The sequence below is a fragment of the Medicago sativa genome, chromosome 5, assembly GCF_051527215.1.
Source record: "Medicago sativa cultivar Bolivia chromosome 5, Bolivia_mono, whole genome shotgun sequence".
NCBI classification, from domain to species: domain Eukaryota; kingdom Viridiplantae; phylum Streptophyta; class Magnoliopsida; order Fabales; family Fabaceae; genus Medicago; species Medicago sativa.
Window position 1 is genome coordinate 75476783 of NC_140753.1, and position 72089 is coordinate 75548871.

The 72089-nt window shown below is 35.0% G+C and overlaps 2 protein-coding genes and 1 pseudogene across 4 annotated transcripts; 1 reads left to right on the forward strand and 2 right to left on the reverse strand.

Annotated features, from left to right (window-relative positions):
- Positions 1 to 12850: 12850 nt before the first annotated feature.
- LOC146925041 (protein neprosin-like) lies at positions 12851 to 24274 on the reverse strand. Its single transcript, XM_085711921.1, has 8 exons — positions 23982 to 24274; positions 15230 to 15320; positions 15058 to 15144; positions 14778 to 14966; positions 14494 to 14664; positions 14348 to 14401; positions 13481 to 13627; positions 12851 to 13216 (listed from the first exon to the last, which is right to left on the reverse strand). Exons 1-8 carry the CDS (start codon positions 24272 to 24274, stop codon positions 12851 to 12853), a joined length of 1398 nt encoding a protein of 465 aa, XP_085568047.1.
- Positions 24275 to 55944: 31670 nt separating this feature from the next.
- On the reverse strand, positions 55945 to 61648 carry LOC146925042 (serine protease SPPA, chloroplastic-like). 2 transcript variants are annotated; one of them, XM_085710982.1, is made up of 13 exons: positions 61363 to 61648; positions 61004 to 61160; positions 60762 to 60899; positions 60211 to 60381; positions 60031 to 60134; positions 59788 to 59855; positions 59136 to 59284; positions 58443 to 58512; positions 57964 to 58118; positions 57179 to 57284; positions 56734 to 56821; positions 56497 to 56640; positions 55945 to 56407 (listed from the first exon to the last, which is right to left on the reverse strand). In XM_085710982.1, exons 1-13 carry the CDS (start codon positions 61519 to 61521, stop codon positions 56222 to 56224), a joined length of 1695 nt encoding a protein of 564 aa, XP_085567108.1. In that variant the 5' UTR covers positions 61522 to 61648; the 3' UTR covers positions 55945 to 56221. The 2 variants fall into 2 exon arrangements, 1 of the variants encoding a protein (XP_085567108.1); XR_015011009.1 differs by having other exon boundaries at positions 56043 to 56407; positions 57222 to 57284.
- A 2611-nt stretch (positions 61649 to 64259) lies between these two features.
- On the forward strand, positions 64260 to 69344 carry LOC146925043 (uncharacterized; annotated as a pseudogene). Its single transcript, XR_015010347.1, has 8 exons — positions 64260 to 64457; positions 65581 to 65809; positions 66129 to 66419; positions 67299 to 67592; positions 68091 to 68148; positions 68300 to 68389; positions 68810 to 68902; positions 69005 to 69344. The product of XR_015010347.1 is annotated as an uncharacterized LOC146925043 (transcript).
- The last annotated feature ends 2745 nt before the right edge of the window (positions 69345 to 72089 follow it).

Below are 72089 nucleotides of genomic sequence, written 5' to 3' on the forward strand. Positions count from 1 at the left end.
AAAATTTGGGAATTTTATTCCAGCAAATTTCAATTAACTTTTCATCCCGACGTGTAAAATAATGTAGTATATTAGAAATAAAAAGTTTATCATTGATCGTAAAATGTATACTCATAAAAAGTTTATCATTAACCATTAATGTTTTTTTAATATTATTACTTATGTATACTCATAATGTTAGAATGAGCCAAAGTTTGTGCTGATCCAAACATATGACAATGTGAAATAAGGGCTGCATGAACTGAGCAAATTTGATCAGAAAGAACCTGGGAGTAGGTGGTTAATGTATTTAATGTATTTCATGTTTGAATATATGAGACCAAAGTAGCAAATGAAGCACATGTCCATCACTATCAAATGACTTCATTTGTAAAACTGGTCATTTCTAAATATAAACAAAATCAAAACGCAAGGTAATTTCCATGCTCTTGCATTTCTACCTAAGTAGCTCAACACACTTTAATTCATCATTTATGCTCTCTCTCTCTGAAAACAAACAAACAATTGTCCACTTCACTCAACTCAAGAAAACATTCAAGAAAACATTCACGTTTCAACCCTTTCAACCCATCCAAGTTCACAAGGTATTCCCTTGCATCTCAGTTAGATCCTCTGTTAGAATTTGAATTTGTGCAATATTGTTAGGATGTGTTTCTGAAAGGATGTTGTTGTTAGCATCATGTTTGTATTTTTATTTTTCTCTGATTGTTAGGTTATATCAGCTACTGCTAGTGTTTTCTCTGAGTAATTGTTTTTATTTTTCTCTGATTGTTAGTTCATATCAGCTACTGCTAGTGTTTTCTCTATCAGCAACTGCTAGTGTTTTCTCTTGAGTAATTGTTTTTTATTTTTCTCTGATTGTTAGTTCATATCAGCTACTGCTAGTGTTTTCTCTGAGTAAGTGTTTTTATTTTTCTCTGATTGTAAATAACTAATCAGTTATTATTCCAAGTTATTTTGACAATGTAAATCAAACCACTTGTTGAGATTTACTAATCAGTTATTATTTTGTCTACAATAAATTTTTAGCATCGTTTGAGTAAATAAAATCCCAATATTCCAAGTTTATATGTCAATGTTTTGACTTGTAAATAATTGAACCTCATATCATTGAATTAAGTTGGTGCATATAGTTTTGTAAAACCATAAACATTTGCCTTACTCAACCTAGAACAACTAATTTCATATCACTGATCTTGTCAAGAATTGGTATTTACTAATTTCATAAAGTAATGAAGAGTTTAGCATGATATTATTCTCTTGACTCCTATTTCTGTCTAGGTTATTAACTTTGACTCCTATTTCTGTTTCAGGTCCTCCGTCATGAAAGTTGTCATTCTAGTTGCTATTCTCCTCTTTTCATCGGTCAGCAGCATTGTAGCTATGGTGGGATTTCCTCGCCCGATTCTCGCACCTCCAACTGCACCAGCAGCAAACAATGCACCCACATTGACCTTCCCTACCACCAACTTCAAAGATCCCGTCGCCCACCAACCCAAGAAGGCATTCCCATGGAAGGTGGTTGCACCATCCTTGGTGGCTGCCTTCCTGCTTATGGTTGCTCTGGTAGTATTTCTGGTGAAGAAATATCTTCACCAGACTACCATTCAGGTTCCAGCCCCATCTACCAATCAAGTTTCAGGCTCAGCTGGCCCAGGTGATGACGAGGAGTCTAGCTCTAGCAGCTCTACTCATACTCCTCCACCATCAGCATAGTAAGTTTCAAACTTTATGATCTTGGCTGTTGTTTTCACATGTTTTTCCAAGCTGATATCATGTCCTTGGTATTTACATGCTTCAACTTGTTCTTTTATTCCTAACTACAATTTAAAACATACCAACTTAACACAACATTTGATGTTCCAAGCTGATATGATGTCATTTTCTTGTAGGTGAAGATTAGGAGGCTAATATGGAGACTTTAAGATGGAAGTTTAAAGTTGAAAACTAGGCTATTAAGTGGACATTTTTTTCTTTTCTTTATTGACATTGTATATATAAGCCTTTGACATCTAATATGGCTCTGTCTTTTAATGTTTAATGCTCTAAAGTACATTAGGATTGACATGGTTTAGCTATTGTTAATTTCTATGTTTGTCAGAGTTAGTGTTAATCTTCAATATATTTGGTGTGGATATTTAGATATTGTTTTCTAAGTATATTCATTTAATTGCTAAGTTTGTAATTTGATCAATTTAAAAATCAAAATTTATATAATATGGCATCTGAAATGTGATGTGTATATTGATAGCTTCGCGTTTGAGCCGACCCTATAAGTAGGGAACAGGTTGAAAACACTTGAATATCTGATAAAAATAAAAGGAGGCGCATTTGATAGTTTGTGGATAGGAGAAATCCTTCGTAGTAGAGACCGTTGGAGGAGAGATATCTCTACTATTCTTTCTTTTTCATCCAATAAAATTATTCTTTCTTTGCTTCTATCTGTTCCTATCGACTCTCTCTCTTGATTTCTCATCAGTTAGCTCATGACAGAAATGGAAAACTTGAGAAAATACTCTCTGAATAATTAATTTTTGTCTTAATTTCTGTCTCTGAATAATTTACAATAATAAGTTACTTTGGAATTGGCTTGTTGACATCAACAACTATTTGTTTGTTCTCACAAGAGAAGTATACTTTTGGATTGTGAAGCACAAATTGAAAGGCTACTAGCGACTGTTTTTGAGAATTACAAATCGCTTGATGAAAACTCGCCAACAGGTCTAACCGATCAATTTGGTCTAGCATCTCATTCAGCGGCACCAGCTTTAAATCCTGCTCTACAGGTGTACAGTTGTCTTCATGACATACTATCTCTGGATGCTCAAACTATTCTGCAGAACTATATGCAGGTAATTTTTATGTTGTCATTATGGAGAGAACTGATGTTTTTGCTCAATTTAATTTCAAGCCTTGAAAATATTTAGTGATACCTTTTAATGGTTTATGAGGATTGGAAAAATATTCAAATTTCACTTCACACCACCACAAAAAAATCTTTTTGGATCATTAACAAAATGAGATTTGCTGTTTTGGAATCTAAATGAAATGGTTAATTCTGACTGGCTGCAGCAAGAAAAAGGTGTAGAAAACACATGATTGAGATTGATGAATTTGTGTCGCGTGCCTCTGAAAGTTACCAAATGGCGACCATTACCATCTCAACAGCATACTGAAGATGAAAAACCATTGTATTTCTATAAGAAATTAAATTCAGGCCGACATAGAGATCAACAACTATAATACTATCCTTGGTCAGCATATTTTTCCCAGGTATTTTGGCCACAATTCTACAACATATCTTCTTTGCACTCACTCAGACAATACAGTTTAACAGTCATGCAAATTTAATTTTTAGGAGATGCAGTTAGTTTGTAGAAGCTTCACAAGAGTTTTCATTATCTAGTTTCACTTTGTTTAACAGTTTTTGTTTCATTCTGGTTTGAACATATCTTTAGTTGCAGCACTGCACAAACTCCCCCTTTTTTGCTTCATACATTTTAATTTTGATTACATGCTGAGATCAATTATTCAATTTTCAGTTCAATTGACCTGGCGAACATAACGGCAGCCATTTATAACACAGAGCTGTGTAAAATGCTGAGAACTTTCCTTTCTGCAGGGCCACCGTCAAGTCCACAGCCACATGTGAATGAGCTTCTAGTGGCAATTGCAGACATTGAATGCTATCTCGAGTCATGGAATATAAGGTTTGTTTGTCAATGAAACACTTACTCTTGCACCACTAAATACAACACAAACTTTAGATTCCACACGATTACGATTTCATTTCTGACATTCAATACTCTTCGTGTTTCAGTTCTGTGTAGGGAGGTGTATACTCCAGAAATATGTTCCACAACTACATCATGGTTTGGATACAGGATATGCAACTTACTTTGATTGATCTTTGTAAAGAAGAAAAGGGAGTCGACTCGTTATTTTAGTTATTCTATGTATAAACAAATCACTTATATATCTACAATGAAATGGCCCTCCTTCTTACAAACAAATGACACAGGTTCCATGGGCTGGATTAACCACAAACCATTCCACTTCACCATTTTCCGAGAAAATGTATGAGAACATTAAAGACAACTAAATCCAGTATGAAGTGGTAATCAAAAGATGGCCTCAATACACCTTGTATTTGGAAAATATAAGTCCTAAAACATTCTCTGTGCATTTGAGATCCCTTTAGTGTAATGTCTGACTCCTTTCATATACATGTGATAGATAGTGTATATCTTGACATTGAATTTTTCCCTTTTCTTTCTGGAAGGCTGTGGCAAATATTGAAAGGGCAATTGTGAAATCGCTTGAAAAACAATACAGTGACATCTTAACTCCTTTGAAAAATAGCATACCAAAGAGACTTCACTTGCAAGTTCAAAAGCTAGCAAGAAGACAATCAGCTACATTTCAAATTGGTTCCTAACCAAGTGAGTTATCTCTGCATGCTTGTACTAAACTTTTCATGTATGTTTGCTATACATTGAAATATATATATTTTCTTACAATTAACAATTTGTTTTATCCAGTTGGAAATATTCCTGAACACCATCAAGAGGATACTTGATGTCCTACGTTGTAGAGTGGACGACATCCTAAATTCATGAGCATCCTGTTACCTGTCATGGGAGATAAGAAGTTACTTGGAGAACAAATGAATGGAATCCCCGTGTCACTGAGAACCAGATGCAAAACTTATTTGCAAGCAATAATAGGGAATCTTGTCAACAATTTAAGAGATTCATCAAGAACCAGATTTTCTATGTAGCTCTATATGCATTGGATATATGATTTAAGAAGAGTTTACAATTGTTCAGATTCTAGGTAATAAGAGCACACGGCTGCAAAAGATGCTTGAGGAAACAAGAGAAGCAGATGGAGAAGCGGAAGTTCCTGAAACGGTTAAAGAATGCAGTTGTTGAATTCACAACTTGTTGACTTCATCTCAAACCTTCATGAGGTCTTTACCAGATAAATCTTTATAGCAATATGTCGTGGATTATGGGACAGAATGAGACAGGTGAGACCAACTATACAGTCTACAACTAGTACTAGTAAAATGTTACATGTTACTTATGTATTAATTTCTCTAATGTGCTATATTGCAACATGACTCTGACTTTTTCCTCTAATGTGCTAGATTGTTTTGAAATTTTTAGAAGGGAGGAAGGAAGGAAAATAGAATATGGTATAATGGATCTTGCTACGCTCTTGGGGTATGTTAATATTACAATCATGGTGTCTTTTTCTTGTGCCAAATATTGTAGTATGCTTTATAATTATTAAATAACTAAGTGTCACATTCCAATCTCTCACCAACAATCTCTTTAGAGCACAATTCAAATTCTTATAACGAGGGTGCACCTTCAAGGAATTTTAAATCAACTAAACAATATGACGAGAGTCTTAATGTCACAGTATTGTTGAAACTCAAAGACCAACAAATGAGCAACTAATCTCCATAGGAGCGATACCCTCTCACTTTTGTAAAGTAATATTTGATAGACTCGTTGTTTTTATTTGAATTCTTGCGATGCTATTTTATGAGTTGAGTAGACGAAAAAATTGCAACATATTAATAACTTGATGTAATGAAATTATTACCAAGAACTCGACTGTGACCCGCGCGGTGCGCGAGTATCGAAATTGTTAGGTATCGTGATTGGAGATCTCAATTCTTCCATTTGTATGTGTGAGTTTTGAATGACTCTTGCCATCTTATATATGACCCAAAAAAATAGCAAGAATGTTAAGATTATTAATTAAAATGTCCCTCATGTCCAAAAACATGTCCTCCAAGAAACATTATTTGTATACTTTTTATGCTCACAACATCTTCACACACCACTGTTTTTGCGCGGAAATTTGAATATATTGTGAGATGAATTTCTGCAAAAGAAAAATATAAAGATAATGTAATTTGTTGTTGTAGTGAAGTAGGGAGGGAGTGCACATCAAATAGTAGTTGACTTTTTAATCTATCTCTACTAAAGAAGATATAATCAGTAGGGAAAAAATTGTTCATACAAAATATGAAAAAGAAAATCAAATGTTGATTTGGAGACTTGTGCTTTTATTCATGAACAGTGTTTGTAAAATAGTTTTACTTGATTCCCATTTCATTGTACAAGATGAGAAGCATATAAAAGGACAATGGTTGGAAATCTTCTCATGACAAAAAAATGTTGGAAATCAAATTTGATAAGACGACTTGGAATATATTTCCAAGTGTATTTATGCTCCGTACAGCACAAATGTAATATTTAACATTGACATGTAACCTCCAATTGCAGCCATATGTGAATTGAGACAACATTAATTGAATAATTAGAAGCTTATGTTAAGTGGTTAATAATATAATATAATATATAACATAATAGGGGTTGAATTAATAAATATAATAATATAATATATAACATAATAGATTTTAGAATTTTGGTTTGATATTGAATCAATTTTATCTACTGATAACGAGTCGTGTCAAACAAAAGTCACTCAATAATTGATAATTGCTTTTGTATATAGACGAAATGACAAACACCAAAACCACACAAGATCCTAATTTCAAATGCGGGTTCATGTGTCCAGTCTAACGATATCCGCATTGCTATATTTGTTAGAAGATGCTTCAAGTGCAATGTACAAGACCCTACAAAGGTTACAACACTTTTCCCTATACACAATTTAAAAATTGATCAAACAAATTCATTTAAATTATGTAAACTAAGACAAACTTATATTTCTTTTTACTGCCACCTAACCGATGTACTTAAATATTCTTATATTTAATTTGACGCCAAATATACGTAAGTATCCTTCGTAGGACTTAAATTGGTCAAAAGAGGTTGATGCATGCATCAACACCCAGCTGCTCAGAACATTCCTTATAGCAATATAAAAATAACGTACCAGTAAAATTCTTTTATTGGCTATTTGAACAACCAATTTGGTTGACAACTTATTTAACAACCATAATTTACAAAGAAAATGTAGATATTTGTACAAAAACCATAGCAATAGAGATATAAAGTAAAAAATAATGTGAGTATGAGAGAGAAAGTTGTCACAGAAGTTGTCCCCAAATGCATGTTCAAATATCATTTCTCAAAAAAGTTATAGTATATACCTTTAAAGTAAACTCATGTAGAATTCATATTTTTAAATAAAATTTTGCAAAAAAATGTATAATATTATAAGGATCTCTAAAAAAAAATTATAGAGGAGTTTATTTTGTTGTCATAGAGGAGTTTTATTTTTTTATTTTTAAGGATTTTATAGAGGAGTTAACAGTGTAGTTAAATATCAGTATAATAATAATAATAACCATCTAACACGGCGTGTGTATCAGGGCGCGGACATCCCGAAACGGCTAACCACTTATTTCTTGATTGTGTGATTTTCGGTTCTATATGGTATGAGGTTTGGCATTGGTTGGGTATCTCTTCTATTAGTCCTGGGGTTATTAGACATCATTTGCATCAGTTTATCAACATGGCAGGGTTACCAAGAGTTACTCATCTGTTTATGAAAATTATTTGGTTTGCTTCTGTGTGGGTTCTATGGAAGGAGAGGGACAACCAGGTCTTTCAACAAGTGGCCTCTTCTCCTTCAACTTTACTCGAAAAGATCAAATTAAATTCCTTTTTGTGGATTAAAGCAAGACATGAGACTTTCACCTATAGTTATCATGAATGGTGTAAGCATCCGCTTCCTTGCATAGGAGTTCTTGTGTAATTTTTTGACTGTTTTGTTGTTGTTTGTGCTTTGTTAGTGCTTGTGTCTTTTGGCACCTCGACTGTTGTAAATATTTTTGGGTGGTTTTCCCTTTGCACGCCTTGTGCGGGGTGAATTATTGTTGTTTATATACCACTTATCACTATAATGACTGGTGGAAGCAACCGCTACTTTGTATGGGCGTCTACTTGTAATTTTTTGTCTGTTTTGTTGTTTCGGTGGTGCCAGGTTTTGGTTACCGCTTTGATCTGTTGGAACAAAATGTGTTTAACAATGAACCTTAAAGAGTTTTGATGATAACAAGGTATTAAAAATTGTAAATTGGACTAGCTAATATTTGTTCAAGTGTACAGGACCACAGTTAAAAAGTTACATCATTAATTGGTTCTGAATGAGCAAATAAAGAGCAAAAGAAAATGAAGCTTAGACGCTTCTGAAGGCAACTCGCTCATGAAGAGAAAAAGCGCTCCTGAAGTAAAGCCGCTCCTGAAGTTAGTAAAGTGCTCCTGAAGAATAGTGCTCCTGAAGACAAGAGGTCCAGAAGCCACATCATCAGAAGCTGCGTTATCAGAAGCTGCATCATCAGAAGCCACATCATCAGAAGCTGCATCATCAGAAGTCATTTCACCAGAAGCTGAAGATCAACTGGATTTGCAAAAGATTCAAGAATCATCACTGCAAAAAGCTGTCTATTGGACTCGAAAACACAACAAAAGATTAGTGGAATTTTGCAACGGTCATTTCAAAGGTGTTTGAAGGCATGTGCTTGCAATTTGGATGAAAGCGTTGACATTGTACTTTGTACGAACTGTACAACCACCTTCTCCACTACTCTGTTTTGTGTCCACGCTACAAGACAAGAAAACAGCTTCAGAATACGGCTTCGCCTGCATAGATGTTCCTTTGGATAAGGAATGGATTTCAAATTGGTTCTTCATAGGACAACAACCAAATCAGGCAAAAGATCATTGGTGAAAGATCAAGCTTCAACAACGACTCTTTGATGTGCTGGCAATTTCACAACGTCTTTTTCACACCTCTATATAAAGGAGTGAAGACTTAGAGAATTGGTAATGCAAGAACGTTAATGCTAGAACGCTGAACGAAAGACTCACAACATTATTACAAGTGACAAACCTCTGCTGAAATTGTTCTGCATTCACTTAGAATTTCTGTGTCTCAAAGTCATATCTTAGAAATTCTTAAGTCATTGAGTCTGTATCTGATTTGTATTGTGAGCACCTCTGAATGTATATCAAGTGTTCAACCTTAAACAATTTTCTGTGTAATTTTGTTTAGTTAGAAGTCTCTTGCAGTTGTGCTTGAGCAGGGAAGTCTCTTGATTGTGTTCTTGAGCAAAGGAAGTCTCTTGCTTGTGTGCTTGAGCAAAGGAAGTCTCTTGCTTGTGTGCTTGAGCAATTGTAATCAGATATTACTCTTAGTGAAATCTCCTTGGAAGTGCAAGGGGGACTGGACTACTTCCGGATTGTGGAAGGAACCAGTATAATTGCTTTGTGTCGTTCTTCTTCTCTCTCTCTGTTTTATTCCGCTGCATTTAGATTCTGATAACCACTTCAGAAGCTGTTTCACTTAGCTTCTGACCAGTGTGTTCAGCTTTTAGGAGAAACGAAGAATTTTCCAAAACACAATTCAACCCCCCCCCCCCCCCCCCCTTGTGTTTTTCTCACCTTCATGATCTTGTAAATACTCTTGGGTGGTTTCCCCTTTGCACGCCTTATGCTGGGTAAACTACAGTTGTTTTATATATATATCATTTTTGTTTGTTAAAAAAAAAAAAATCAAAGAGCTAAGTGCTATTGGTAAAAAAAGAAAATAGCCAAGTGTTGGTTATTTGGAGATATGATCGTCAGGTATTAAGCATAACCAATAATATTATGTTCTTTTTTATTTTTTTGGTCAGGTAGCCTAGTGGCTAGAATTCACCTTATAGGGTGAATAAGTGGGGTGTCCGAGGTTCGAACCCCTTCTTCTGCATATAATAATGCATTGTTCTACCAACTGAGCTATTGATAAGTGCTCAAAAGTGATATATTTCATGTTTTGCAAGATTATCTATGGAAAAGCTCCAATATTATGCAAATATGTCACTTATGCTTTATGTGCCTTACTCTACCCTTTTTGTGCAGGAAAATGCAAGCAAGGACCAAGAAATCAACCAAAGTTGCAAGAAAATCTCGCTTAAGCGAGAAAACTACCGAGAGCAATCGCCAATCTCGCTTCCAGCTCGCTTACGCGAGATTCAGAAAATTCAGGATAAGGTGCTATGTGGCAGTCATCCAGTGGCCAGCGTGGGACAGATTCAATCTCGCTTAAGCGAGATTGACAGATTCAGCAAAATAAATAGCTTTTCTCTCATTTTTCAGATATTCTTCTTCATTCTTTTTGATATTTTTCCGATTTTTAGAGAGAGAGAGGGCATTTCTAGAGAAAGAAACATGAAGCAAGAGTGTTAGAAGTGGATTCTTTCCGAGATTTGTTGAGACATCATGAATCTTGTCATGAATCTTCATCTTTTCTTTTTTGCAAGGCTACTATGAAAGTAAGTAGCTAAATCTATCCTTTGGGGTTAGAGATACTTGATCAAGTTAATATGTACTCTTTTTATACTTAAATATATGATTCTAGCAATATTTTACTTGATGTTGATTTTATTCTTGTGTTTAATGCTTTATTGAGATTCAAAATGATGTTGAAAGATACTTTTGAATCTAGAAATAGAATAACAATCTATCTTAAGTTATCACTCTAGACATGAATGTTAATATTTGATAATCACTTTTAATCTAGAGCTTAATGCTTTTGGGTAATTTAATCGGATGGGAAATCGTCGATTAAATTATCCAATCGACTTTGTGATTGTTTAAATGTTTAGGAAATCGACATTTAAACGATCCCTTAGAAATAACGATATCATTTGGACACGAATGATATTGTCGAGTGATTGTGATAATATCGAGTAAAACTAGAATCCATTTAGGTAATCATAAGAGTGCATTATTTAATGCTTGGTCAACGACTCTAACCCCAGGCGTGAATTGCCCGACCTCGTCTCAATTTCATTGCTATATTCCAATTTAGATTAGTTTTTAATCAATCAATCATTTGAACTATAAGTTTAGAACGATAACGATTGTTGAACGGCTTGAATATCGCGCTAGTCCATGTGGATACGATATACAAAAATACTTACTTTTGATACTACATCATCTATGATCACGGGACATTATGTTCTAAATCCATGGTAAATGTATCTCTAACATTATTCAGTTTACTTCGTGCTTGTTTGGTATGGAGTCTGGAAGCAAAAAATCAAGTTTGGGGGATTTCCAAAGCAAAAATTGCCGTGATTTTTAAAAGCTACCAATTGGAGCTTTTGAGTTATCGTGGTTCAAAACGTGGTTTTACAGAAACGTGGGTGGGCCAACGCTGAGGCAAACAGGCATTTCAAATTCTTCTATAATGTTATAAACTAAATACTCCCTCCGTCTTTTTTTATAAGCAAAAAACACTAATTCACACTTATTAAGAAAACCAATACTTAGTGATTTGAGGTATAATTTTTTGTGTTCTCCTTGGAATAAGTTTCATGGAAAGATGTAAAAATAATTCTCATTGGTTAAAAATTATGGAGAAAATAAAAAGAGAAACAAATTGAATGCAACATGCATTTAATTTTATATTGGAAAAGATGATTTGTTTGAAAAAACACAATAATAACATAAAAGTTGGTGTTTTTTGCTTATATTTTGATACAAAGAAAATGAGATTTTTTTGCTTATATTTTAAGACGGAGGGAGTATCATCATAGTCCCTAAAAATATCAACATGATTAAATTTTTACTCGCTTTTTTTTTTGACTAACTTATGTCTTTTTTTTGAGGAAGACTAACTTGATGTCTAACTTTGTCCAAAAAAATTGCAAATTAAGTTATTAGTCTTACGGTCACAAATATCTAATTATTTTTTTTTTTTTTCAAAAGAATACTCATAACTTTGTCAAAATAAAATTGCAAATATCAAAGGTGTTCTAAGAAATATATTAGATAAAGTAAAATAAAATCCAACTATTAACCATGTAGCTAAATTTTCTTGAAGAAAAAAAACTATAGTTCATGTACTTGAGGAAAGTACAATAAGTCAGCGACGTTATTTTTTTTTTTTTTTTTTTGAGGTATGGTCAGTGACGTTTTTAGTAAGGGGTATGTTTTCTTGGGTCATGGCCCATGGGACAAATTTGAGAGGAATTGTGGTCATCATTTTTATCTTAGAATTCTGCTCTTTACCCAAATGGTTTCACTCATTTCCAAAGTAAAAGTCCAAAATGCCCTTACGCAACTTAAAGCGTAGCGTAAGTTAACATGCGCTAGTTGTTAGAGAAACGTAACTTAAGTGACGCAGAGGAATTTAATTCCCCAATTCCAGATCGATTTCGATTGCAAAACGATTGCAAATCTGAACTCATTCAAAGCATATATTGCTTGCTGAAATCAATTCCCCAATTCCTTATGTATGATGGAATAGCAGAACCATTTGGGGGAAGAGCAGAATTCTTTATCTTATTTTACTCTTAATTTAATATATGATGGAATATCGGTCATCATTTTTCTCTTATTGAAATCTTGAATTATTTTTTGCAATCATACTCAGCACCTAATTGAAATTTTGCTACCAACTTTTTTAGTAAGAATAAAATATGCAATAGTTGGTTAGAGACTGAGGAAGTACTTTAAAAATAAATGATAGTAACAAAATCACATTTAGAAAAAGAAAGAAATGTGACAGTATTTTTTTTTCTCTAAATGGGACATGTGACAATATTATTGCATAGATCATTAGAAAAAGAACTTACTTAAGATAATGATTTATAATTCTTTTACTAATATATATTTAAGACTACAACGAAAGCTAGTTCAGAATATAGATTAATTCATAAATGAATGATATCGCAAAATGTTCCATTTTGATGTATAATGAAATGATATCGTAAAGCCTTAGACATTATTTTTTGGTCAAAGAAGACCACATATTTTCACTCATCGAACCAAATTATGATACATATAGTTGTGATATAGAACAACTCAAATTAATTATTACGACAATCACCACCAGGACCTCCAAATTGAACAGCCTTTCCAAATGACATATCATAGTATTCAACTCCATAGCAATTAAGGGCGTTGTTGAATTTTAGTAATGAAGACTCCTGAGGTTCATAATAATGATTATATGGATCCCGATATGTAAAGTTTCTAAAATAACAAGTATGAACAACGTTCCCATCAGGAAAGAATGATGAACCCATTGGAGGACTAGGAGCACCTTTAGGGGATGTTGTAAATCCACCCCACCCCAGTTGATCAGGTATGTCCAAGTTGGGAAAAAGATCTGCCGGAAAAGATCCAACCACAATATTCTCTATAATCAATAACCATTCTCTGGTTAATGGGTCCTGTAAACATGATATCCATAGAATTTGTGAATATACTATATTTACATATGAATCTGTCATAAACAAGATTTGCCGATATATATCTATTTAAAAGTTTAAAGATGAATGAATTTTAATCTTAATAAGTTTTATATATTCTAGAGTCTTCCTAATTAGAGCATGTCTTTGAGATGTTCATGTAATATGATACTATTATAACTTATTTTTTATTCCCCTAAAAAAAAATCGATTTTTTTTATTCAAATTGTATAGTAAAGATATAACCTGTTGAAGTGAAACAGACAACTCAACCATAGTTCCACCATATGTAGATGCACTTGAAAAACGCGCTCCTAGGTACTGTTTACCGTTCTTCTGGACAAAACCCGGACATAATGTATTGTAGCATCCAGTATTCTTGAAATTATCTGTCTGACAAAACCCGAACATAATCTGTCATTATGTATTGAGGGTATCTCTTTTGCACGTGAGTGAATCTCTCGTGGTGATAATTAAATTTCATTTTAGTTTGTTCAAAAAAAAATATTACATTATATTATTTTGAAGAAATGAAACTAGTGGTTTATAGTCAAGCTCAAATATAAAGAAGATTAAAAGTAAAAAATTTAACAACAATGCTTTTGTACATATAAGAAGATTAACAGCAAAAAATTTATCAACAAAGCTTGTGTCCATATATGTGTGTGTGTGTGTGTGTATAGTGAGAACTTTTTGTAAAATATAGAGTGCTTTCAAATTATTTTATACAATTCAGAAGTAAAATAAAACTAGAAGAACAATCTCCCTGTTTCAAAATAAAAAGAACAACCTCCCCCTCATATCATCAAACAAGTAAGTCTATGATCAGAAAAAAAAAAAGTATTTAAAAGTAAAGATCGAACAATATTCTGGAGGACATGATTTTCTCAACAAAAAAAAAATTCTGGAGAACATGAGAGCAATCAAAAGGAGAGAATCTTTTCCGCTTATATCATCAACCAAAGTAAGCATCTAATAAGCATAAAAACAAATGTACATGCACAACTGTAACGACTCTGAAATCTATCAGATCCACACACGAGTTTGCCATATATAGAGAGTGCTTTTACATTGTAATTGTAATAAAATAAAATAAAATTAATCTCGAATTACCGTCCATGCTAAGAAAGTATAAGTTGAATCATCGCCATATAAATTGGGATTCACCTAACATCAAGTTAATTAGTATATGATAAATTAGTTAAGTTTTCCATATACAAAATTTGATCAAAAGTTTAGTAGGATAACTTAAAACTCACATGCCATCCAGCCAAAATCATAGTAGCACCACCATCATTCTGTCCACTTTGAACATATATATAAGATCCACTTGTTTGATCTTTATAAACTCTTGGATTATAAACACTAGTGGTTCCACTAACTCCATGATAAGACTCACTAGGAGTTCTTTGGATATAAACTGCTGCAGCCTACAAATTCAATATGTTTACGTAACTAATTAAAAATTGAAACATCAATCGACGTTTATACATATAATTAAACTAAAGCGCATTTGAAATTCGTTGTTTAAGGAAAAACTCACGTGAGTAACCATATTATTATCTTCATATAAGAAATTATTATTATTCAATAAGGATTTAGCTTGAATAAGATCATCTTTAGCTATCCTTCTAATAGGAACCATTCCTCTTGGGCATGTAACTTGCTCGAGGTCAAGTTTAGGTTTGGTTGGTGAAATCTCCACACTTGTTATGTTAAAGTTTGGTCTTCTCTGCAACATATGAAAGGAAAAAACCAACATTAAATTAGAGATATTATATATAATTAAACAAAAGAATTAACCAAATTGAAAGTTGCGTCACCTGTATCTTATGATTTTTTAATAAAGGATGGTCAAAAGCTGGTTGCTTGTTTATATCAACACAATCAACTATGTATCCAAACTTTGTCTATAGAAAACACATAGAAATTACAATCACATTATTTTCTTAGGTAAAACTAACCAAAAGATGAAATATATGCTAAAAGGTTTACATGAATACTCTTAATAGAAGAATTGTTAATAAGCTTTAGTTGTCTCTCTAACTCTTCTTTTGGTGCAATACGCCTACCATCAACTACATGGCTTGTTTTAGTCAAGGAACACAAAACAAATAAGAACAAGAAATTGATCATTTTAACAATTTTGCTATTGAACAAAATTACTTGGTGATTTTTTTTTGGAGAGGCAATTACTTAGTGATTTAGTATTGCCTTTTTATATATCCATGGCGTACGTTAATTAAGAATTCAAATAATGTCAAATATCCAGAGCCATTATATGAAATGATTTCGCCTGTTAATACTATTTAATTTTGTTAAACAGTAATTAAAATCTCCGATATATTATTACTTTTTTTTTTGCTAATATATTTGATGATTAAAACATATGGTAAACGTTGACCAAAAAAAAAATTGGTAAACGCATGACACTTTGACATTTCCTTAATCAATTTAATGTCATCTTTTTTGTAAGAGGAATGCTAACCCGTTCATTTGGGAGTAACAATATATTAGGATGTCACATTAGTAAAAAAATAAAATACTTGAACCAAAAAAAAAAAACTCCAAACATGATCCCCGGCACTTAAAATTTGAAATGAAAATATTTTTCATTAAAAAATTTATCAATTGCCTTTATGGAAATTAGTTCAGTTAATCTTAAGAAATTATTTAGCAATAAATCAAATGAACTTTGCTAATATTACTCCGATTTTGCCTTCTTAGCAATTATTTAACATTAATAAGCCATTTTTTTCTCTCTCCCGTTTCCACTACTTCCGCATTGACCCTCTCGTCATTGGCTTGCAGGAAGGCGTGTTTTTCACCCTCATTATTGGCTTTTACTTTTTCCGATTATGTAATTTATTTGAAGGGTTTTTGCTAACCATTGCCCTCAGGGCAATCGTTAAGGAAGCCAAAAGTAGCATGTTTGCATTGTTTTTAAAAATATTTTGACTTTTAAAAAGTTAAATTTATCACTTTTCACCATTTTCCAATGTTATATTTCTATTTTTATCCCCTTATCCAATGCCCCAAGGGCAATGGTTAGCATTCTCTTTATTTGAATTATATAATCCACCAAGTTTCAGCAAAATGATTGATATTGGGTGTCTTTAACTGGTTTTTTTTTTTTTTTTTAAGTTTTTTAACTAGTTCTTGTGTTTGAAAAACAAAAATAGATTTTCGAAAGAGAAAAAAACAACTCTAATAACTTTTCAATTTAGAGTCAAGAGTGATTTTATTCTTAAAATCCTAAATAAAAAACTTCAAAAAGACACAAAATGATTTATCTAATGAAAGATAGATTTTTTAACGAAACAAAAGTGCTCTATATTGAACAATCAACAACGGTCCAATAATCCACACTCCACAAGTATAACAACAACAACAACCAAGTCTTTGTTACAAGTGCAATACTGATGCCTCGTTTTCTTCATCACTCAACACAGTAGGAATTGAGATGTGTATCGCAATGATGCAGGTGACTTTGCTCTTGCAAAAACTGCTTGGTTTTCTCCTCTATGTGATGTTGACACAAGGAAGCAGGTTGTTTGCATACGACTCTGGAATGAACATCAAACCTTCAACTTGATAATTCAGAGTTTGCTTTAGACTCGAAGAAGGATGTGGATTCTTTTAAAACATTTTTAGATGATAATAGCTAATTTGATTGTACTCCCTCCGTTTCAAAATGAGTGTCATTTTAGGTGTTTACACACATATTAAGAAATGCAATGATTAAGAGAAAGAGAACGGTTATTTTACCAAATTATCCTTATTAACCATTGGTTAGTTTTAAAAGTAATACTTTGGAAGTAGTGTGCAGAGTATTAATTGGAGGGTACAATTGAAAAGAAAAAGTTATTATTGCATTGGAAACTGAAAGCGACATTCATTTTGAAATAAATTTTTTTGGCTAAAGTGACACTCATTTTGAAACGGAGGGAGTATTATATTTGCATGTAGACAATTGTTCCAGAATAGTTTCTAAAACTCTCATGTCGAGTTTAATATGAGTCAAGTTAATGGGGTTGCTCATGAATTGGCATAGATAGATATCCATGTAATGCTAGCTCTCACACTTACAATGATGTACCGTCGTGTATTTGACTATTTGAGCTAGTGAAATGCATTGAGTTACTTCCTTTAAAAAAAACAATAAGTCTTATCACATTAAGTGGGGTCAGCTACATGGATCAAATCATTTCATAATGTTTCATCGGAAACCATATTTGGATCCAATGGATCCAGCTCATTAATCTTTAAATCTTTCCTATTAGTTCTTCTTAAAGTTTTCCTAGGTCTTCATCTACCTCTTTTAGAACAGCTTAGTATTATAGCAAGTATGACATTTGTCACTCAATGAGAGATATAATCTATTATAAACTTTCTATTATTAGTTGTATTGGTATTGGTATATGCATAGATTTCATATCCCATGAGAAACATCACATGCACCGTTTTCCCATGAGTCTTTCGTATTCTTTTGTGTGCACCCATGTCATTGGAACCAACCCTTTATTATATATCTAACTCACCACACCACTACCATTCTTCTGCATTGAAACCTCTCAAATCTTAACATGTTTAAAGAATGGTGGTGTTACTTGCATTTTGTAGAGAAGGTATAATCTCTCCTGCTATGAATATCTTTTTCTCCTTTTTTTTACGATATGTTTTTTTCTATCTCTTTCTACAAATATTTTTTCTCTTCTATCTTTGTCAATATAGTTCATTTTATTAAGGAGAAGATGGAGCAAAGCACGCTGACCTATGCCATGCATTCCATTCACACGGCCTGATTAGTTTATTTTGTCTATGTTTTCTTATTATGTTAACTTTTTTCTTAAATTTTTCGATTATAGTGTGAATTCATTTATAAGTGATGAAGTTGTTCTATGGGTTTCATACCTCTTGGATTCTTCGGTTGTGGTCTCTCTCTCCCATATACAAAGTATTCTAAATAAGTGTTTCCAGTTTTTTTTTTATTTTAAAAAAAAAACGTAATTATATATACTTCTTTTATTTAAAGGGAACGTAATTATACTTTTGTAGTGTTAGGTTTCTTTGGTTCAGATTTCTCATGACAGTTTATATACGTACTTCATCCATATATAAGTGTGTTCATAGTTTGCTTTTTAATGTTCAATTGAGTTTTGAAGTTTGCTTCTTTGATTTTCCTTTTTACGTAAATCCTACAAGTATTCTTTTTATACTATGAAAAACAACCACAGAATTGCGGTATTTTTGTTGAAGATAGACGAGATATATATCAAGCTTGTCGCGTCATTTTTCGGAGGTCAAGCTATTTAATTAGGATAGACTCACTATTTTTATTCAGGATTGAACTTTTAATTTTTTCAAAAGAAATGGAAAAAAGTTCAAATACCATTTTAAAGATTAGGGTTCGGGGGTTAGTTACATAAAAGGAAGGTATTAGCACCCTTTATGTTCGTAGTACTCTACGAGAACCTCTTGATTATTTAATTAACATGCTATAACTTGCTTATTTTTTTTTTGAAATGGAATTAAAGTGGAAAAATAAAGACCTAATTTATCTACATTTTTTATGATTTGAGAGGACGAGTGTCTTTTGCCTACGTACCCGTGAAGGATCAAAATCACGTAGTTCGGGATTGAAATTGACGTTTGATTTGTTTTGTGTTTTTTATTAGATTTTGAAAAAGGTTTTAAAATAAAAAGCCAAGTGGCAAATGAGTATTTTGTTTGTATTTTTTATATTGAAAGAAAATAGACTTAAAGTATGATTAAAATTGATTTGATATTTGATTAAAAAAGAAAATAAAAAGAACGATCACTTGATCTTGGATCAAGGTTTATTATGAAAATATTTTTGTGATTTTTTTTATTTGAATGTTTTTGTTATTATGAATAATAAATGAAAATTAGACTAACGGAACAACAAAATTAAAAGCGTGTGGACTTGTAGTGACGTTGGATCACCACATAGTCCCTAACCTAATTTTTTTGCATTTTTAATATATAAAGCGGTAGAGAAATAAAAGACACACACACACACACACACACACTTTTTCTCATTTATATTTACATTGGACCTAAATACATTCTAATTGCTGGAAAATAAATGACAATAATTAAAATGCTAAATAGAAATAAAAAAAACGCTAAAAAAGAAATAAAATGCGAGAAAATAAAAGGAAGGGACAATCGAAGGGGCAAAATTACCGAAGGGACAAAATTCCGAAGGGACTTTTCCGAAGGGACAGAAAAAGAGGGAGAAGAAAAGAATATCTCGTCAACACAAACTAAATGAGGGAGAAAAGAGAAAAGTTCTTTGACAACTCAAGAGAACTTTTGGTGTGTCAAATTGTGAAGGATGAAATCTCTATTTATAGGTTCTAAGGTTGATGAAAAATGGAAAATTGGTTTAATGCACTTTGATGGGGATTTGAATGAGATTGATGATTTTGGAATGTGATTTGAATGATTTTTCAAATGGGAGAGTTGACATGTAAAAATGGCATGATTGGTAGCACACTGGAGAAAGAAAAAAAAAATTGGACCTTGACACTATATTTTTTGACAATTTTTGGACTAATTAAATAAAAGTTAATAAAAACCTAAAGAAGTAATTAAACGAAAAAAATAAAAATAAAATGGTAAAATGGAAAATAAATAAAAAAATATAAAAATCAAGACTGAATAAAAATGAAAGATTAAAAAAAAAGACTAATAAATAAAAAAAGTGAGAAGAGGTATTGATGATGAAACGCGTTCCTGATAAAAATGGGAAAGAACTTTCTGACTTTGTGATTGAGGCTGTGATAGTGGCATGGTTGGAATAGAATTTTCTTTGGACCCCAGAGACAATTATTTCTGACTCATTAAAATGGTTAAAAAAAACTAAAAAAAATAATTAGACTAAAAAAAATAAAAAATAAAAGGTAAATTGGAAAATAAAGACTAAATAAAAATAAAGTATTAAAAGATGGAAACTAAAAAAAAAAAGACTAATAAATAATAATAAAAATTAAAAAAAGTGAGAGGAGGTCTGAAAAAAAAAACAAGGAATATTCCTAGTCAAAAGACATGTGTCAGTGGGACCTTAGGTCAAGAATTAGGGTATGACAGATGCCCATATTTAAGTTTCTTCGTCCGGAGATTTGAAGATGAAATCTTTGAGTTGACGGGACGAAGAGACTTAAATACAAAAGCACACCAATTTTTGACCTAAGATGTTGTGAAATGCTCATGATGCAATTATGAATGCAGGACGACAAAGATGATTTGACTGGGACGAGAAACAAACAACGGGATACCCAATTCGTTAAAGAGAGGGATCCGACACTGCTGGGGAATGTAGTTTTACTGGGGAAAGGATTGTCTACTACCGTATTGGTTTGGGACGATAGCTTAATGAAGACAAAACTTTTTAGTGACATCACTAGAACAGCTAAGTTGAGGATGACACTGGAGAAAATAAAATGTGATTTCAAACTGTTCATTGGTTGGAACTGACCGTTTGAAACCTGACGAAAGGTAAACTCAAGTGGTCTGTTGTTTAGGACTGGCAGCTTGAAACAAGACAAAAAGGTAAACTCAAGCGGTCCGTTGTTTAGGACTGGCAGCTTGAAACAAGACAAAAAGGTAAACTCAAGCGGTCCATTGTTTAAGACTTGCAGCCTGAAATAAGACAAAATGTAGACTCAAGCGGTCCGTTGTTTAGGACTGGTAGCTTGAAACAAGACAAAATGTAGACTCAAGCGGTCCGTTGTTTAGGACTAGCAGCTTGAAACAAGATAAAAAGGTAAACTCAAGCGGTCCTTTGTTTAGGACTTGCCACTTGAAACAAGATAAAATGTAGACTCAAGATGTCCGTTGTTTAGGAGTTGCCACTTGAAACATGATAAAGGTAAACTCAAGTTGTCCGTTGTTTAGGACTTGCCACTTGAAACAAGATAAAATGTAGACTCAAGTTGTCCGTTGTTTAGGACTTGCCACTTGAAACAAGATAAAGGTAGACTCAAAATGTCCGTTGTTTAGGACTTGCCACTTGAAACAAGAAAAAGGTAAAATCAAGTTGTCCGTTGTTTAGGACTTGCCACTTGAAACAAGATAAAATGTAGACTCAAGCTGTCCTTTGTTTAGGACTTGCCACTTGAAACAAGATAAAAGGTAGACTCAAGCTGTCTGTTGTTTAGGACTTGCCACTTGACACTGACGGGTGACATCTCTTGACCAGACACACTGGGGATGACACTCTTGATGATAATAAGATGATTGCCAACTGCTCGTTTGTAGAACTCGCTGTTTGGTACAATGATAAGTAAGGACCGAACCGAAGGGGTGCGGCCAAACAAAACTCTGGGTGACTGATGCAACCATGTATGAATTGATGTTGTGTATATGTTGTGTATGCATGAATGTATGAATACGTGAAAGTATTAATGTATGAATGTATGATGTATGAATGTAACTTGTATGCATGTATGTCCAACTTTGTATGACTGTATAAGTGAATATGACAGGTGAGACTGGATGAAACGAGACAAGACAGGTAAGATGGGAGGCGGAATGACATTGCAGTACAAACTCTCGGCAAACTTCCTTGGAGATGATGTTATTGTGAACAAATTGAACCGTTGATTGGAGTAAAAAAAACCCAGCACAAGGTAGCAGTTGATGCTCATGGGGATAAAACCCGTTGTCGACCAAAAGTATGGTAGAAGTCGCCATTTGTAAACCGGCGCAGAGTATCCTTCCCCTGACATGCCTTAACAGTCCTTTTTTTTTAATCCCTAACTTTTGCCTGGACCGCCCTTTCGGGTTTTTAGTCCACCGGGAATATATTCCTTTTTTGTGCCCCTAATTTTTGCCTGGACCGCACTTTCGGGTTTTCAGTCCACCGGGACGCTCTCTATTGCCTAAGCCGCCTTTTCAGGTTTTCAACTTAGCGAGCTTTGTTTTTTTTTTTATTTCATGGACTGTGATAACATCTTGTTCAAAGCAGAGGTCTTCTCCATAGTGCTTAGCCATGTTTCTCTTCCGGAATATAACCATTCTCGAGGCGGATGCTGATGTACGCTTCACCTACTCATAAGTTCAAAGAGAGTGTGTTTGTTGTTCACACTTTTCAAAAGATGTAAAATAAGGTTTTATATTATGAAAAAAAATAATTTGCTTCAAGTATTGCCATCAAAAATGGAAGAAATTTTGCAAGTAGAAAAAATGAGAGTTCCAAATAAATGGGCACAGGCTCAAATTTGATTAATTGAGTGGTGACCTGCCAAGGGCGTGGCTCCACGGATCTTTGAAAATTTTTGGAAAATGGTAAACATAATGGGAAGGGTACGTTGAACACAATAAATGTTACACTCCATAACAACTTTGAATGCCCTAATTCCGAGTCTTTGATCTACAGATGCTTCGAATCGGAGGTCTTTTGATAGCTGGATGCTCCAAGTGTATTGTGCTGACTGATGCAGTTACTTGTCACGATCCTTAACTTTTGCATAGAATGCCCTTTTGGGTTTTCAATCTATCAGGATAATCATTTTTGTTCATGTCTCTAATTTTTGTTTGGACCGCCCTTTTGGGTTTTCAGTCCACCGAGACGCTCATTTTTGCCTAAACCGCCTTTTCATGTTTGCGACTTATCGAGCTCATATTTTTTGACAGAGTATTTCTTGACTGCATCGGCATTCATGGGATATGTGTGTTTGTCACCATCCGTAGTTGTAAAAGTCATTGCACATGGGCCTTCATAATTAGGTGTCCACTTGCCCCTGGAGTCTGATTGGAAAGTAGTACAAAATTCCCTTCTTGACATTCATGGGGACGAACCTTTTTGTTAGAAGCTCGTTTCAAACCTCTTTTGATATATTTGTACAAGGTCGTCATGCGTTTAAATTCGATCAAACTTGGACTTTAGCAGAACTCCTATTGACGGGACTTCGACCTCCACAGAAAGCACGGCTTCCATGTTGTATATTGGGGAAGGAGGGGGGGTTGCCCCTCTTGAAATGTGTACTGAAGTACGATATCCATGCGAGGCAACGGTAACATCTCATACTGGACTTTGGAAATGACTGCAATCTTCTGGACAATCTTCTTGTTTTTTGTTTGCAGCTTCGATGCCCCAGCATGCGAGAGACCTTGTCGGGAATCTCTTCATTCTCCTTCTTCACTTTCGGACACAGGGAAATCAAAGTCGAGAGAGAATACATGGTTAATGTGTTCAACGGGTTTATCAATGCATGATTTGATTATTGATTTTGACAAGTAGTTATGATTATGCAGATATTTGAGAATGATTAAAGAATTTTTTTGGTTTTTTGTATTACCATTTTTCCAGAATAAGCACAAAAATTAAAAAAAAAAACAAGGTCGGGATCAAAACGACCTTTTTATTAATGATGGAAAATACATAAAGCAAAAAGCCCTAAACAAGTTCACTTCCGTCTCGGGTGGGACGAAAGGATTTTTTTTTTGAAAGACATAAAACAACAAACAAACATTTCAACAGATGAGTAATAGAAATAAACATCAGCGACGACCCGATTGCAGCTAAAACATTCCATGTGTCAACCATAGATACCAAGATCCGATAGCGGATTAACTTGCACATTCAAATTAAAACTCTTCGAAAGGTATGACGTTTTTTCGGATCAACTTTTAAACTATCTTCTGCAACGCAAAACAGTGTTCCATATCATGACCTGGTGCCCCTTGATGGAAAGCACAAAAGAGATCGGCCCTGTACCGGGATGTCAATTTTGCTGGCACTGGAGGAGGTGTCTTGGTGTAGACCAAATTCCTTTCGAGTAATTTTGGAAACAAAACTGCATACTTCATGGGAATAGGGTCAATCTGTTTCCTTGAAGTCTGTTGTCGAGGTTGTTGTTGTTGATACGGTTGCTGGGGATACTGTTGGAATTGTGGCAAATCTTTTGTAACCGTCAGCGAAGATACCAGATTAGTTAACTTCTCTACCTCGGCCCAAAGTGTTGTCACCTCTTCACGAAGCTTGTGGACCTCTTGTCCAAGTTCATCCATTTTTTGTGTTTGCACTAGTGCTTGCATTTGCGAGTTGAATTTGAATGAAGACATCGGACCACTTTTGAAATGGGTTGACCTCTGTTGGAAAAGACAACTTGTGTGAAACTTTGGATTTGAGACTATGAAATGCAAAATGATGCATGATATGCAAAAAATGGACACATTTTTTTATTGAAGGACTTTGTCAAAGTAATTGTAAACATTATAAGCAACATTGTTTCATTTGATAATTTGAAGTGTTACAAACAGTTTCCTTAAGAGCAATGTTATACCCTAATTTTGGACCTAAAAATACTTGTTCAATTCTTCTTCTTTTGCATTATAGGTCATTTGATATGTCTCTGATCAATTGCATCTTTCTCTGCATTTTATTTCAATGTTATTTGCAAAATTCATGAAAAAGGGTGTATTTTAGTCATTTCCTGCATTCAACTCATTTTAATCCTTGAAAATTGTTTGAGTCTTTTAAATTGGTTTGTATAAGTCCTTGTTTCAATCTCATGTCAAAATTCATTTCAAAAAATATCAGTTGAGTCATTTTCTAGTCAGTTTAGCCCCTAGGGGCATTTTAGTCATTTCCCATGATAAAATCTCTTTCAATCTTTAAAAATTTGTTTGAGTTTTTTCAAATAGTTTGAATAAATTTGTCATTTCAATTCTATGTCAAAATCCATTTTAAAATCGCATTTGAAGTCCTTTTGAGTCAGTTTTGCCCCTAGGGGCATTTTAGTCTTTTCATGTGTTAAAACCCTGTTTAAATTCTAAAAATTGTCTCTGAGTCTTTTAATTCGCTTATATAAACTCTTGCTTTAATCCCTTGTTAAAAAATCATTTTAAAATTGCATTTGAGTCGTTTCGAGTCATTTTAGTCCCTAGGGGCGTTTTGGTCATTTCACATAAAATCTCTGATTCATTTTAATCTGCTTTGTTGCTTTTAATCGTCTCGCTTTGCGTTAATTTTCAATTTACTTTTTCAATTCAATTTTAGTTTTAATTTTCATTTTGGTCCTCGTACTTTTGTTATTTGCATTTTAATCCCTTTTTAAGTTTGTTAGAGTCCAAGTGCCATGTGTCCAAATGCTATTGGTCCTTAAGAGTTTGTTACTACTTAGTCCATGTGGCATTCCCTCATTGGTCCAAGCATCCCTTTCATCACCTATATAAGTCAAACTTGTGGTCAAAGTTATTCATTCAATCATTTTACACAAAAATCATAAAAAAAATCCATTTTCTTTCCCCCTTTTCTTTTTCCTCACGTGGCTATTTTCATTCCACCACCCTAACCAACTTTCTCATCCTCCATAACCACCACTTTTCTCACCTCTAACTAACTCCACCACCATAACTAACTCACTTCAACCACCCTAACCAACTCTAACCACCTCCATCTTCATCTTCAACCTCCATCACCACCACCAAACCTCCATAATCACCACCATCTTCATCCCTAACAACACAAAACCTCAACCAATTCACACACCAATCCTCACACCAATCCATCTTCTTCTCCTCCTTCTCCAACGATTCTTCCTCCAATCCCTAACAAAATTCAATCCAAGAATTCACCCTCACGATCATCTATGCAAACCGATTCATCTTATCAATTCCTTTTTCTGTTCAAACATTCAAATCTCAACATCACCATTGCTTGAAACCAAACGCAATCAGCAACAAATATCAAGGCTGAAAACGAGTTTGAATTAGGAAGAAGAAGTGAAGAAGGCTGAAGCAAGTTCAAACTGGAGCTTCAAGGCTCGACAGCACAAAGAAGAAGCAGTGAATCCGTTCGCGTTCTTCTCTTCCGGTAAACCTTTTCTTCCAAAACTTTAATTGTAAGATCTGTGTTGCATCGTTGCTTTTCTTCGAAAAATAATTTGAAAAACGAATAGAGGAGGAAAAGAGGATTTGAGGCACGTATTTTTTTTTTTAAGTTTGGAGGAGTTTTGAAACTCCGGTGCGGTGGTGCCACCACCGGCCACCGCACCGGAAAACAGACTTTCGCCTGAGAAGAAGGAGGCTGGGCGCTGTTATGGGCTGTGAGGAGAAGAGTCTTCACGTTTTTTTTGAAAGGAAACAACAAGCAATAGTTTTCTTTTTTTTTTACAACAACAATAGCTTTTTATACAAAACCATGCCACTATCCAGTTTCTTTGACCCATGATCCATGCCCATTACCCATGCTCCCTCTTAAGCCCAACGAATTTTTGCTCTTTTTTTCCAGTATGCTTTTCACACCCCCCCTTTCCTGCGTGTGTGTGTTATATTTTGCTAATTGCACCCCTGCGTGTTCAAAAAGTCCTTTAAAAATTCCTAAAAAATTCCTATAATTTTCTTTGTAATTTTTGATCAATTTTGACATATTACATGTCAAAATTGATCAAGAAATACTGGAGAATTATTTTTACTTTGGTTTATTGCTTTTTCTTTAATTTTTGTTGAAAAACTTGATGAAAAACTTGTAAAAAACCTTGTGATTTCTTTTACATTTGTTTTGGGTGATTAAGACTTGTTTCTTGTGACCTTTTGCATGTTGAAAATTGTTAAAAAGAATACATGTGAAATTGTGAGTGATTTGTGTTGTTTTTTACCATATTTTGTTAAGTCTTTTTGCACACTTTAATTCCAATATTTTGGCTCATGATAATTGGTGCTTGAAGAGTAATTTTGGGGCATTATTTGTTATTGGTCTGGAATATTTGGTGCTGTTTGTAGGGTATGATATTACTTTCTTGTGTTGTGATGTGTTTGAATATTACTATGTGCAAATTGGTGTAAAAATAGGTCTAAAGTATGCCAAAACTTTGGAAGCTTGATGTGGCCTTGTGATTTTCATGTCATATGCTGAAATAAAACCCTTTGGAAATTTGCAAGGACATGAAAATTATAGGTCATGATTTTGCTTTCATATCATGGTAAATTTTAGGCATGTCTTTGCCACCTCTTAGTGCTAATTTTCATTGATTTGCTCAATATTTTCTTGCCTATCTCTTCTATCATTTTGTGCCTATCATCACTAACCATTTGTTCATTGTTTCATAAGCATACTTCATTCTTCCATCTTAGTTTCATTTCTCGCACTTTAATTCATACAAGACTTAGAATGTAAAACTTAGGAAATTTTGTAGTATTTCTTTTATGCGATTTTAATTCTTGCAAGACCATAGAATGTAAACTAGGGCATGATGTAATAAGGACAATGGACTCTAATAATGTACACCGACACAAGCACCGACACATGCACACACATCACTTTAGGTATATAGCTAGAATATGCATGTTTAGATGTATGTTTAGGATTGTATGTTTAGATGAATGCCTAGGATTTATACTTAGAAAAATCAATTTTCCAAAAAATATGAACAAACCTCACTCAAATCTTTTTCACAATAAACCTTGGGGTCAAAACCCCATTGATTTTCCTTTTTCATTTTTCTTAATCAAATTTCAATGAAAATAATCACGTTTAGACCACATTTTGCAAATGACTAATTCAACCTCACAATCTCCCAATCTCATGCCCTTGAGGCCTCTTTCTATTCTTCAAATTCCCATTTTTCAAACTTAAAATCAACCAACAAAAACAAAAACATTTTTGGAAGAGAACTACGGTGGATTTGATCCCTTAAACGGGTACGTAGGCAAGGAACAAAATTCCTTCAATTCAACTAAAATAAAAATTCAAACACATTCTTCTCCCTCCAATTCTTCACTTAGAATACCCTTAGGTGTAAATATCAATTTCAAAATAGCATTTAAAAATAAAGCGCGCGCGTAGAAAATTAAAGACGGTTCATATAGGATACTATAGTCGTTATGGGTGCCTAACACCTTCCCGTAGCGAAAACGACTCCCGGACCTCGATTCTCAAGGGTTTTGCTTACTTTTTCCCTTCCCAAGAAAAAATAAGATATCACCGGTTTAAAAGGTTCAAACGTAATCAATGTTTGACACCCGAAAAACCAAGATAAAACAGCTGGCGACTTCACTGGGGAGATTCGAGAGTTACGCCTAGTCTTTATTTCCACGCTTGCGCTTGTATTTTTACTTGCTTTCCTATGTGAATAAATGTTTAATTTCTTGCAAACGTGTGGGGTGAGAATATCAAGAGTCCTGCACCCGGGCTGAGTGAACTTAGGATTTAGGGGGGATATAATTGACAATTCATTCCGGGGGTTGCCTCGTGTTTTGGATTATGCGATCAATCCCACATAGCTGAGGCATTTTGGGAGAGATGTTGTCGGCGCGTGTTGTCGCGTTTACTACACTCAAGTTAGACCTTCAACGGATAATCTTGGAGCGAGTGTTGTCTCGTGACACCATGATATACGTCGGAGAGGTTGCAAGCTTGGGAACCTTTTTAGAACCCGGTTACTATCTCCTAAAGCCCTAGTCTCACCGGACACCGTGTCCACCCATGACTCCTCAACTTTGAACTTCAACCCACCATGTTTTCTCCGAACTTGAACATAATCATGCATTCATGCATACATGCATACATGCATAAACTTTTTTCCATGCATTGTTATCGAAGGGCTTAGACAAGTTGAATTTGTAAACATTATAGGAATGAAGAGGACTAATTCCTACAAGTTCAAGGAAGTGGATTTGGCTAGTTTGAGAGATTTGGCACTCAAGATTGAGGATTCGACTGGTTTCCGACGTCGTTACGGGGCTTTACTTACTATTCTCCAGACTAATGTGGATGAGAAGCTTGTGCACACTCTAGTGCAATTCTATGATCGGGACTATCGGTGCTTCACTTTTCCGGACTTTCAGCTGGTGCCTACTCTAGAGGCTTATTCTTCCTTGATGGATCTGTCTATTGCTGAGGGGGTACCTTTCTCAGGACTTGAGCCTCCTCTTACTCCATTGGTTATTGCTAAGGATCTCTATCTCAAGACCACCGATGTCTCCAAGAATCTTGTCACTAAGGCACGCATCCGAGGGTTCACTTCAGAGTATCTTCTTGGGAAAGCCAATCTCAAGACCACTTGTCAGGACACTCTCGAGGCTATTCTTGCACTTCTCATCTATGGGCTTATTCTCTTTCCGAATCTTGATGGCTTCGTGGACATGAATGCTATTATGATCTTCCACTCCAAGAATCCGGTTCCTACTTTGCTAGCTGACACATACCATGCTATTCATGATCGATCCGACAAGGGTCGTGGATATATTCTTTGTTGTGTGCCTCTCCTCTATAGGTGGTTTATTTCGCACCTTCCGGAGTCTTTCCATGACAATCCGGAGAATTGGTCCATTTCACAGAGGATTATGGCTCTCACTCCTAATGAAGTGGTTTGGCTCACTCCCGCTTCTAGAGTCAAGGAAATCATCTTTGGTGGTGGGAAGTTTCTTAATGTGCCTCTTCTTGGTACCCGGGGTGGAATCAACTATAACCCGGAGCTTGCTTTGCGACAATTTGGTTTTCCGATGAAAGATAAGCCCATCAATCTTGCTACAGCTCCTTACTTCTTTCACTACTCCAATGCTCCCACAGGAATAAGAGAGGATTTCATAGGAGCTTGGTCTAAACTTCGAAAGAAAGAGGTAAAGCATATGGGTGTGAGGTCTGGTATTGCTCATGAGGCCTATACACGGTGGGTGATAAACCAAGCTGAGGAGATTGGTATGCCTTACCCCTCTATGAGATATGTGTCTGCATCTGTTCCTACCATGCCTTTGCCTCTACTCCCACCTACCCAGGAGATGTATCGGGAGCATCTAGCTATGGAGAGTAGAGAGAAGCATCAGTGGAGGGCTAGATACTATGAAGCTGAGAACTTGATCATGACTTTGGACGGAAAAGGTGAGCAGCAGACTCATGAGGTCTTGACACTGAAGAAGGAGTTAGCTAAGGCTAAGAGAGAGATTGAAGAGAAGGATATGTTGCTTATGAGAGACTCCAAGAGGGCTAGGGGTGCCCGTGACTTCTATGCACGATACTGCAGCTATGAGTCTGAGTCTGAGGATGATGCTTCCACTTCCTATGCTTGAGGATTTCATTTTCCTGTTGCTATTCCCATTTGTTTATGTTAAAATTGTCTTGTAAAACTATATGTTGTTTGTTTATTTCCCGTTCATGTTAATGATTGTTTAGTAATGTTTACAAGTTTCTAGTTTGCCTAAAACCCTTCGATAACACAAAAAAGAGTCTTTTTGCATATGCATTAACACATTTCATGCATCATATGCATTCATTGGTCACAAAAAACTTCTCTCGTGCTCATTGCCTCCTGGTTTTGTCCGCCGCAGTCTGAAAAGTGGCTCGTGCTCGCAAAGTCTACCAACCAGATAGAATTCATCAAACAAGATTTCACAAGAGAAGGATCATGGCTAACTTTGAAGAAGAAAATGCTCAGCTCCGTGCCGAATTGGCTGCTATGAAAGAAGACTTGGCTAAGGCCCATGACACTATGTCTGCTTTGCTGGCTGCACAAGAACAACCAGCCATATCTGTCCCAGTTTCTACTGAAGCAATTCCGTCTATCCCAATATCTACTGTGGCTACTGATGCTCGTTTTGTTATGCCCAATGGGCGTCCTTATGGTCTCTCAGCTTACTATTCTCCTAATACTGCTGCTGGTGTCTCTGGTTGTGCTGGTCAAGGACAGATTCCTGTGTCCACTACTATGCCTCAGGTGACTACTGTTGTTACAGACCGTATTGTACACACTGTGCAACAGGTAATTGATGTCGATACTCCGCGCGGACAAGATCCCGCAATGGAAGCTATGAAGAGACAATTAAGGGAGTTGGCCGGAGAACTCCGTGAGGTCAAGGCTAGCCGAGGAAACAATGGTGCTCCTGCTAAAGCTCGTGATCTATGCTTGGTATCCCGATTTGAGGTTCCTAAGAAATTCAAAGAGCCAGAATTTGACAAATACAATGGGACTTCTTGTCCACACAACCATGTTATCCGGTATGTCCGAAAGATGGCTAACTACGCCGACAATGATGCACTAATGATCCATTGCTTCCAGAGTAGCTTGACAGATGATGCAGCAGATTGGTACACTAGTTTGAGTAAAGACAACATCCATACTTTTGAGGATCTGGCTGCTGCTTTTGAGAGTCAATATGAATTCAATACCCGTCTGAGACCAAATAGGGACTCTCTTAAAGCCTTATCTCAGAAATCAGATGAAACCTTCCGAGAATATGCTCAGAGGTGGAGAGGGGCAGCTGCCCGTGTTTCTCCTCGACTTGATGAGGAAGAGTTAACACAGACATTCCTGAAGACTCTGAAGAAGGAATATAAGGAGAGAATGATAGTCTCTGCCCCGAACAACTTCTCTGATATGGTCACAATGGGAACTCGTCTAGAGGAGGCCGTCCGAGATGGTATTATTGTCCTTGAGAAAGGTGAATCTTCAACCAGTGCACCAAAGAAGTACGGTAATGGTCATCATAAGAAGAAAGAATCTGATGTAGGGATGGTGTCTGGTAACCCATCTGCAGCGGCTACACAATTACCTCTGCCCTACCACTACATGCAGTACTCTCAGCATCCTTTCTTCCCACCATTCTACCAGCAATATCCTCTGCCACCAGGCCAACCACCAGTGCCCGTCAATGCCATCGCTCAGCAAGTGCAACAACAGCCTCCTGCTCAACAGCAACAGCAGCAACAACAGGGTCCCCGACCCTAACCTTCCTTTCCACCAATACCAATGCGGTATGGTGAGCTGCTCCCAACTCTACTGGCCAAGGGACACTGTGTCACTAGACCAGGCAGGCCTCCGCCTAATCCATTGCCTCCCAGGTTCCGACAGGATCTAACATGTGAATTTCATCAGGGTGCTCAGGGCCATGATGTTGAGGGTTGCCTTGCTCTGAAATATATTGTGAAAGACCTAATAGAAAAGGGACGGTTGACTTTTGAGAATAGTGTTCCTCATGTTCTTGACAATCCACTCCCAAACCATGCTGCTGTTAATATGATTGAGGCTTTTGAAAGGGTCCTCGTTCCTCAAGAGGATCCCATGTTGGATGTCCGCAATGTCGTTACTCCCTTGGTGCCATTACATGTCAAACTTTGCCAGGCTTCTCTGTTCAAACATGATCATACTTCTTGTTCAGAATGTCTTCGGAATCCTATGGGTTGTTGTGTTGTGCAAGATGATATCCAGGGTCTGATGGATGACAAATACTTGATCGTCAGTGATGTATGCGTGATTGTGCCAGTGTTCCATGATTCTCCTGTTGAAACTGCATCTCATACAAGGAATGTTGAACCTTTGGTGATCAGGTTACCTGGTCCGGTATCATATACTTCTACAAAAGCAATTCCTTACAAATACAATGCAACCATGGTCGAGAATGGAGTGGAAGTACCTCTGGTATCCCCAGCTGCAGTTGACAATGTTGCCGGTGAAATTACAACTCTGAGAAGCGGAAAAATCCGTCCACCCTTGTTTCAAAAGAAGGCGGTGACACCTATTGCCGCAATAACTCCACCAGTTGTTCCTCCTGTTGACAAGAACACCGGCCCAGCAGGCCAATCTATTGAAGAGTCCAATCTGGACGAAATCCTGAGGCTTATCAAAAAAGTGACTATAAGATTGTTGATCAGCTGCTACAAACCCCATCAAAGATATCCATCTTGTCTCTGCTCATGAGCTCAGAAGCTCACAGGAAGGTGTTGATGAAGATACTTGAGCAAGCTTACGTTGATCACGAAGTCTCTGTGGAGCAATTCAATGGAATAGTGGGTAATATCACTGCTTGCAACAGTTTGGGATTCGGTGATGATGAACTCCCCGAAGCAGGGAAACATCACAACTTGGCTCTACATATCTCGGTGCACTGTGGGTCTGATATGATATCCAACGTTTTGGTGGACACTGGATCATCGTTGAATGTAATGCCTGAGTCCACACTAAGGCAATTAAGTCATCATGGAATTTCCCTGAGGGGTAGCAGCTATCTGGTTAAGGCTTTCGATGGATCCCGCAAAGATGTTCTTGGGGAAGTAGACTTGCCAATTACCATTGGTCCTGAGACATTCCAAATTACTTTCCAAGTCATGGACGTCAATGCTTCTTACAGTTGTCTCCTCGGAAGACCGTGGATCCACGACGCTGGAGCGGTAACTTCTACGTTGCATCAGAAGCTCAAGTTCATGAGGAACGGTAAGATTGTCACTGTACATGGTGAAGAGGCATATCTGGTTAGCCAAGTGTCATCTTTCTCTTGTGTTGAAGCAGGGTCCGCTGAAGGGACATCGTTTCAAGGCTTGACCGTGGAGGGTGCAGAACCCCGAAGGGCTGGCACTGCTATGGCTTCACTGAAAGACGCCCAGAAGGCTGTTCAAGCAGGGCAAGCTGCTGGCTGGGGCAAAGTGATTCAGATTCTGGAAAACAAGCGAAAAGAAGGCCTTGGATTCTCCCCGACATCTGCTGTTTCAAAGGGAATTTTCTACAGTGCTGGGTTCATCAACGCTATTACTGAAGATGCTGCTGAGAGAGGTCATGTGCCTACATTTGTTGTACCAGGAGGCACTGTGAGAAATTGGGAAGCCATTGATGTTCCCTTAGTCATGCATGCTTCCATGTAATGTGTCTTGTTGCTCATGTTTTCTTGTTTTCAAAATAACAATCCTTTCGCTCCGCCCAAGGCGAAAGTGATATCATTGTAAGGGCTGTTTGTTTCGGCATTGCCGTTTTCAATAAAAGTTGTCGTCTTTCTCACGACTCTTTGCTTTTTACTTTTTAGTGCCTTTTTCTTGGAAATAATGGTAATGCCAGAAAAAACCAAAACATCTGTATTTTTCTTATTAATTTCAAAAATCTGCATGAAAAACTTTTTCTAAAATCATCCCAATCATATTATGCAGATTGAACCATAATAAACCCGTTGAACACAGTGACCCTATGGTTCCTCCAAATTTTGAATTCCCTGTATATGAAGCTGAAGATGAGGATGATGATGATGAAGGGATACCGTATGAGATCACTCGACTGCTTGAGCAAGAAAGAAGAGCCATTCAGCCTCATCAGGAAGAGATTGAACTCGTTAACCTGGGTACTGAAGAGAACAAGCGAGAGATCAAGATTGGTGCTGCACTTGAGCCAGAAGTGAAAAGGAAGATTACTCAGCTTCTCCATGATTATCCAGATGTCTTTGCATGGTCTTATGAAGATATGCCGGGTCTAGATCCCCAGATTGTGGAACATCGGATACCGACAAGACCTGAATGTCCTCCTGTCAAACAGAAATTGAGAAGGTCTCGTCCAGACATGGCTCTTAAGATCAAGGCTGAAGTACAAAAGCAAATTGATGCGGGTTTCCTCATGACACCTGAATACCCTGAGTGGATTGCCAACATCGTACCAGTACCAAAGAAAGATGGGAAAGTTCGAATGTGTGTTGATTACAGAGACCTGAATAAAGCCAGTCCAAAAGATAACTTCCCATTGCCTCATATTGATGTGCTTGTTGACAGTACTGCTCAATCCAAAGTGTTCTCCTTCATGGATGGTTTCTCTGGTTATAATCAGATATGAATGTCTCCTGAAGATAGAGAAAAGACGTCCTTCATCACTCCGTGGGGAACGTTCTGTTATAAAGTGATGCCGTTCGGCTTGATAAATGCTGGTGCTACCTATCAAAGAGGTATGACAACTCTGTTTCATGATATGATTCACAAAGAGATTGAGGTATATGTCGATGATATGATTGTGAAGTCCAGTGATGAAGAGCAACATGTTGTGTATTTGAAAAAGATGTTTGAAAGATTGAGAAAGTACAAGCTGCGGTTGAATCCTAACAAGTGCACATTTGGTGTAAGATCTGGAAAGTTGCTAGGCTTCATTGTCAGTCAAAGAGGCATTGAAGTTGATCCTGACAAAGTCCGAGCCATCAGAGAGATGCCGGCCCCTCAAATTGAAAAGCAAGTCAGAGGTTTCCTCGGACGTCTGAATTATATTTCAAGATTCATATCTCACATGACTATTACTTGTGGTCCAATTTTTAAATTGCTCAGAAAGAATCAGCCTGTTGTATGGAATGATGAATGTCAGGAAGCTTTTGATAGTATTAAAGAATACCTGTTAGAACCACCTATCCTTGTCCCACCAGTGGAAGGAAGGCATTTGATTATGTATCTGTCAGTGTTAGATGATTCGGTGGGTTGTGTTCTCGGTCAACAAGATGAGACTGGTAAGAAAGAGCATGCTATCTACTATCTGAGCAAAAAGTTCACCGACTGTGAGACTCGGTATACAATGCTTGAAAAGACTTGTTGTGCTTTAGCTTGGGCTGCCAAACGCCTGCGTCATTATATGGTGAATCATACCACTTGGTTGATATCCCGAATGGATCCAATCAAGTACATCTTTGAGAAGCCTGCTGTTAATGGAAAGATCGCACGTTGGCAAATGTTATTGTCCGAATATGATATTGTGTACAAAGCTCAGAAAGCAATCAAAGGAAGTGTCCTTGCTGAGCACCTTGCTTGTCAACCTCTTGATGATTACCAGTCGATTAAGTTTGATTTTCCTGATGAAGAAGTTATGTATCTGAAAGCAAAAGACTGTGAAGAACCACTGATCAATGAGGGGCCAGACCCCAATAGCAAGTGGGGATTGGTGTTTGATGGTGCTGTTAATGCTTATGGTAAAGGAATTGGAGCCATCATTGTAACTCCTCAGGGGCACCACATTCCTTTCACCGCTCGAATAACTTTTGAATGCACAAACAATATAGCTGAATATGAAGCATGCATCTTGGGCATTGAAGAAGCCCTTGATCTGAGAATTAAGCACCTTGACATCTATGGAGATTCTGCACTTGTCATTAATCAGATAAAAGGTGAATAGGAGACTCATCATGAGAAGCTGATCCCGTACCGTGACTATGCAAGACGTCTGTTGACATACTTTACCAAGGTTGAGCTGCACCATATCCCTCGGGATGAAAATCAGATGGCTGATGCTCTTGCCACTTTGTCTTCCATGTTTCGTGTCAATCACTGGAATGACGTGCCTGTAATCAAAGTGCAGCGTCTTGATAGACCCGCTCATGTGTTTACCATTGAAAAAATGCCGGATCAAGCTGATGAAAATGTGAATGATAAAAAGCCTTGGTATTATAACATCAAGCAGTTCTTGCAGAATCGTGAATATCCACCTGGTGCTTCCAACAGGGATAAAAAGACTTTGAGAAGATGGGCTAGCAAATTCCTTCTGGACGGAGAAATCCTATACAAGAGGAATTATGACATGGTCTTGTTGAGATGTGTTGACAAACAAGAAGCTGAGAAATTGATGCATGATGTACATGATGGCACTTTTGGGACCCATGCTTCGGGTCACACCATGTCAAGAAAACTGTTAAGAGCCGGCTATTACTGGATAACCATGGAGCGTGACTGCCACAAACATGCTAAGAGATGCCACAAATGTCAAATTTATGCTGACAAGATTCATGTGCCTCCACATGCTCTCAATGTTATATCTTCCCCATGGCCTTTCTCTATGTGGGGCATTGACATGATCGGAAGGATTGAACCGAAGACTTCCAACGGACATCGTTTCATTCTAGTGGCAATTGACTATTTCACCAAGTGGGTCGAAGCTGCTTCCTATGCTAATGTGACCAAGCAAGTGGTTGTCAAGTTCATCAAGAATAACATCATCTGTCGATACGGTGTTCCCAACAAGATCATCACTGACAATGGCTCCAATCTGAACAATAGCATGATGCAAGCTTTATGTGAAGAATTCAAGATTGAACATCACAACTCTTCTCCTTATAGACCTCAGATGAATGGTGCAGTTGAGGCCGCTAACAAGAACATCAAGAAGATTGTTCAAAAGATGGTCACTACTTACAAAGACTGGCATGAGATGCTACCGTTTGCCTTGCATGGTTACCGAACTACAGTGCGCAGTTCAACCGGGGCAACTCCTTTCTCTTTGGTATATGGCATGGAAGCAGTTCTCCCTCTGGAAGTGGAGATTCCATCTCTTCGAGTAATTATGGAAGCAAAATTAACTGAGGCTGAATGGTGTCAAAGTCGGTATGATCAATTGAATCTGATTGAAGAGAAACGTATGGATGCCATGGCTCATGGACAGTTGTATCAAGTGCGAATGAAAAATGCTTTTGACAAGAAAGTCCGACCTCGAGAATTCAAGGAATGCGAACTTGTATTGAAAAGAAGGATAAGTCAGCAATCCGACCCAAGGGGCAAGTGGACACCTAACTACGAAGGTCCTTATGTTGTCAAGAAGGCTTTCTCTGGTAGTGCTTTGATTCTTACACACATGGATGGAGTTGAGCTCCCAAATCCTGTTAATGCCGATATAGTCAAGAAATACTTTGTCTAGAAAGAAAAGAACAGCGTGGTAGGTCGAAAACCCGAAAGGGCAGCCTAGGCAAAAATGCGCTTCCCGGTGGATCGAAAACCCGAAAGGGCGATCCAGCTTAAAGTTAGGGACAAAAAAAATGAATATGAAAAAGCTCGCTGAGATTGTACGCAACTCAGGCAAGAATGAGCGCCTCGATGAGCCGAAAATCCGAAAGGGCGGTTCATGCAAAAATGAGGTCAATAAAAGACAAGTAACTATATCTGGCAAATCACCATCACCCCTTGGGGCATCTGCAACTGTCAATGGTCATCTTCATCAAAAGCTTCTGTACTTGTGAATTCAAAATTTCTATGAAATGTAGCGGTCATCGTGTTCAATGTATCACCAACCAATAAAATTACCATTTTCCAAGCTTTGTAAATCCGTGAAGTCATGCCTTTGGCTGACTCTCACTCTTTTACATCAATTTGAGCCTTTCTACTGTTTGAAATTCTATTTTTCTTTCTACTTTCAATGCTATATACAAAACACTTCCTTTTTATTTGATAAAGTCAATGTCTGAAACAAACATTTTGGAAAATTGAAAAATCTTTTTCTGTCTATTTTGAAAGCAAACCTGAGCAATAGGGTACATTTCAATGAATCATGCATGAATAAATGAGTGTCAATGTCTATTTCAATACATGTTACAAGCAGGTTACCCCCAGGATGATCTGTGGTCAATGGCAAGAATGAAAAAACAGAATGAAAAATGAAAAAATTGGAAAAATGAAAATGAAAAGCTCGCTAAGTTGAAAACCCGAAAGGGCGGCTTAGGCAAAAAATGAGCACCCCGCTGATTGACAACCTATGAAGGCAATTCAGGCAAAAATGGGGCAATGAAAAGAATCTTTACTCCCCGGTGAATCGAAAACCCGAAAGGGCGGTTCAGGCAAAAGTGGGGTTTGAAAATAAAAAATGAAAGAATGAAATATATAAAAGCATTGACCACAGATGCGAACATCCAATGTTTACCCAGCACTGACACGCCTAGCAACGGCGACCTGTATCCAAGAACCTTCCAAGGGTCCTCCTTTACAAGTTTTACTGCCCTCAGCCATGGTTTTGATACGTCTCTCAACGACGGTCTCTCCAAAGAGGTTTTCGCCTGTGAATATGTCGCAGCACGAGCCACTACGTGCCCAATCTTCCAATGTCTTGTCTGCCTTTGTGAAACTTCTCTGCCAAGTTACGAACCAATCATGCATTTCAAACATTCATACATGCATAATCATGCATTTTATGTGTTCATACATCCAATAATCTTGCTATACCATACATACATGTTGCATATCCAACTGTCAGCTGTCAAATTCAATGTCAATTTCAATGTCAATGTCAACATCCAATGTCAATGTCAATGTCAATGTCAATGTTAATGTCAAATGCCAATGTCAATGTCAATGTCAATGTCAATATCCAATGTCAATGTCAAATGTCAATTTCAATGTTAATGTCAATATCCAATGCCAATGTCAATGTCAATGTCAATGTCAATGTCGATGTCGATGTCAATGTCAATGTCAATGTCAATGTCAATAGCCAATGTCAATGTCAATGTCAATGTCAATTTCAATTCCCAAGCCAATGTCAATGTCAATGTCAATTTCAACTCTCAATTCAATTCAAATCAATGTCAATTTACTCTCAATTTACTTTTGGGCCAACAAAAATGGTCATGTCTACCCTCAAATCAAGTCAATGACAATTTACCCTCAATTGGTATCTTGTTAAACCAGACTTTCAATTTGTATCTTGATTACTGGTCAAGTGCAAGGTTCAATCCAAAAAGAACCACTTGTACCTGCTTATATGTCTATGTTTCCGGTCAAACGGCAAGTTCGATCCAAAGAACAGTTTGTACCCTTTGCTTATGTTTTGTTATCGGTCAAACGGCAAGTTCGATCCAAAGAACAGTTTGCACCTACCTACATGTTGTGGTATTGATCAAGTGGCAGGTTCGATCAGAACAGCTTGTATCTACCCTTCGTTTGTATCTCCGATCAAGTGGCAAGTTCGATCCAAAGAACAGCTTGTATCCATCTCCTGTTTGTATTTCCTCGGTCAAGTGGCAGGTTCGATCCAAAGAACAGCTTGTACCCATCTCTTGTTTGTATCTCTCGGTCAAGTGGCAGGTTCGATCCAAAGAACAGCTTGTACCTGTCTATTTGTTGCCCGTTCTTTCTACCTTGATGTCTATAAATCCCTTGGTGGTGTGACACAGCCCGTAGATTCCGGTTCGATTGTCTTGCATTCATAAATGAAATGTTGCATGGCATTCATGTTTTTTGAAAATTTGAAAACGTATTTTTATGCCCAAAAGCAGTGCAAATGTTAATATTTAAGTATCTTCGTCCCGTCAACTCTAAGACTTCGTCTCTCGACCCCCCCGGACAAAGAAACTTAAATAGGGGCAGCTGTTATACCCTAATTTTGGACCTAAAAATACTTGTTCAATTCTTCTTCTTTTGCATTATAGGTCATTTGATATGTCTCTGATCAATTGCATCTTTCTCTGCATTTTATTTCAATGTTATTTGCAAAATTCATGAAAAAGGGTATTTTAGTCATTTCCTGCATTCAACTCATTTTAATCCTTGAAAATTGTTTGAGTCTTTTAAATTGGTTTGTATAAGTCCTTGTTTCAATCTCATGTAAAAATTCATTTCAAAAAATATCAGTTGAGTCATTTTCTAGTCAGTTTAGCCCCTAGGGGCATTTTAGTCATTTCCCATGATAAAATCTCTTTCAATCTTTAAAAATTTGTTTGAGTCCTTTCAAATAGTTTGAATAAATTTGTCATTTCAATTCTATGTCAAAATCCATTTTAAAATCGCATTTGAAGTCATTTTGAGTCAGTTTTGCCCCTAGGGGCATTTTAGTCTTTTCATGTGTTAAAACCCTGTATAAATTCTAAAAATTGTCTCTGAGTCTTTTAATTCGCTTATATAAACTCTTGCTTTAATCCCTTGTTAAAAAATCATTTTAAAATTGCATTTGAGTCGTTTCGAGTCATTTTAGTCCCTAGGGGCGTTTTGGTCATTTCACATAAAATCTCTGATTCATTTTAATCTGCTTTGTTGCTTTTAATCGTCTCGCTTTGCGTTAATTTTCAATTTACTTTTTCAATTCAATTTTAGTTTTAATTTTCATTTTGGTCCTCGTACTTTTGTTATTTGCATTTTAATCCCTTTTTAAGTTTGTTAGAGTCCAAGTGCCATGTGTCCAAATGCTATTGGTCCTTAAGAGTTTGTTACTACTTAGTCCATGTGGCATTCCCTCATTGGTCCAAGCATCCCTTTCATCACCTATATAAGTCAAACTTGTGGTCAAAGTTATTCATTCAATCATTTTACACAAAAATCATAAAAAAAATCCATTTTCTTTCCCCCTTTTCTTTTTCCTCACGTGGCTATTTTCATTCCACCACCCTAACCAACTTTCTCATCCTCCATAACCACCACTTTTCTCACCTCTAACTAACTCCACCACCATAACTAACTCACTTCAACCACCCTAACCAACTCTAACCACCTCCATCTTCATCTTCAACCTCCATCACCACCACCAAACCTCCATAATCACCACCATCTTCATCCCTAACAACACAAAACCTCAACCAATTCACACACCAATCCTCACACCAATCCATCTTCTTCTCCTCCTTCTCCAACGATTCTTCCTCCAATCCCTAACAAAATTCAATCCAAGAATTCACCCTCACGATCATCTATGCAAACCGATTCATCTTATCAATTCCTTTTTTTGTTCAAACATTCAAATCTCAACATCACCATTGCTTGAAACCAAACGCAATCAGCAACAAATATCAAGGCTGAAAACGAGTTTGAATTAGGAAGAAGAAGTGAAGAAGGCTGAAGCAAGTTCAAACTGGAGCTTCAAGGCTCGACAGCACAAAGAAGAAGCAGTGAATCCGTTCGCGTTCTTCTCTTCCGGTAAACCTTTTCTTCCAAAACTTTAATTGTAAGATCTGTGTTGCATCGTTGCTTTTCTTCGAAAAATAATTTGAAAAACGAATAGAGGAGGAAAAGAGGATTTGAGGCACGTATTTTTTTTTAAGTTTGGAGGAGTTTTGAAACTCCGGTGCGGTGGTGCCACCACCGGCCACCGCACCGGAAAACAGACTTTCGCCTGAGAAGAAGGAGGCTGGGCGCTGTTATGGGCTGTGAGGAGAAGAGTCTTCACGTTTTTTTAAAAAGGAAACAACAAGCAATAGTTTTCTTTTTTTTTACAACAACAATAGCTTTTTATACAAAACCATGCCACTATCCAGTTTCTTTGACCCATGATCCATGCCCATTACCCATGCTCCCTCTTAAGCCCAACGAATTTTTGCTCTTTTTTTCCAGTATGCTTTTCACACACCCCCCCCCCCCTTTACTGCGTGTGTGTGTTATATTTTGCTAATTGCACCCCTGCGTGTTCAAAAAGTCCTTTAAAAATTCCTAAAAAATTCCTATAATTTTCTTTGTACTTTTTGATCAATTTTGACATATTACATGTCAAAATTGATCAAGAAATACTGGAGAATTATTTTTACTTTGGTTTATTGCTTTTTCTTTAATTTTTGTTGAAAAACTTGATGAAAAACTTGTAAAAAACCTTGTGATTTCTTTTACATTTGTTTTGGGTGATTAAGACTTGTTTCTTGTGACCTTTTGCATGTTGAAAATTGTTAAAAAGAATACATGTGAAATTGTGAGTGATTTGTGTTGTTTTTTACCATATTTTGTTAAGTCTTTTTGCACACTTTAATTCCAATATTTTGGCTCATGATAATTGGTGCTTGAAGAGTAATTTTGGGGCATTATTTGTTATTGGTCTGGAATATTTGGTGCTGTTTGTAGGGTATGATATTACTTTCTTGTGTTGTGATGTGTTTGAATATTACTATGTGCAAATTGGTGTAAAAATAGGTCTAAAGTATGCCAAAACTTTGGAAGCTTGATGTGGCCTTGTGATTTTCATGTCATATGCTGAAATAAAACCCTTTGGAAATTTGCAAGGACATGAAAATTATAGGTCATGATTTTGCTTTCATATCATGGTAAATTTTAGGCATGTCTTTGCCACCTCTTAGTGCTAGTTTTCATTGATTTGCTCAATATTTTCTTGCCTATCTCTTCTATCATTTTGTGCCTATCATCACTAACCATTTGTTCATTGTTTCATAAGCATACTTCATTCTTCCATCTTAGTTTCATTTCTCGCACTTTAATTCATACAAGACTTAGAATGTAAAACTTAGGAAATTTTGTAATATTTCTTTTATGCGATTTTAATTCTTGCAAGACCATAGAATGTAAACTAGGGCATGATGTAATAAGGACAATGGACTCTAATAATGTACACCGACACAAGCACCGACACATGCACACACATCACTTTAGGTATATAGCTAGAATATGCATGTTTAGATGTATGTTTAGGATTGTATGTTTAGATGAATGCCTAGGATTTATACTTAGAAAAATCAATTTTCCAAAAAATATGAACAAACCTCACTCAAATCTTTTTCACAATAAACCTTGGGGTCAAAACCCCATTGATTTTCCTTTTTCATTTTTCTTAATCAAATTTCAATGAAAATAATCACGTTTAGACCACATTTTGCAAATGACTAATTCAACCTCACAATCTCCCAATCTCATGCCCTTGAGGCCTCTTTCTATTCTTCAAATTCCCATTTTTCAAACTTAAAATCAACCAACAAAAACAAAAACATTTTTGGAAGAGAACTACGGTGGATTTGATCCCTTAAACGGGTACGTAGGCAAGGAACAAAATTCCTTCAATTCAACTAAAATAAAAATTCAAACACATTCTTCTCCCTCCAATTCTTCACTTAGAATACCCTTAGGTGTAAATATCAATTTCAAAATAGCATTTAAAAATAAAGCGCGCGCGTAGAAAATTAAAGACGGTTCCTATAGGATACTATAGTCGTTATGGGTGCCTAACACCTTCCCGTAGCGAAAACGACTCCCGGACCTCGATTCTCAAGGGTTTTGCTTACTTTTTCCCTTCCCAAGAAAAAATAAGATATCACCGGTTTAAAAGGTTCAAACGTAATCAATGTTTGACACCCGAAAAACCAAGATAAAACAAGCAAAAGCAAAGTCAAGGAAAGAGACCCCAACAAAAGCTAAGGTCTGGATAAGACTTTTGAAAATGTATTTCTCGGTGTTCCTTTTACAAGGTTCATACCTCTTATGTTTATAAAAACTTATCGAAGTCCTTCGGTATTTAATGAGAAAAAGTTTATGAATGTATGCATGTATGTATGCATGATTATGCAACAAGAACAGTGAAAACACGGTGAGGTTAAGTCCACATGTTGGAGTCAAGGGTAACAATGCCATTTGGTAAGGACTATGGTTTCACATGTACATGTATCACGAGTTCTACCAAGTTCCCAAATTTATCAACCACTTCCAAATTTTATCGGGTTACGGGACTACTCCCGTTCCAATATCTTTCGTAAGAAAGTCTCGTTTGGGTGTAGTATCACGTATCAACTAAATCAAGAATACTCTTGATTAGCCACCGCACTACGTCCTAAAAAGCCAAGATGGGTTAAAGGTAACTAAAGGTCCTCAACTTCGACGGTCACTTAAAAATAATAATGCCAACACGACTACTCATGCCAACACAAATCACTTCCAAGATCCCTCCATTGAGCGGGGTTATACCACATGAACCAAAACACGAGACTTTACTCTCAGAATGGCACTTTGGTTATACCACCATCCTATCTTATGTTTCCCTCAAGCCCGGGTGTAGGACTTATCTCACCGCTCACGTTTAAGAAAGGAGAAAGAAGAAAGAAGAACAAATAAACACGTAATTTCCATCTTCTTTTTTTTTTTGGATTTTTCTTTTAAATATAAGCAAGTTTAAAGCACAAAATCTTAAAGAACACCAAGTTAGGCTTAACCCTCTTAGGATATCCCTAGTGAAGTCACCATTTCTGTCGCGTCATTTTTCGGAGGTCAAACTATTTAATTAGCATAGACTCACTATTTTTATTCACGACTGAACTTTTAATTTTTTCAAAAGAAATGGAAAAAAGTTCAAATACCATTTTAAAGATTAGGGTTCGGGGGTTAGTTACATAAAGGGAAGGTATTAACACCCTTTATGTTCGTAGTACTCTACGAGAACCTCTTAATTTTATTTAATTAACATGTTATAACTTGCTTATTTTTTTGAAATGGAATTAAAGTGGAAAAATAAAGACCTAATTTATCTACATTTTTTATGATTTGAGAGGACGAGCGTCTTTTGCCTACGTACCCGTGAAGGATCAAAATCACGTAGTTCGGGATTGAAATTGACGTTTGATTTGTTTTGTGTTTTTTTATTAGATTTTGAAAAAGGTTTTAAAATAAAAAGCCAAGTGGCAAATGAGTATTTTGTTTGTATTTTTTATATTGAAAGAAAATAGACTTAAAGTATGATTAAAATTGATTTGAAATTTGATTAAGAAAGAAAATAAAAAGAACGATCACTTGATCTTGGATCAAGGTTTATTATGAAAATATTTTTGTGATTTTTGTTATTTGAATGTTTTTGTTATTATGAATAATAAATGAAAATTAGACTAACGGAACAACAAAATTAAAAGCGTGTGGACTTGTAGTGACGTTGGATCACCACATAGTCCCTAACCTATTTTTTTTGCATTTTTAATACATAAAGCGGTAAAGAAATAAAAGACACACACACACTCTCACACACACACACACACACACACACACACACACACTTTTTCTCATTTATATTTACATTGGACTTAAATACATTCTAATTGCTGGAAAATAAATGACAATAATTAAAATGCTAAATAGAAATAAAAAACGCTAAAAAAGAAATAAAATGCGAGAAAATAAAAGAAAATAAAAGGAAGGGACAACCGAAGGGACAAAATTACGAAGGGACTTTTCCGAAGGGACAGAAAAAGAGGGAGAAGAAAAGAATAGCTCGTCAACACAAACTAAATGAGGGAGAAGAGAGAAAAGTTCTTTGACAACTCAAGAGAACTTTTGGTGTGTCAAATTGTGAAGGATGAAAGCTCTATTTATAGGTTCTAAGGTTGATGAAAAATGGAAAATTGGTTTAATGCACTTTGATGGGGATTTGAATGAGATTGATGGTTTTGGAATGTGATTTGAATGATTTTTCAAATGGGAGAGTTGACATGTAAAAATGGCATGATTGGTGGCACACTTGAGAAAGAAAAAAAATTGGACCTTGATACTATATTTTTTTGACAATTTTTGGACTCATTAAAAAAAAGTTAATAAAAACCTAAAGAAGTAATTAAACGAAAAAAATAAAAATAAAATGGTAAAATGGAAAATAAAAAAAAATATAAAAATCAAGACTGAATAAAAATGAAAGATAAAAAAAAAGACTAATAAATAAAAAAAGTGAGAAGAGGTATTGATGATGAAACACGTTCCTGATGAAAAATGGGAAAGAACTTTCTGACTTTGTGATTGAGGTTGTGATAGAGGCATGGTTGGAATAGAATTTTCTTTGGACCCCAGAGACAATTATTTCGGACTCATTAAAATGGTTAAAAAAAATCTAAAAGAAATAATTAGACTAAAAAAAAATAAAAAAAAGGTAAATTGGAAAATAAAGACTAAATAAAAATAAAGTATTAAAAGATGGAAACTAAAAAAAAGACTAATAAATAATAATAAAAATTAAAAAAAGTGAGAAGAGGTCTGGAAAAAAAAACAAGGAATATTCCTAGTCAAAAGACATGTGTCAGTGGGACTTTAGGTCAAAAATTAGGGTATGACAAAGCTCAACATAAATTTGGTGACCAACTAGAGAATGATGCATTCATTATTTTTTGACTATAGTCATTTCAATCTATTTGTTTATTGGTAGTCAATGGTGGATTTTGATTTTTTTTAAATTTATTTTTATTCTATGTGATGGATATGTATTCAGGTGAGAAGTGATCACTTGGAGGGAAAAGTTGGTGGATTTTATATGAAGATTAATATGTGATGGTTATGTATTAAGATGACTTTCAACTTCTCTATGTGATTTTCATGATGTAATATTTTTTCATCTTCAATGGACATTTTATATGAAGATTAATATGTGATGGTTATGTATTAAGATGACTTTCAACTTCTCTATGTGATTTTCATGATGTAATATTTTTTCATCTTCAATGGACATTTTGCCTAATTATTGTCAAAGGTTACAACCATTTTGTTCTCTATCCACAGCTCTAGGAAAATGAAAACCATATAATGGGTTAAGTGTTGTGATTGAATCATGTACTGTTGGTTATTAAATCAAAGTTTCATTTGTTCAAATTTTATTTAAAAAAATACACTTTTACTTGCTTAATTTTAAAGATATGATTTGTTCAAATTTATTCATTATTAATAGCTTTCCTCTTGCATAATGTTTTGTTCTTTATTACAATTATTAAGATATGTTCTCTACCCATACATTATAGACAACTCTTTAGCACAATAGTGATAATCCAAGGCCAGACCAACACTAATAGTATAATAAAAATTGTAAATATATTTGAAGTGTAATATTTTAATATAATAATGAAGTATGTGTTTAGCTCAATACATGTAATGTTTCAAATGGCTTGATTTGTTTTGCTATGATTGGATTTCACTGGAGTCTATATATATTGTTGGCTAAAATGCACTTTTGGCCCCCTATGTTTTGTCCCGTAGCGATTTTGGCCCCCTATTAAAAAAAACCACTTTCCAGCCCCCCAACTTTACCCCCTTTCGCAACTCATAGGCCCCCTCTGATTTTGACTTGGTCAAAGCACAGGTGGCCAATAGATGGACGCCACGTGGCATTTATTGAATTAAAATAAAAAAAAAGCCAACTAATTATTTACATAATTAAATAAATAAAAAAAGAAATAAAAAAATAGAAAAGGAATATCTTTAATTAAAAAAAAATGGAAAAAGATGGAACACGTGATTCATCACCAACACCATTCATCATCTTCCATCCAAACCCAGCAGCTTCATCAAGTAAAGTGTTCAAGAGTGGGAGAAAAACAAGCACAAACATAGCTGCCCAAGAAACAAATGCAACTCAAATCACCAACACATATTAAAAAAAAAATAAGAAAAAATAAGTCAAAACAATACATGTTCATCATTTCTCATCTCTTCATATTCATCCTTCATATTGACATCTCTTCATCTTCATTCATCATATCAATCTTCATATCTTCATGCCATTTTTTCTTCCCATTCTTCTTCTTCATCTTTCTGTCACTCGAATTCTTTCTTTCGACTTAAACTTTCTACAACCAAACACGATGCAAGAAACCAACACCGTCAATGTTTCCGACAACCTTACCCCCCCCCCCCCCCCCACACACCACTCATCGATGCCAACAACGTGACGATTCCGACGACGAAAATTCCGAATCTTCATTCCCAATCGGTTATTCTTTTCAGAATGTAAAAAAAAAACTACAACAAAGAGCGATTCATAATTCTCATTCTCATCATCCTCCTAAATCAACAGCTTCAAGAATTGAAAGAATCAATTCTACTTCCACTCCTTGTGCTTCAAGACCTGATACTCCAACAATTTTTGTTTCGTCGAGATACAGACACACGCCAAATCATCACCAACAACAACATCATAGGTCTATTAGCAATTCACGTTCTTCAGCTGCTACGAAATTGGTTCAGTCTAGTGTCGATTCATTATCAAGAGGAAATTCGATTTCTTCACATGATGATATTGGTATTAGTTGTAGTAAACAATCACTTCCTGAACTGCGTTCTGAGAGTGATAGTGATAGGGACGTGTTGATGCAACAGCAATCTAACGTGTCAGCTGGATCTGTGGCTGAGAAAATTGGTAACAACAATTTGTCGCGTTTGGTTAGTTTGAGTTCTTCTGGGATGAAGAGATGAGAAATGATGAATATGTAGAGAGATTATGAGGTTGTGGGGAGGGAGGTTGTCTGGGTTTGATGAGAAGGAAGAGAGAAGGGTTGAAGATCACGCGCCCCTTCCTCCTTCCTTTTTTTTTGACCAAAATTCATTTTTAATTCATTTTTGTTTTTTTTATTTTTTAAATTAATTAAATGCCACGTGGCATCCATCTATTGGCCACCTGTGCTTTGACCAAGTCAAAATCAGAGGGGGGCCTTTGAGTTGCAAAAGGGGGTAGAGTTGAGGGGCTGGAAAGTGGTTTTTTTTAATAGGGGCCAAAATTGCTACGGGGCAAAACATAGAGGGCCAAAAGTGCATTTTAGCCTATATTGTTTTGCTCTCTATTGGGAATGTCATGTTGCTTGAACTGTTTACTTTGTAGTTGTAGATGGTTTAATCAAACATCGGAATGATAATGCTAATGTTGTTGGAACATGTGTGGAAATTAAGTTAAAAAGACTAAACACAAATTCCCATGTTGGGTAGAACTAGTGTTGTGTGAATTGAAAAAAGTGGAAGTCCCACATCGGATGGAACACACACATTAGTAGTGTTTATTTATATAGTGGGGGTGTACCTCTAATTAATGGGGGTACATAAGCACTAGAGAAAAATATATATATTGATATATATTTTATTATTTGGAAATGATAAATTAAATAATTAATTTAATCATTATTAGAAAGTGCTTTCTTAGTCCCCAAGTTTTGCTAAAATATTTTTGTACTAAATATAATATATTTTGGTACTCAATTGAGATATTTTTGTACTAGATCTAATATGTGAATTACTTAATGACAAAGTAATATGTTACTTGTTCCCAAAGTTTCTCATATTACTTGTTCCCAAAGTTTCTCACTTATTAGTTGTGAATTTTCCCTATAAATAGAGAACTCACATAGTGCATTCCACACACCGAAAAGAATTTCATTGAGTTGTCGGGAATTCTTTTCTTCTCTTCTCCCTCCGACTTGTGTTAACAAGTTTCTTCTGCTTCTACTCCTTTCTGTCCCTTTCGGTATCAAATAAAGCGGTTGTGTACCGTATCGAGTGGCTTCGATCAATCGATTGAACCATATTTTAAGAGTGTTCTTAAGACCATAGTCCCTATTTCGGTTTAATGTCCCTTCGGAATTAAGAGTGGTCTTAAGTTCATAGTCCCTTCGATAATATATGTCCCTTCGGAATAAAGAGTACTTTTAAGATCATAGTCCCTATTTGGAATAAACAATGTCCCGTCGGAATCAAGAATGATCTTAACGGTATATAAAAATTATTCAATATTTTTATTTGAGGAGAAATGGTGGTAACACCATATTTGAGTGGTCATAGTGCCATATTGATACTTTGGAGAAATTAAGGTTAGAATGGTGGTAACACCATATTTGAGTGGTCTTAGCACCATAATAGAGTGGTAACAATACCATATTAAAGTGGTTTCAGTATTAAAGAGTGGTCTTAGTACCATATTTGAGGGTGTAATTCTCGAACGGTTTTCTACGGTGCAGTAGTTAACCGCACAGTTGTAGCTGGGCTTGTTTTATCCTGGAGGCGGCGTGGTTGATAGTCTACCTTGCACAATTTTGGGTAGTGCCACGAAACGTCTTAAAGAGAGCGACCTGGTCGTGACTCAACTTAGTAACAACTTCGGTAGATAATAGAATTTGGAAATTCAAATATTTGGAAATCCAAAAACAACAATTTTAAGACGTTTCGTTCTACTATGTTTACCGAAGAAGTTACTTATTAAGGTTCAGTTGTCTCTAAATAAATTAAGGATAAATAAAGTTATAAGAATTACATCTTTTGACTGAAACGATGAAGTGCTTATTGTTTTTTTAAACAATAACGCTAAAATCCATCGGAGAAAAATATTGATCTTATTTGATATTAGAAGCCACGTTCGAACCATTTCATGTCGCATTGCTTGTTAACTTTTCATTCATACGTATTAATTAAGTAAGAATGTGACTTCTGTGGTTGCTAAATATTTTAGGCAAATACATAAAAGTATGAACCTTACGTATGAAGTCATTCTTGCTATTGAAAAGCCAACATATGCAGCGAATAGTGACTATTAAAGAATGGATGGTAATGTGCTAATAATTTCTTGAGATGCAATTGGTTTAGATGGATTCGATTGGTATATTAGTGAATTGTTCGACAATATCTTGGAATAACCATCAGGAAAAATGCACAAATTTAATATTCTTAAAATTGTGCCCTTGGTTAATTGGTTGAAGGAACTAACATGATTTTAGTTCTAAGGGAGTGCTAAAATTCGGAAGTTAGTTACTCTAAAAATAAGAAAGAATCTGAATTTCAGATTTCTATTGAATAAGACTGAGTTGACTCAGACTTAAAGAGAGACTTGTGTACCATGCATTCTTGTGGGAAAAGACTGCACTTTGATGGTATGTTAAAAATTAAATTCTCCTTCTATTTTACTAGTTGTGTGATTTTAATATTTGACATATCAAAAATTTATTGTGTGAACAAGCGTTTAATTTTAAATTTGAGTAACTTGGATTTAATTCCAACGTTATAATTAGACAATTTTATTTACTGCAGTCAAGATATATGAACCAAAACCAAAAGTTCATATAAATCAGAATTTAGAGAATATGAATCTCTAAACATAATAAATTATGATATGTGTGAATTTGATGACACATAAATTAGAAATGATAAAATGATGTTTTTATCATATTTATTGATGACTGTAAATTTTGGAAAATAAAATTGATACGCTTGATATGTTCAATTTTTATAACAAAAATTGAAATTTATGTTGTAGAGAGAACCCAAGTCTAAGAACAAAAATTCTAATTAAGAAATTTTTGAAGAAAAGACAACTCAACTTGTCTTATTTTTGAACTTGGGATTGTCTGACATAAGTTCGGACTTTGAACCCAAGAGAGTTAAACTCACTAGTAGAACCTATGAATGTGTATTCATCGGGTATGCGATAAATAACGAAACATATAGGTTTTATGACCTAAATGTTAAAGTGATCATAGAATTTAAAAGATGTTGATTTCTATGAAGTAAGTACCCCTGTAAATTAAAGAATAGTGGGGGCACTAGTGGGGGTAAACAAAATTCCCTTCTAAAAATTAAGAACTAGTGGGGGCACTATATCTAATCACATTCATGTAATTAGAAATAGTTATGAAAACATCATATGAGATGTTATAGAACCTCAAGGAGGTAAGAAAGCTAGAATTGCTAAAGAGTATGAACTTGGTTTATACATTGGAAGAAGATCCATTAAGCCTTAAATAAGACATATCCTCATTGGATGTTGAATTTTGGCAAGAAGCAATAAACGATGAAATGGATTTTCTAGAGTCTAACAAAACATGACACTTTGTTGACTTGCCTCATAGTTACAAACTAATCGGTTGTATTTGGATTTTGGGAAAAGAACTAAAACCTGATGGTACGGTTGATGAATACAAGACTCTCCATGTAGTCAAAGGTTTTAGACAAAGAGAAAAATATAGACTTCTTCGACATTCATTCACCAATCACGAAAATCATATCCATAAGAGTACTAGTCCCTTTAGCCGCCGTTCATAACTCGATAGTACTCCAAATGGATGTGAAAGTTGCCTCTTTTTATGGTGAACTAGAAGAAGAAATCTATATGAAACAACCTGAAAGTTTTGCGATTCATGGACAAGAAAACAAGGTCTGTAAGTTAGATAATTCTTTGTGAGGTCTAAAAAGGAATGACATAAATTTTTTGACATTCTAATGCTATCGAATGAGTATAAAGTGAATGAAAGTGACAAATAATATTTGCACGATCATATGTCTTTATGAAGACAACTTACTCATATTTGGTTTAAAGATTCATGTTATGAATTATGTGAAATCATTGTTTATCAACAACATTGATAAGAAAGACCTAGACAAAGTTGAAGTAATTCTTGATTTCAAGATTACTAGATCAGAAAAGATAACTTTTTTGATAAATCTCACAAAGTTGAGAAGTTCTTAAGGAAATATTATTATTTCATCGTAAACTTGCAATCATATTATGATCCAAGTGTAAGAACGCTTGAGATGGAGTTAGAAAAACAGAATATGCGAGCATCATTGGCTGTACTTAGGTATGCCACTGAATGTATTAGACCCGACATTGCCGATGTCATGAAACTCTTGTGCAAGTTTACTAGTAGACAGATGAGAAGCATTGCCATGCTATAGAAAGAGTCATGAGGTGCCTTAACAAAAATATGACTCTAGGATTACTTCACTAGGAGTAACCTATTGTACTTAAATGGTACAAGATATAAAATAGAACATCTTTCAGATGAATATTTAGCGACTAGTGTTTGCACATTGAGCATCACTAGAGGAGTTGTTTGTTAAAACAAATAATATTGACTCAGTTTACTATGGAATGAATCTGAGATGAGAACACTAGAGAAAACTAGTGAAGAAGCAAGTTGATAAGATGCTTGCTAGCTAAGAACACTTAGTGGGTAAAACCGTTTCCAGAAGTGTTAATTTATTGTGATAGTCTGCAGCTATTACAAAATTGAGAATCGTTACCACAATGGTAAGAGACGATAATTAAGGCATGAACACATAAAGGATTAGAGAGCTAGCTACTCTCAAAAGGAACGGTTAAAGTAGATCATGTACGTACTGATAAAGAATTAGTTAATCCTTTGACGAAAGGAATTACTAGAAAGAAAGTCCTAAACACATCCAATAGGATGGGACTAATGCCCAAAGGTCACAAGTGATGGTAACCCGACCTACATGACTGGAGATCCCAAGAAATAGGTTCAATGGGTAATAACAAGTCACAAGTGATAGAACATGCTATGATAAAAGTAAGAAAGCATGATTCCTGCAGCGATAGAAGGATGAGATAATAGAAACTCTTAATGAGATCTATACTCTATTTGGAGTGGAGTACATAGCTACAGGAGTACTCTTGATAGACTCACCTATATGAATGTGGAACTAAGGGCCGGTTCCTATGGGATTCGGGGCAGAATACCTAGAGCGTTCGTTAAAACCGGGATACACGTGCAAGGCCATAAACGCACGGGCTTTTAGAATACACCTTATGAAAAGGTTTGTGTGTGGGTTCTATGTCTGAGATAGAGTTCAATGCTGTAAGCAACTCTTGTTAATCAGAATTTTACTCGCTATGCAAAGGTTCAAGTTGTAGGCGACACCTTTGTTTACTAGCAAATCTTATGGAGACGTCTTTGACGTTATTTCTGAAACCATTTTTTAAATTCAAGTGGGGGATTGTTGGAACATGTGTGGAAATTGAGTTAAAAAGACTAAACACAAATTCCCATGTTGGGTAGAACTAGTGTTGTGTGAATTGAAAAAAGTGGAAGTCCCACATCGGATGGAACACACACATTAGTAGTGTTTATTTATATAGTGGGGGTGTACCTCTAATTAATGGGGGTACATAAGCACTAGAGAAAAATATATATATTGATATATATTTTATTATTTGGAAATGATAAATTAAATCATTAATTTAATCATTATTAGAAAGTGCTTTCTTAGTCCCCAAGTTTTGCTAAAATATTTTTGTACTAAATATAATATATGAATTACTTAATGACAAAGTAATATGTTACTTGTTCCCAAAGTTTCTCATATTACTTGTTCCCAAAGTTTCTCACTTATTAGTTGTGAATTTTCCCTATAAATAGAGAACTCACATAGTGCATTCCACACACCGAAAAGAATTTCATTGAGTTGTCGGGAATTCTTTTCTTCTCTTCTCCCTCCGACTTGTGTTAACAAGTTTCTTCTGCTTCTACTCCTTTCTGTCCCTTTCGGTATCAAATAGAGCGGTTGTGTACCGTATCGAGTGGCTTCGATCAATCGATTGAACCATATTTTAAGAGTGTTCTTAAGACCATAGTCCCTATTTCGGTTTAATGTCCCTTCGGAATTAAGAGTGGTCTTAAGTTCATAGTCCCTTCGATAATATATGTCCCTTCGGAATAAAGAGTACTTTTAAGATCATAGTCCCTATTTGGAATAAACAATGTCCCGTCGGAATCAAGAATGATCTTAACGGTATATAAAAATTATTCAATATTTTTATTTGAGGAGAAATGGTGGTAACACCATATTTGAGTGGTCATAGTGCCATATTGATACTTTGGAGAAATTAAGGTTAGAATGGTGGTAACACCATATTTGAGTGGTCTTAGCACCATAATAGAGTGGTAACAATACCATATTAAAGTGGTTTCAGTATTAAAGAGTGGTCTTAGTACCATATTTGAGGGTGTAATTCTCGAACGGTTTTCTACGGTGCAGTAGTTAACCGCACAGTTGTAGCTGGGCTTGTTTTATCCTGGAGGCGGCGTGGTTGATAGTCTACCTTGCACAATTTTGGGTAGTGCCACGAAACGTCTTAAAGAGAGCGACCTGGTCGTGACTCAACCTAGTAACAACTTCGGTAGATAATATAATTTGGAAATTCAAATATTTGGAAATCCAAAAACAACAAATGTTAATTCATTTTATTTGATGGTTGGTTTTTTTTTCTTTTTTTTTTTTCCAATCTATCTATAATTATCGGATGATTCCTTTTTTTCTTCTTTTCCAATCTTTCTAGGAAAATGCTTCATGGTACGAGAAAAAGCATGCACGACAATCGACGAATTAATTGCTACCCTTGGATGTTATTTTTCCTTTAACCAACTGAATTCTCTCTCCCTCCATGTTTTGCTTTCCACTGCATGATTTCCGCTATTCATGGTCGTGTGCTTTCTTCTCGTGCTATATAGCACTTCTGATCTTTCTATATTTAATTGTAAAGATGCAAATTAAATATTCAAGTTCCACAAGTCATGATTTTGGCTGCTACATATTTTGCTTAGATTATTGAAATGAGCATTGCTATTTATCGCGAAGGTTTTTATAGCAAATGCATCAAGAATAACTGTTCATCAATACAATGTTCTCATGGCCGGAAAACATGGGCAGTTATGGGGTTAGAGTTTTGGTCAAATTTCAAATATATAGTGACGAATAAGTCTCGGGACAATTTCTTGATTTTTATTTCGCTGTATTAATCATTTCCCTATTGAAATATATGTTACCTATAGCATAAAGCTTTCCGATTCTCCTTTTTTTTTGCCACATGTGTAGCATACTCTTATAATCTTACATCAATATTAATTCAAAATGTGAAATATAAAATATTTTTATTCGTAATTTAATTCAAAAAGAATTTTCCCGTGCTTCGCACGGGTTTACACACTAGTTTCTCCTAAAAATACACTAGCTTCGTTTTTAAAACTCAGATTTAGGTTTTTGTAGCAAATTTTAGTTCGACAAATATCATTTATTTATTCCCTAATTTGATCAAAGAACCCAAAATAATCTCTAAGCCTCATCTCCATCAGCCAAACTGAAAACTTAACAGGAAAATAGTATCCAAGTATCATTATTAAAGGCAACGTTCATGGCACAAATAATATATAAAATATATATATACACACACACACACACAATAAGAGATGTGAGACATTTATTCACAACTTAAGGGAGGTTAATGATTTATCCTACTAGTTAGTATACCATGAAGAAAATCTCCCCCTCTACATAGCATAAAGGTAATCATTCATCAAGGCCGAAATGGGGTTGGCAAATGGACATCCACCCAAATTCGGAAACATGGTTTCGTCCATCCGCGCTTGAACTTCAACAGAAAACGGCAAGTCCTGTAGATTGCTTAAAACCATGGGTAGAGTACGATTGGGACTTGAGAACTCGACAACAGTAACCTGGCATAGCTCAAACGCAGTCATCATAGGGATCATGAAATCATCAAATAAATCAACAGACATCAAAATAAAGGTGTTCTCAAACCAACCTGTCTATCTTGAGGTATATTGGCCTTCAATTTGGCTATAGCAATAGCACGTGATAGCCCACCAATAGCATCAACCAGACCGTGAGATACTGCGTCCTTACCATTCCAAATCCTCCCCTGTGCAACCTCTTCCATCTTGTCTACCTAGTGATAGCGGTAAGTAACTATTTGATATACGAGGAGGAAGAACAGAAAACATGGAAAATAAAAATTTTCTTAAACAAATTTAGAACATACAGTCATTGCTCGGGAAAAAGCAGCTTTGTTTCGAAATTTTTTATAAGCATACTGTGTTCTCTTGGCAAATAGCTTTGCTTCATGTGGCCTGTACCAGAAAGATAGAGAGTGTGGTTATATGTTCCTGCCTCAGAAATCAAATATAAATTGATGCGAAAAGGGATATCATGAGGATCTTATCCAGGGATCCTGAAAAGGGGAACCTACAATTGCTACCAGTACTAATTGAATACACACGAAATCAACACTAGATTTAATCAACTATCATCACACTTGATTAAGTGATTAACTACTTCATCAAGGAACTTGCCTAATAATATAATTCAAAGAACAAGAGATATATTGAACCTAGAATAGGGTTAAATGATTTTAACCGGATTCAAATATTGCAGGGAATTCATAAAACATTATGTACTCCCATCTCAACAGAAAATTTATTAGGTACCTAAAAGAACGATGATCTGCTGCAAAGAGTTCGGCATATTTACCCCTTGATATAAGTTCTTTGTTGAAACCAATCTCCTCATCAAGTTTCTCATAGTTAAATTTTCCTACAAAGTAAGTAATGTCATCAAGTTAGTAGATTACAAAACCCAAGAAGAATATACGAAAGTGGAACCGTGATTGTTCATGATGGTACCATGCTTCCTTCATTATTTATATTGATATCTCTCTTTTCAGCTAGTATTTATTTCTATTTATTGCATATGATTACCATTCAAATGGTTTTTCAAACTATTATTGTATTTTAATCAAAATAAGTTCAAAACGTAATTGACATAAAACCCAGTGAAAATGGTAATATAGCTATAAGACCACAACAAGAAGTGAGGAGCCTCTACGGATATGTTACACAACTATCTCAGGCAAGGGGGTGAAAAAAAAATACGGATTTTAGCTGAGTGTCTGGCCATAATAAGACTTTACTAAATTGAGTGAATATGGCGGAAGGCCAAAAATCCATACACGTCAATGTGGCCTATGGCACCACCATGTTGGGCATTCCTTCACAAATTTCCTATGACGGTTGTCCAAAAATCTGTCACGCCAGTCTGCCATGGCGGCGCCATGACCGCCATTTAACAACACTGTCATTTAGGATCTAGCGCATTGATGATCTCGTCTCTTTCAATTATACCAGCATGTGTATGTTTGCTAATACTTCACAATAAATCTGTTATTAGTTTCAGTTAAATTATAATCCATGAACAGCCTTCTCCTTTTTCTTACTCGAGAGTACTCCAATCGAACCAGTTAAGGTCAGATTTTCTGCAACGATGGCATCAGCTCCCATCGCCATATAGTATCCTCCGCTTGCTGCCACATCAGACATTGAAGCAACGACTGGTTTTCTGGCAGCAAGAAGCCTGATTTCTCTCCACATTCTGCATACCATGACATCAAAACTTTATCAGCTAAGCATGCAAACTTTCCAAGATAATTACTAGTATCAATTAGCATCACTCTTCAATGACGCAGATCAGAGAAGTACTTCAAATTTAACGAGACCATAAAGGCAAAATTAACTTAACTTTGAAATCTAAAAGTAGCATCTTAAAAAAGTTATTAGGAAAGATCAATATAGTTCAGGTCATCATGAACTTTATGGCCATGGTATATCATTGCTATATGAATACAACCAACCATTTCTTGCATGTCTTATTAAACGTGATTGCATTTTGAACAGAGAGGAATGTACTACAACTTACAAATCAGAAGCAAGAGCATCACCTCCTGGACTATCAATTCGGATAACAGCAGCCTTGAATTTTTTTGACACTGAGAAGAAAAAACAGCTCAGTGTGACCGAGACTCAAACAATGGCGCACAAATGACGAGCTAAATATATGTAAATAACACCGTAAAAAAATTTAAGGTTCAGCAAACAGCGTCATAGTAAAACTGTGAAAACCAATGTTATCCTTGTGTCATGGTAGGTCAGGAGAATAGATTACGAGTATATACGTTTTTGGTTAATACATAAGTTACATAAACGAACATAATTAATCTCTCTGATTTCCACTAGAAGATGTTCTCTCTGTGTGAAATTTATACCTTGCTTGGGAAGGAAGCCATACTTCAAAAGTCCCAGTTTTAGTTGTTAAGACATAAGAGAAAGGTGTCACCCTAAGCTAGTTCTTGCAGTTTCTTTTGCAAGATCCTCTTATATTTTTCAAAATCATCAAGGATTGTAAAGACCTATGCCCAGTTGAAAATACTAAGAGTAAGTGCAATACTTTCGCCTCCCATCTGTTTTAGTAAATAATATAACTCTAAACAAATATAACTATGTGGCTACATTAATAAAAACTGCCATAATCAATGTAATTAGCATCATAACACTTCACTTATCATGTGTTTTGAAATTTAAAGAAGAAAAATTTATACGATCAAAACTGTACCTTTGACCCTTTGGATATTATTAATAAACTTCTCTGCTATGATACCTTTGCCACCAACACTACTGATGATCCCTGAGGCTCGGATGACAGCTATCTGTTCTTTACCACCTGATATTCCAACGGTCTCTTTTCTCACTCGAGAGTATTTTCTATATTTGAGAAAAGGAACAACCTGCTTAATGAGCTATTTGGCATATTTTAATCTATAAAAAATGCATCTAATATAAGTTTGATAGAAAACAGGTAGCCATAGCAAGTCATACTCATATCAGATAATTAGAATAGTGCTTTATAGAATATAAATACAAGTCATAAGAACTAAGGCTCTGTTTCTACTATTAAGTGTCAAAAATAAAATGTACATACCAATACAAAAATTTTTAATAAAAAAAACCAACTTGCACTGATAACCATTTCCATGTATATACAGTTCTTGTTATTAGTGAGAAGAATTATAGTTAAGTTCTTTGATTATGGAAATTATCCCAGTCGTCAAACAATATTATCGATTTATGAATAAGAAAATATAACAAAGACAACAAAATTTATCAAACTAAGGATTTATATACATTTTTTAAGTTAGTCTTTGTATATGCTGAAGAAATGGCATAATACAATATAAAGTACCCTACTCTATAAACGGGAAATATACCTGAAATAAACTACAGGCAGATATTTGTTTGATTTCACCCGAAGTCTGTTCTTCAACCTAGGTATAACCTGCAAACCACAGGCGGATATGTGATTAATATTTATTTGACTTTGTCCAAGATGATGTCCAGTCCCTATTAGTCTTTGTCCCAACTCTCAATATGATTTATATTAATCAAGTTGGCAACTGGAACCGTGAAACGTGCAAGTGATCAGTCACATAATACCAAAGTGCTGCATGTACCTCGTCATCATAGAGTATGCTTGTTATGAAACCCTTTTTTTTCAGTTTGGTTACTCGATAGACACCTTCGTTTATGAAGTTCTCAATATCTTCTCTTATCTTTCCTGTATAAAATTTGCAGAATCCCAAAGTTTAAGTCATTTGTTTAAGATACAATTAGGACCTTAAATGCAAATGTACCTCTAGCAGAAGAGACTTGATCCAGCCAATTTGAATATATATTGTCTAGTAATGCAGTCAGCATCTCACGATGATCTTCAGACATGGTTTTACGGGTTAGTCTATCTCCTGCCCTTTTATATTTGCCAATTCTTTCAACTTGTGGTTCAATTCCAAGATAGTCATAAACACCTAAAAGAATTAACACGGGTGTTAGGCTTAAGTATAGACATCAACAAATCTAAATTTAAAAAAGGTTTAACAACGAATTTCCCTGTATTAAAAACCATTAAGTATCATGAATGTATGTTGTAATTTTTTTTTTGTATATTTGAAATTTTTAAAATATATTGTATAATATTTTTAAGTGAGAATCCTTTCTTGCTCTAGGAATAACCTCTTATTTAGTAATCTCGTTTTTGTGTCCTCGGCACTAGCGAGAAGGGTTTGTTAAATCCTGAGGTTTCCGCACGTGTATAAATCCTTCAGGATAGGTGTATGTAGCGGCATTGTCAACAACGTCAAACTTTGTTTAAAGAGATGCAATGCAAGGAAAGGCAGAATGAGCATACCTCTAACAAATGTCTCTTCAACCGTGAACCCAAACAAATGAACATTAGCACTTGGAGGGGCATATATTTCTTCACATGCACAAGCAATGTAATATTCTTTTTCACCAATCGAAGGGAGATAAGCCACAGCGCATTTTCCTACAAACATCGTTAACTATCACTTATCAAGGTTTTTTATAAGCAACAAAGGTTAGATAGATATTGTAATACGAAATTCTCCAAATGTAGAGTGGTGATAGTACCTGATTTTCTGAAATTTAAGATTTGTCTTCGAATTTCATCAGCTTTAGCCCAACCACAGTTTAAATTAACAATTTGAAGATATACAGCAGAAATACGAGGATCATAAGCTGCTTTCAACAAATTATCCCAAATTTGGGGCAGAAGCTGATCGGCTATCTACATAGACATACGAAATCCATACAAACAAAAGACATGAAATGAAAAAAAATGAAGTGACAAGCACTGTATCACTGATCAAAGACGTGTCTGATATCCAACACCTCAGACGTAGTCATTCTCTCAAATTATTATTACATATGTGAGTGTCGTGTCTGGTGTATATGTGGGTGCTTCACAGGTGAGGGAGAAGGAAAAAAACCTGTCCACGCAAAATGATTTTCAAGACACTACCGTGTTGAACACGCTGGGAAGAGAGCGCTGTTAGCATGTTAAGTTTGACGAGAAACTTGTTGAAGCCAGTAACAGGCTTGAAATCAAAGTCACCAGTGGGATAATTGTTGACATCGCGATTAGTCATGAGTGTAGGTGATTTCACAACTACAAAATGACTTAGCTTTGGAATGGAGATAGATGGATGAAAAAAAGGAGCAGCTGAAAAGGTAAATAAGAACTTAGCTTTTAAGTTTGACTCAGATCACATTCAATGCAAGTCTCTCTGTCCCTGTTTAGGAGTTTTTTTTTTTTTTTTTCTTATAATGGATGTCTTTCATTAATGCAACACGTCTTTCATTAATAAATATTAAATTATACTCCCTCCGGTTAGGTCAACAAAAGTTAATGTATTTAGACTGAATTTTTAATTAGATACATCAAATTTTGTTGACCCAAGTATCTCTTATAAATAGGACCCGAGGGAGTAATAATCTTTACTTTTCATCTCTTACAAACATCCAAAATCCATTAAACATGAACAAACTGAATCAAAGGTTAAAGATTGAGGTAATAAAAATATTCCATTAGTATTTCATTGCATATGTGAGTTTTTAATCTATTTTTTTGTGTTTTTTATTTTTTTTATGTTGTACATAAACTCAGTTCACGGATGCATTTTTTAAAATAAACATAGATGTCAACTGGTTTAACGTAGTACCTTTTAAATTTTTAGATGATATATACGTGAACCAAGTTAATACGATTTTTTTTTCTAACTTTTCAATTCACATATACATACTAAGTAGGAAAATTCACCAATGCTTGCCATTGAATTCTACTTTCATTTGTAAGGGATTTTGATTTAATAATTGATGATACGAATTTTCTTTTGTTTTTCCCCTTGGTACATTGGGGGGTATTGTTGAAACATGTAAGTGCACTTCTGTCTATGTCTTAGAATGTTTAGTTAAGTTTTAAGTGATCTCTGTTAGATTAGTTTTTGTGTATGTCCCCTTTATCTTATGATCATTCTACATTTTAAATCTACATTTGCATATAAAAACTTTGTTTTAGACCTAAATTTTGTTTTGAAAGCTTTTTGATAAGTATGATTCGAGCTAGAACATGTTTCTCTAAATTTTAAAGGTTATGTTTTGAATGATTTGAACGAGAACATGTTTCTCTGAATCTTGTGATTCAAATCATGCTTCATCAGGATCATAAATCTTGATGGTGATTCGATTTATTATTCATATGTATCAAACGAACCTAGAAATAATTTTTAACATATGATTCAATTCATTAATTGAGCAATTCGATTCACAAAGGGGTTTTCAACTATTTTTTAGATTTCTCTTGTTCTAAAATATATACCGTATATATATAAAGAAAATAAACTCTTTCAACACTTTTGAGGTGACCTTTTCTCTTTCCAAAAATGTATCAATTCTCAATACAAATAACAGTAAGAAATAAATAAGAATAAATTTAAATTAAAAATGTAACTAACACGACATGAATATATGTATGTCTGATTTTTTTCTTCTATCATTTAAAAAAAAAAAAAGTGTAACAAATTAGATAATATATTTATACTTACTTTTTTCATTATCCCAAACTAGCGGAAAGACGGACACGACTACTGCGCTAACGCGTGTGATTATTTTATTATGTTTGTTTGTATAATTTTGATTAAAATTTTTAAATTTTAAAATATTAATGAAAATTATTGATATATTGATTTATAAACAAAATATTGTCAAGACATATAACAAAATTATTTTTGACCTCAAGATATTTTAGTTTGCGTGCATATAAAATTAAGATAAAACAATGATTATTTATTGTTTATTCTAATAGTAATTAGTAACAACATAACATAAATGTATAAATGAAATGTTATGTAAAAGAAACATTGTTATGATTACGATAAAAGAATATCTTTAAAAACTACATTTATAGTAAAGTCTCCATCATCTCCTTCTATTTTTCCTTCTTTAATGAAAAATTTTGTTGAATTTTGAGAAATTCCTCTTGATAAAGCTACATATAATTGACCATGGCAGAAAACATAACGTGGAAGATAGATTCCAACATTGTAAATGGTCTGCCCGTGTGACTTATTTATGGTAATAGCAAAACTTAGTCTAACGGGAAACTGTTTTCTACTAAGCACAAAAGGAAGTCCTGAACTCACGTTTATTTTTAATTTAAATTTGGGCAAAAATGCTCTTTTTCCATTATTGCTTAAATAAACCACGACATAACAATCGTGTCCCATTACACATGTCATATACAGGGTCTATGTTTCGCATTAACATCAAAGATGCACCTTTTTTTACCTTTAAAATATGTGGCGGGATACTTCCTTGAGCAATTGAGTTTAATAATTCCTGTTGATATAAGTTATGAGTATCCCTTCAACCTCGTCAAATAACAACAAATTATGTTATTCTCCTGGAAACTGATTGATAATTAATATTTAATATAGTGCTAACAATTTTTTTTTTTATAAATATTTTGAGTCCTAATCTTTTTTTAAAGGATTTAAAGTCCAATCTTTAACATTATTTTTTGCTCATGTTTGTTACTAATATTTTTTTAGATGATTTAAAGTCTAATCTTTAACATTTTATTTTGCTCACGTTTGTTACTAATCTTTTTTTAGTGTATTCAAAGTCCAATCCAAAATTATGCTGAAAATGGTAGTTTTCTTTATATATAGTATAGATATTACATCCTTAAACAACTTTATATAATAAAGATTTTTGTTCATGTCATTAAAAAAAGAGTTTAAATTATATTTTTTTTTTATATTGGATGACGTTGAAATATATATAACCATGGATCAAGTAAGTTACTTTTCCTCTTTTCTCTCTCACTCTCACTCTCACTCTCACTCTCACGACAGCCCCTCCCAGACCAATTATCTTATCCTTCTTCAGCCCCATTTTCAATTTGTCAACTTATGGCTTAATTGGAGGATTGGGTCTATATGCTGAAGGTAATGATTGGGATAATCACACTTTCTTTGCTGGTCACCAAATGATTTTATCCAAAGCAACTAAGCACGATGTGCAGGTTAGTTATTGCTTCCCTTTTCTAAATGCATGATTTTCTCAGCCTCGGGGGCTGGCTATTCATACTACTAGATTGATTGATTATTATTTCTCAGATTCTCAACTTCTAATATGTAATCCTTCCTCTTAATTACTACTATGATAGAAAAATTGATTATTTATTTACTTGATTTTGTTAAAGGATGTTGATTGCATTCATCAATTGTTTTGGATCAAAAGCTCACTAATTGTGAAAAATACTGTCTTTGTCACTGTTCTTATCTTCCTCAAGGTTTTCATTTGCCAAACACTGTATGGTCAATGTGGCCTCAATCAAAGTTGCATTGCATTCACAGAGACATCAAAAACTCCAATATTGTGCCCTTCATTGTGCTCACATACCTTTATTTAAAGTAGTGATTAAAGAAAATACAGGGTCAGTGTAAAATTATTTTACAATGACAGCCAATCACAACTTGCCAAGACATCAAACAATATAATTATGTTGCTATTTTTTCTGTTTCTTTATTTTAAAAATGTATAATATAATGTGGCAAATTGAAAATTTCTGATTGAATGTCCGTGTAAAATAGCTTTTCACTGACAAAGAGTTGAGTGTGGTACTATGATTCTATGAATTTAACTGTAATATTTTTCATACAATGCATTGAATTGAATAGGGCTGTGGTTACAATATGGTTGAATCCTGTAGTTGACTCATAATAAGGGTGTCTTTCATGCAGTGAACAATAAAAATATGTATTTCCGTGTTACTACATTGTTTGTATTTTATAAACGGTTCAATTTGTCCATTCCACTTTAAAGTTTGTAGAAGTCCACCTTTTTTATCGTTGGTTGGCTCTCCGACGTTTATACACTTCTGATTTGCGTTCTCTTGTTTAGAGAATTAGGAAGTGAGGGAAAAAAGAGAAAAACTTCACAGGGAATTTCTGTCTTGGTATAATGGGGCAGGTGGGGGCATTGAATCTAGTGGCAAAGGTTTCGAAGAAGAAATGCAAATATGATATATAAATAGTGAAAATGAAATTTGTAATTAGACAAGGTATATTTGTAGATGCTATCTTGGGCCTTTATGGTTCTTTATTGCTTTGGATTCAGTTTGAAAATGCTGTTTTACTCTATAGGAAACACTAAGATTTAAGGATAAGGAGCTTCAAAATTTGGCTCGAGACCTTCGGGCACATGATTCAACTATAAGAGAAATAGTGGATAAATCATCTGAGACTGCAGAAGCCGTCGAGGTAGCAGCATCTGCTGCTTATACTATGGACGAGCAACAGATAATTGTTTATGCAGAAATTGAGCTTTTTGAGAACAGATTCTGAGAAGCAGTAGGAGGTGTATGCACGGAAGGTATGCTTTAATTTTTGCCTGATAGAAATTTGAGCAATTCTTGAAAAACTGTTTCGGATGAATGACCACCCTTAGCTAATGTTGTTAAATAGTGGTGCTATAGTGCTATACCGTAGCGGAATTTATACAAATCGTTATTGTTTTGTGATATGCTATTTAGTACAAAATGTTATCAAATATCGGTGCTATAGCACTGCTGCGTATCATAATTTGAATGAACCGCTATTTTCCGCAATTGACAACAATGTAGCTATTACTATGTGTATTATTTGCTATGAAGTTTCTTGCATGTTCTATTTGTTTTAAATTTTTGTTGTAGCCAAAGGAGTACGGAGAAAAAATTACGGGCTTAAGCAAAGAAAGAGAGCAATTAACTGACCAGAGAGATGCTGCTATTAAGGAGGCAAATATGTGGCGTACTGAACTGGCAAAAGCTAGAGAGCATGATGTGATCTTAGAAGCAACTGTAGTAAGAGCGGAAGAGAAGGTTAGGGTTGCTGACGCAAATGCTGATGCTAGGATAAAGGAAGCTGTACAGAGAATCAGCGGCAACAAAAGAGAAGCAGGAACTGCTTGCATATGTTAACATGCTAAAAGCACAACTTCAAAGGTCAGCATTTGGTTTTCTTTATCGCTTGCTTGAAGCTTTGTTAATCACGGTTATCAAAATTGCGAATCGGAATACCAACTTTTGGAATCATGAGTCGAATCTTATGAATCATAAGATACATTGGCAATAAAATTATGTCATTTTTAAGTAAAAACTAGCAACATTGCAAACATATAAGCTAATTTATCATCTAGTAATCTCAAAATAATTCTAGATTCAAGTCTTTAATCAAATGATAGAAAAAATTGGCTGGCTATACAGAGTTGCGAAAAATGTGGCAGGCTACACTAAGTATAGATAGCGATTAATGAGCTCCCACTAGGAAGAATCATTCGGGAGAACCCGAGTTCGATTCCTGGTGGGAACAATTCTTGCCCAGACTTTACTTACCTCCCGGCCGAACTCCGGATCACTAGGGCCCCTTCCCCTAGGAACTGGAGGGTTAACACCAAAAAAAGTATAGACAGTGATTCATTTGAGTGAATTGGGATTGATTATAGTGTATCACGATTGATCATAATAAATCAGGATCAGTAACAATGAATCAGGATTCAAGATGAGATTCATTTCCAATATAGATACACACTAATATTCGTATGGATTGGGTTCAGTTTTTTGAATCAAGATACACATGTATCGTAGGATACTAATAATCATGTTAATTATATTTGTTGACTAGTTTTCTTTTCTTTTCCCACCTAATCCAAATATAAAGATGGAAGTACTATATATCAATACTAGGGAATTAAAAGGAAACTTCAGATGGTTTGGTTGTCTTCTGAGTTCGTTTTGGTTGAATTTGTATACCAGCTATGAAATGTGGGGTATCAGAAAAACAAGCTTGACATAGCATAGTTTTTTTTTTTTAATTTTTAACAGGCAACACATTGATGCAACTCAAGTTGAGAAGAGAGTCATGCTCAGATGCAAAGCATGTTGACCCTATGGAAGAGAATGTGGATAAAGCGTGCCTAAGTGTTCCTAGAGCAAACCCTATCCCCGCAGAGAATGTAGTTCACATGGCAACAGACCAGGTAAACAACATTCAGCCAGTTGGTGACAGCGAATGGAGCGATATTCAGGCTACGGAGGCAAGGATAGCCGATGTAAGGGAAGTAGCAACACCAGAAACTGATTGAAGCAGCTTGGATATTCCAGTGGTTAGCCAGCCAGGTATCAATCATCACCATGGACATGAATCAAACTCTTTCCATCAGCCCTGATGATAATAACCAAACATGTACCAGATAGCAAAATTTTCAACATTAGAGTGTAATTATATACCATTTTGTTGATTAAGCGTTTAAACTTAATTCATTTTTCATTTTATCAGTTGCTTAATTAAACTGTGTTATAATTACCCTGAAAGGGAGTACCTTTTTCTGACAAAAATGTAATAGAACAAGAAAATTTTAACAACTAAACTCATGAGCTTTCTTGACTTTCTAATTTTGTCTAAAAAACAAACATTTAACCCTCAAATTTAGGGTTAAATAAATTTTTAGACAGTGCAAAATTTACTTGTTAGTTCTTCTAAAACTTTTCATCAATTTTAAGTAAAATCATGTTTATGCTTCGAAAATATAAATTAACTTTTACAGTTATTTTTGAGCTTTCCATTTCTTCTTCCAGCAACAAACCAACCCCTTTCGTTTCTTCTTGTTGTTTCAGGGAAGCATCCACCAAGCTCATTGCCGAACCTACCCAAAGATCCCAACATCTTAGACAGGTTTAATTTCTCTCCTTTCATGGAAGGAAATTGCTTAAATAATATTTTTTTTATTGGCTTAATGAGAAAATAATTTAAATTAATCTAATTAGGGTAATTAACTACTACTATGATAGAAAATTGATTATTTATTTACTTGATTTTGTGAAAGGGTGTTGATTGCTTTCGTCAAAAGTTTTGGATCAAAAGCTCGCTGCTTAGGGAAAATACTCTCTTCATCACAGTTTTTCTCTTCCTCGAGGTTTTCATTTGCCAAACACTGAATGTTCTGCTCTAACTTCTTGTTATTCACAAATTTGGTCAATGTGGCCTCAATCAAAGTTGTGTTGCATTTGCAGAGACATCAAAAACTCCGATATTGCGGCCTTCATTATGGCCACATACCTTTATTTAAAGCGATTAAAGGAAATGTAGCGTCAGTGTAATTATTTTACAATGACAACCAATCACAACTTGCCAAGACATCAAAATATACAATTATGTTACTGTTTTCACAGTTTCTATATTTTAAAAATGTATAATATAATGTGGCAAATGAAAATTTGTGATTGAATGTCCTTGTAAAATAGCTTTTGACTGACAGTGTAGATCCCTTTATCTCTTATCTACTACGTCGTTCCTTTGTATAATTTTTTTCTTACGAAAGTGTACTTTCTTTCAGGATGAATCAAGTAGGAATGGCATCAATCATGTTGCTACTTCTGATTCAGAACTCGATGCTCAGTTAGAATCGTTGAGGAAAAAACTAGCTGAGGTAAGAAGAGAGTTGATTGCTAAATTCTTCTTTTTGTAAATACTGGAATTGATTCTTATTTTGTTTCTTGTTTAATTTATCTTGGAATGAATGTGCTGTCAGGCTGGGAAAGAGTCAGAAATGCTGAATCAAGACATTCATGTAATATCATAGTGACAGTCTTCTCACAATGCTCAGTATATCAATGAGGCAGTACATTTATTTGAGCAAAACTCTTACACTGAGTTGTTTCAGGGTAATTTAATACCGCTTCTTATCATATTTCGACGTTTCACAAATAAGATTCTGTGCTACTCAGAACTAGTATCGATACTGTTTTTATGATTTCAATTTAATCAAGCCCGTGATCCTCCATTTTGGTACCTGTTTGTATGTATTAAGCGCATTAACACATGTATATTGCTTTTCTCATGCTGTTTTATGATACAAAAGATTATCGAAATATTTGGATACAGTTTTATATTTTATTTTCCGGTTACACAATCAGTAATATAATAAATTAGTATCTCAGAATATTTTAGCAAATAATGAACTTCCAGGATAATCTTTCTTTTGCGGTAAAGCCTTGGATTGTATAAAGCTATTTTTTCATTGCTAAAATTTTGATGAGATTTCTCTATTTACTGCACAAAAGATGAATATGTAAAGGGAAAGTAGACGGTAAATATTAGCAAATGTTAAGGAATAATTGTTTGGAGTTTTACTTGTCTTTTTATTGATTCTTGATTTGTTGATAATGATGTATAAAAATAACTTTACTAGTGTTTTTGTGAGTCATACGGGGTTTTGGGATTTAAAATGTACAGTATTTAGTTGTTGCCTTTAGAAAGTAAAGGTTCACTTGGTCCAACATCTTATGTCATTTGAAGTTAGATGTTGCTTATTTGTGACCTTTTAAGGTCTCTGGCACTTACTTAATGTAGATCTCATACCTACTGAAGTGTTATCTGATCTTGTTATTTAAACATTATGTTATAATTAAAGTTCTTGAGGATTTTGTCGTCTTTTTTTCCAGAAAATCGTGTTGCTTGTCCATGCATTACAAACACACAATCATGTAACCACCTGATATTCCAACAGTCCATTTTCAAACGCCAGAGTGTTTTCTGTATTTGAGGACAGGAACGAACAATCTATTAACGTTTAAAGAGTAATTTGGCATATTTTAATTTATAGAAAATGCAGCTACTATAAGTTTGATAGGAAACAGGAAGCCATAGCAAGTCATACTCATAGTAGATAATTAGAACAGTTCTGTATACAAAATAAGTATAAGTCATAAGAATTAAGGTTCAGTCTCTATTAAGTCTCAAAAATCAAAAATAAATTATATATACCAATATTAATTTATTAAAAAAAAAACATTTGCACTGATAACCATTTGTCCATTTCGATGTATATATAGTTCTTGTTGTTAGTATAGTTTAAATTCTTCAATTATGGAAATTATCGAAGTCATCAAAGTAGTTGCATCATCTTTTCATGGTTGAACACCATATAACAGTTGAGATTGTTTAGCAAAGTTCCATTACTTACACAGTCCCTTAATGTAGCAGGAATTTAGCAAGTGATTTACTTTCAATTTAATGATTATTGATGTATAAAAGGCTTGGAGGAAGAATATAAACACTTTTTCTTCATATTTGTCTCCATTCTTTAGTTCTCTAGTTTTCTGCAACTTCAATTTTCAAGCTTGGTCCTAACAGAGTTTGTTTAGCGATCTTGTGCTTTCCATCCCTTCGACATAATGAATGTTCTAATTGTGGTGAACAAACTCAGACTCAATTGCTCAAGTTGTAAATTATTTGATGCACCACATTATATTGGAGTAATATAATTATATTAAAGTAGTAAGAACTTGAATCGACGAAGTTGTTAGTGACATTATTTGGTGCAAAGAAGCACTTCTCGAGATCTGACTCTTTGCGGAGTATCACATTCTAGCAAACGCAATACGATCATATAGACATCAGTTTTGAAAATGTTGTCCCTGATAGTTTGACATAATACGAGCATACAAAGTAGGTTATGCAAACTCTTGATTTTCTTGTACTTTGAATTTTCATGAAAAAATTAGAACTTCCAAATGTAAACATAGTTAGTACATATATTTAGAAATCTCAAGATGGTAATATGAATGGAGAAACAAAAGTGTAACGAAAAGTAGAACTAAGGGAATAAACAACATGAGTTATGTAATTCAAATGAAAAAAATAATACATGCAAATAATGTGTTTCTTTCTTCGGGAATTGGTGACAGGTTATATAGTATTTTTTATTACATATCTATTTTCTAACTCCCGACAAGAGTTTTAGCTTCACGCTTCATGATTAAAAGTTTGCTTACAAGATGATGCTTACAAGTTATAAAAACTCAATAGCATAGCATAGAAAAATAACGGGTGGAGGTCATATAAGATTAACTCCATATAGAAAAATAGGATTTGATTTTTTTATCATCGAAGATTAAGACGATATACAGTTTCATAGTAATTATATATAGTAGAAAATCAAATTATACACCACGTATGCCAACTTTTGTGTCCTAATCAATGTAGAGTTTTATTCTTTAAATGAGTCATCCGTTAATGAAAATTGGTCCCTCCTAGGCTAGATATCGAATTTTTAAATTAAAAAACATTACCAGTTATTTTTTGAGGGAAAAAAATTACTAGTTATTGTTTTTATTAATAAAGCCACGTTAGTTTAAGAGATGGGTTATTGTTGTGCGATGCAAGAAGAAAATAGAATCTCCAATTCGAGCTTGGAGTAGCTCCAGAAAGAGGGAAAAATAATAACAAAATTTGGACGAATCCGTTTTCTGATACTTTCTAAACAAGTTTCTTGGTCTAATATAGCCATGAGTAATAACAAATTGTAATAAGATCATGCCACATGTTGACAGATCCTTACACTACTCAACAGAATTACAATAAAAATAAAAGCTGTAAATAGTTGTAATTATCTTCTGGCTCATGTGATCTCACTTCTTTTCTTTTCCAGCTGGGGCCCTCACATAGTCTTTTAGCCAAATTGGGCTTTCCCTTTTGCGAATTGGCCTGTCCCGCTCCTTTGACTCTTTTCCTTTTGCCACCACATTAGTACTTGTATCATTACCCAGCTCTTCAAGAACAATCTTGTCCCCAAGATTGTAGTGAGGATTTCAATTGTTGCGATGTCCTCCCAC

Bases quoted from the DNA above. Each gene is read 5' to 3' on its own strand.
- LOC146925041 (XM_085711921.1), bottom strand. From the start codon at position 24,274: ATGGATGAACTTGGACAAGAGGTCCACAAGCTTCGTGAAGAGGTGACA. The intron at 14,665-14,777 runs GTGAGTTTTTCC...TTGAATTTGTAG, and splicing joins ATAATAATATGGTTACTCAC to GCTGCAGCAGTTTATATCCA. The intron at 13,217-13,480 runs GTTATATCTTTA...TCATGTTTACAG, and splicing joins TGTCTGTTTCACTTCAACAG to GACCCATTAACCAGAGAATG.
- LOC146925042 (XM_085710982.1), bottom strand. From the start codon at position 61,521: ATGACTAATCGCGATGTCAACAATTATCCCACTGGTGACTTTGATTTC. The intron at 60,135-60,210 runs GTACATTTGCAT...AATTTTATACAG, and splicing joins TCAAGTCTCTTCTGCTAGAG to GAAAGATAAGAGAAGATATT. The intron at 56,408-56,496 runs GTTGGTTTGAGA...GAGCTATGCCAG, and splicing joins ATATACCTCAAGATAGACAG to GTTACTGTTGTCGAGTTCTC.